General features: G+C 42.1%; 13 protein-coding genes across 15 annotated transcripts; 5 read left to right on the top strand and 8 right to left on the bottom strand.

Moving 5' to 3' along the window:
• Positions 1 to 20,626: 20,626 nt before the first annotated feature.
• LOC128259782 (zinc finger protein 239) lies at positions 20,627 to 25,145 on the bottom strand. 2 transcript variants are annotated; one of them, XM_052992345.1, is made up of 4 exons: positions 24,946 to 25,145; positions 24,788 to 24,878; positions 21,869 to 22,264; positions 20,627 to 21,809 (listed from the first exon to the last, which is right to left on the bottom strand). In XM_052992345.1, the coding sequence occupies exons 2-4, from the start codon at positions 24,839 to 24,841 to the stop codon at positions 21,213 to 21,215; spliced, it is 1,047 nt and encodes a 348-aa protein (XP_052848305.1). In that variant the 5' UTR covers positions 24,842 to 24,878; positions 24,946 to 25,145; the 3' UTR covers positions 20,627 to 21,212. The 2 variants fall into 2 exon arrangements, with proteins under 2 accessions (XP_052848305.1, XP_052848306.1); XM_052992346.1 differs by having other exon boundaries at positions 24,788 to 25,145.
• A 409-nt stretch (positions 25,146 to 25,554) lies between these two features.
• LOC128259699 (DNA-directed RNA polymerases I, II, and III subunit RPABC3) lies at positions 25,555 to 26,337 on the top strand. The gene is made up of 2 exons (XM_052992242.1): positions 25,555 to 25,751; positions 25,819 to 26,337. Exon 2 carries the CDS (start codon positions 25,824 to 25,826, stop codon positions 26,271 to 26,273), a length of 450 nt encoding a protein of 149 aa, XP_052848202.1. The 5' UTR covers positions 25,555 to 25,751; positions 25,819 to 25,823; the 3' UTR covers positions 26,274 to 26,337.
• On the bottom strand, positions 26,304 to 27,194 carry LOC128259698 (uncharacterized). The gene has a single exon (XM_052992241.1). The coding sequence runs from the start codon at positions 27,085 to 27,087 to the stop codon at positions 26,389 to 26,391; it is 699 nt and encodes a 232-aa protein (XP_052848201.1). The 5' UTR covers positions 27,088 to 27,194; the 3' UTR covers positions 26,304 to 26,388.
• A 554-nt stretch (positions 27,195 to 27,748) lies between these two features.
• On the bottom strand, positions 27,749 to 28,570 carry LOC128259804 (protein TsetseEP). The gene is given in 2 exon segments (XM_052992389.1): positions 27,749 to 28,147; positions 28,149 to 28,570. Coding segments are annotated over 2 exon segments (588 nt in total). The 5' UTR covers positions 28,527 to 28,570; the 3' UTR covers positions 27,749 to 27,937.
• Positions 28,571 to 29,914: 1,344 nt separating this feature from the next.
• LOC128259806 (fibrous sheath CABYR-binding protein) lies at positions 29,915 to 30,778 on the bottom strand. Its single transcript, XM_052992392.1, has one exon. The coding sequence runs from the start codon at positions 30,539 to 30,541 to the stop codon at positions 30,017 to 30,019; it is 525 nt and encodes a 174-aa protein (XP_052848352.1). The 5' UTR covers positions 30,542 to 30,778; the 3' UTR covers positions 29,915 to 30,016.
• A 306-nt stretch (positions 30,779 to 31,084) lies between these two features.
• LOC128259805 (titin) lies at positions 31,085 to 32,035 on the top strand. The gene is given in 2 exon segments (XM_052992390.1): positions 31,085 to 31,829; positions 31,831 to 32,035. Coding segments are annotated over 2 exon segments (576 nt in total). The 5' UTR covers positions 31,085 to 31,370; the 3' UTR covers positions 31,948 to 32,035.
• A 2,061-nt stretch (positions 32,036 to 34,096) lies between these two features.
• Positions 34,097 to 34,917, bottom strand: LOC128259803 (uncharacterized). Its single transcript, XM_052992388.1, has one exon. The coding sequence runs from the start codon at positions 34,834 to 34,836 to the stop codon at positions 34,249 to 34,251; it is 588 nt and encodes a 195-aa protein (XP_052848348.1). The 5' UTR covers positions 34,837 to 34,917; the 3' UTR covers positions 34,097 to 34,248.
• Positions 34,918 to 36,429: 1,512 nt separating this feature from the next.
• Positions 36,430 to 37,418, bottom strand: LOC128259715 (uncharacterized). Its single transcript, XM_052992265.1, is given in 3 exon segments — positions 36,430 to 36,586; positions 36,889 to 37,367; positions 37,370 to 37,418. Coding segments are annotated over 2 exon segments (501 nt in total). The 5' UTR covers positions 37,404 to 37,418; the 3' UTR covers positions 36,430 to 36,586; positions 36,889 to 36,900.
• Positions 37,419 to 38,576: 1,158 nt separating this feature from the next.
• On the top strand, positions 38,577 to 39,940 carry LOC128259714 (uncharacterized). The gene is given in 2 exon segments (XM_052992264.1): positions 38,577 to 39,342; positions 39,344 to 39,940. Coding segments are annotated over 2 exon segments (753 nt in total). The 5' UTR covers positions 38,577 to 39,111; the 3' UTR covers positions 39,866 to 39,940.
• Positions 39,941 to 40,979: 1,039 nt separating this feature from the next.
• Positions 40,980 to 41,993, bottom strand: LOC128259751 (nucleolin). Its single transcript, XM_052992303.1, has one exon. The coding sequence runs from the start codon at positions 41,954 to 41,956 to the stop codon at positions 41,147 to 41,149; it is 810 nt and encodes a 269-aa protein (XP_052848263.1). The 5' UTR covers positions 41,957 to 41,993; the 3' UTR covers positions 40,980 to 41,146.
• Positions 41,994 to 43,802: 1,809 nt separating this feature from the next.
• On the bottom strand, positions 43,803 to 67,124 carry LOC128259758 (beta-1-syntrophin). Of its 2 annotated transcripts, none has more exons than XM_052992310.1 (8): positions 66,717 to 67,124; positions 57,001 to 57,309; positions 55,955 to 56,439; positions 47,670 to 47,879; positions 46,503 to 46,807; positions 45,571 to 45,765; positions 45,142 to 45,510; positions 43,803 to 45,072 (listed from the first exon to the last, which is right to left on the bottom strand). In XM_052992310.1, exons 2-8 carry the CDS (start codon positions 57,294 to 57,296, stop codon positions 44,989 to 44,991), a joined length of 1,944 nt encoding a protein of 647 aa, XP_052848270.1. In that variant the 5' UTR covers positions 57,297 to 57,309; positions 66,717 to 67,124; the 3' UTR covers positions 43,803 to 44,988. The 2 variants fall into 2 exon arrangements, with proteins under 2 accessions (XP_052848270.1, XP_052848271.1); XM_052992311.1 differs by having other exon boundaries at positions 46,509 to 46,807.
• On the top strand, positions 52,157 to 53,215 carry LOC128259759 (uncharacterized). Its single transcript, XM_052992312.1, has one exon. It carries the CDS (start codon positions 52,290 to 52,292, stop codon positions 53,151 to 53,153), a length of 864 nt encoding a protein of 287 aa, XP_052848272.1. The 5' UTR covers positions 52,157 to 52,289; the 3' UTR covers positions 53,154 to 53,215.
• On the top strand, positions 66,945 to 67,264 carry LOC128259884 (uncharacterized). The gene is given in 2 exon segments (XM_052992498.1): positions 66,945 to 67,076; positions 67,079 to 67,264. Coding segments are annotated over 2 exon segments (318 nt in total).
• Positions 67,265 to 69,010: the final 1,746 nt, after the last annotated feature.

Here is a 69,010-nt window from a genome sequence, read left to right as displayed (position 1 = left end):
GAGTGGGCAAAAAAGCGTATTAAATAATGAATTGCATAAAAACGGTTTCACGTATCTTTAAATCCCACATTATCTTCAGCAATTCCATGTAGCTTAATAGTTAGCCTAAATAAATTTGTATCTTTATATTGTACATACACTTAAAGTAAATTTTCTTTAGACATTTATGATATCCGCAAAACCAAGCATGAAGAAATGTATCCTTCACTTACAGTTCACAAGTGTTGAAATGTGCTTCTTTAGAATTACTTGGCGGTTATTACACAATGTTAAAAACAAAGAATATCTGTTTGCTGCAAATTTGAGTCAGAAGAGCTCCTAAGGTAATGCCTCAAGACGAGCTCAAGCCCAACTAAACCTTATTGGCCACCGGACATTCCGCATTCGTCTCCATATTTGGCGCGGCTTGCAATGCGCAGCCATTAGCCGCAACAAATGTTATGTAGATCGTGTCGACGGGGCCCGAATCCCTCCTCTCTGACCGGGTTAGCTTCCCACCGTCCGGCCCGACTTACGGTATCGTTAGTGGCGATCTGCGAGGGTCGAGGGTCTGCGTTCTGTATTGACATGGCGATGGAGGCGGGTAAACAACCTTTCGGCTTGAACCGAAAACAGAGTCGGAAAAGAGATTTCGTTTAAATGAGCGCGTAGTCAGATTTGTGATTCGCCATAACCGACCATAACTCAAGCTCCGGCTTCTGCTGCGATCATGATCTTGAACGATACGTACGTACCTGTTCGCTATACCTGTTCGCTTTGCAGATCTAATCTGGGAGAGACATTCGGCCGGATTTCTTAATACGAATCGAGCAGGGATGATGATGCAGCGCAAATTATGAACTTTTCAATTAGAACTTGTCTCGGGCAAATTAAATTCTCCTCACGATGTGCCTAATCCCTGTTTTAGCTAAGCCAGCGATTATTCGGTATGCCTTCGGTGTCCACAGCCCATTATAGGGGAAATTAAAGCTGTCACTTGCCTGTTGGCCTCGTCGGCCTGCAAGTTCCGCTCGGTAACAGTGCTTTATGTAATCCTGCTGGCTTAGAGCAATCTTAGCTAATTAAAAGGCATTCTAATATTACGTTCTGCCTTTCTCCCGACCGCCGGATTGGGTTTCACGACATACCCGAGACACATTGCGTTAATAACCCCTGACTGAGCACAAGATCAAGGCAACTTTGTGGCTCGTGCGCAGGCCAAAAGTCAATTGGCCCACACCCAAGGCAAAAAGTTAGGTCCATTTCACTTAGCCCAGCTAAAATATTTGCAAGTTTAAGATCGAACATGCGTTACATTGTAAAATTTTTGTTATTTAATGCTACCTTATAGCTTTAACTAAAAGCTATACTTGTTATTGAAATACTTCTTACAGTTTTTACTTTTACACCTTAAGAGTAAATTATATTATATTGATGGTACTCGATAAACTCTGGAAGGGTTAAACATTAATAGATTTAAAAGATTAGTTGGCAATATTCAGTATTTTCCTTTATTTCTCATCTATATTTACCAATTGGTATAAAAATTCTAAATGTTAGTTTTTAGACACCTTAAATGATTAAAATCACATTTCTTCATTAATTTTTTACTTCGGCATTTTTCTTATTTATTTTTTACTTCGGCTGTAGTGCCCTCATTACCCCGCTTGTGTATCAACTTTCTTTATGGTTAAATATTATTCAAATTTGGCTTGCGTTGCCCTTTCGATGGGCCTAGAATTCTTTCACGATTTTATAGGAGAAAGAACTGAGCTGGTTGGGCTGCCCCCATCGCTTGGTTGGGCTAATATTACTTTGGCGAAAACAAAAAGGCGGCGCCAAAGTTCCGAATCCTGCCTGAAGTTGATTGATTCCGGGTGATTTGAATGTCTGGCCCTGGACCTGGACCTCGGACCTGGAACCTGGTACCTTGACTCGGATTAGAACCCAAAGAAGTGCCGACTCTTAGCTGGGGTAGAGAAATGTGTCGAAGCTTCGAGCTGAACCGTTGCTCGCGGCTCTTTTTTAAGCGCCTTAATTTATGGGCCAGAAGACAAGCCGGCGCCGTCTGGGTCAAGTGTCAAACTGTCGACGATTTGCGAATGTTTCCGCTCATAATTCTATTGGTGCCATTAATTTTGGGCATTTCGATCGGCGAATTTTTTGGACCAAGGCAACATGCCGCGCGTAAATCTCCGGAGATGCATTTTGAAATTTAAATTGAAACCAGTTGGTCAAGTGCATTGAACCTACAACCACCGGAATGAGCTGGGCTCAGACACCAAATATCCAGAGACAAAAGCCCCTTGGCGATCTTATTTATTTATCAATATGTAGTGCGGTTCCTTCGCCCTCCCCCTTCAGATCCCCTCCATTCGAGGCGAGTTCATTGTCGTCCCCAAAAGAGCGAATTCTGATTTATAAGCGGGCTCTTGCCCAGTCCCTGTAACCAGTACCCCACCCTTCGCGACGGGGCTGCGCTTTAATCACGTGCGTGCAATGCGCACATGATGATGCGCCCCAATCCGAGTCCCCCATGCATGGCCCTCCATGGCCCTCCATGGCCCCCGGTCCCATTCGATCCCAATAGCGATCCCGATCCCGACCCCTCCGATGCTCCTGACGATGCTGGGATGCCGCTTCTGCTGGGCTCTGCTGTTTTTGGTGCTGTTTCTGTTGCTGTTGCTGGTGTTGCAAATGCTGCCAGGCCAAACACCCAGTGAACATTGCTCAACAGAGGAGTTCGCTCTCTTAGAACATACAGTGCTGTGCACGTGTTTACGTACTTGGGCTTACGCATGTATCTTATCAAAGGTATACAAAGGTGTAGTTGTTTTAAAGTAGTGGAAATGTATGTAACAATCGGAGAGTGAAATTTTGAACCTATATTCTAGACTAACTATTTGTATGTCCTTTCTACTTAATGTGTAAGTCCAACTCTTTTAAAGAATTGGACGAATGGTCAACATAGCCATTGCTGCTAAGCATCATATTTTCTGATTTGGCAATCATATGGAATGCAACAACAAAATTATTTCTTGGTTTTTAAGAAACCAAAAAAGTCCTATACTGATTTCTGATTATTTTTAAGAAAAATATAAATATTAAGTTTAGATGTAATTTTCTTTTAGTTCTTTAGTACTTTATGTATTTTGCTTTAGGACAACTCTCTTAATGTTAAGGTTAAGGTACTAGTTTCTTATCTCTTAGAGAAACGTATAATGATACTTCTGCCAAGATAATTTCGCTTTCTCAGCGTTATGTTAATTTTTTTGTTATAAAATGAGTAAGTTAGCTGATTGAATTGCAAAAAATAGTCGACCTTTTTTTTCGTCTATAAACTCCAACATGAAGTCTCTTTTTAGTTCCGTGCTGCTACAGTCTATTTTCTTGCTAAGATAAAAACAAACAATACCAAAACAAGGAGAATCACTATGAGCATGAATATTAAGTGAAACATTTTAACATTGAAGAACATTGAATCAAGTTAGTTTACTGTAATATTTTTTGAAGTAATGTATATATATATATAAAATATACCTTTTTATAAAAAAGAACATAAAAGAAACTGAACTTGCATATATGCACTCAAAGGACACTTAAAAATCGAAATTATCTATCAAAGAAATATGTAGAATTAAAAATGTGTTTTTACAAGATATGAGGCAAACTTTGTCAAAGCTATTGGAGAAATTGCATATTTTTTAAATCAGCTATATTTAGATTTTAATGCTTATAAATTTAAAAGCTTTGATGATTTTCCGCTGAATTACTTGATCGTTCCTATGACAGCCATAAGATATAGTTGTCCGATTTTAATAAAATTAAAACAGTAACTCTGAAATATTAAACCATTACTTATTCAAAAAAAGTTTACAAAAAGCACTAAAGTTATAATATTTGTTCATTTATTTTTTTAATTTTTCGATTGTTCCTATGGGTGCTATATACTTATACACTACAAGCAATAAAAAGCCATATGTAGGAAAATATGTATGCAGACTGCACTAAAAATGTGATACTTGTTTGCGTAGCAACTGAGGTAACATAAGAATATATACTTTATAGGGTCGGACATGTGCCACTCACTGCGTTGTAAACTTTTGACTGAAGTTATGACTCCCTCTGCAAGCGGATACAAATCTATGATATGTAATGCCTTAAAGTTTTTATGTTGTACCTTGCGAATTCCTAAGGCGCTGCCCGCCGCTGTGCTTCCCCCTATATGTTTTGGGTCCATTATGCAGAATGCATATAAATGTAAGTGCAAGTATCGAAGTTAGTACGTCCGTTGCTGGCGTTGCTGCCGTTGTGTGTGAGCGCGCATGCGTGAAGCGTCCGTTTTAATCGCTGCCTGGCCATCGAATATTTCTTTGGCCACGACTGCTCCGACGGCGATGACGACGTGAAGAGTTTGCTCGTAAATCCGGCGTATAAAAGGCACATAGCTCGCCCCATTGGTCAGGAGCCGGGGAGGCAGGGCGACCATTGTGCTGTGGGGTGTGGTGGGGTCAGCAGCGATCGCGAACTTGGGCCCGGATCGGAGGGGGCTGGGCAAGAAAGGCAAGAAAGGCATGAAGGCATAAAGGCATAAAGGCCTTTAGATGGTGGCTAACTTGACTCTAAGAGTGGGCACCGCAGTCGTCTGCCTGACCAAAGGCTGATTTACTATGATCCGCATGAGTTTTATGTGCAGAAAGATAAAATTTTTAAGATATTGACACCTTGTTAGGCGTTTGAGAGACAGCCAGTGCCGGGCCACTGCCGAGGGCCAGCAATGAGTAAAAGAACTCTTCTTGGCCGTACGGTCTCTCCACGGGGAACGCCTCCCGATCGCACCTTCCCTGAATTCGCCCTTTTGCGTGGCTAATTGTGGCTAAAATTAAATGCGTTTCCCGTCGACAAATGCATAAACTTCGGCCACATTATCAGGACGTCTGCCGTTTCAGACCGAACTCCAAGTCCGCTCCAGCTCGCTCAGTCTGTGTGTGGGTGTCAAAGGCGGGCTTTGTTAAATTTATGGAATAATACATATCTTTATGGCTTCATTAGCGAGAACCCTCTCGGTACCCGCAACTTAAGCCCCCCAGTCCACCTCAGAGGACCATTCGACACGCTGTCTGCAGCAGCGCCAAAAGGATCGGCTTCGACTTAGTCGTCAAGCGTCATCGTCCCATGATTGCCGCAGCCGTTGTCTATGTATCTGTCACTACAGAGAGTCGATCCTCGTTCTGGGGGCCCCTAGCACTTGAGACTTTGTATGCGCACTTCAAAGAGGCTCAGTTCGGGTCGCTTCGATTCGGTTCTGTAAGTCAGCAGTGCACGTTAGCTTTGTGGAAAAGAATGCTAGTCGAAGTGGCACTTATACCTTTGGAATAACAAAACAAAACTAAACATATTGCGGATTTTTGTGGCCATTTATCCCTAGCGAACATAGGTCTAAAAATAATATACATTCTTAATTCACTAAATTCATTATAGCTTTGCAAAAGGCTAAATTCCAAAGTTCTTCTTGCATGGTGTTAAGTGCTAACAAATAAATTATTTTATTAAATATGTTATATTTTGTAATCTGAGTAAACAACTTTCAATAAGTCCCTTAAACTAATTTATAGTTTTACTGAATTTTCTTTTACTGTTAAGCTAAATGTAGGAGTTAAGCTGCATAATATCTACCATGAAGAACAATACTTCATAAATAGTAAATGTCTAATAGTGCAGCCCCTATTCGGTCACATTTTTGGCTGAAAGCCGTTTTGGGTTCGTTCTTGGCTTTCCAGATTGATTGAGCCTTTTATTAAAGCGCACGTACAGCGTATTAAATAAATTGTTAGTTACGTTCCGGAACGGAACGGAACCGAAAAGAACGAGCCCGTCCCAGCCTTCGAGGGCAGCCCTTCTGATCCGTCAGACTTTTGTGTGAGGAGCCGAGTGCTGCGGTGTGGCTTGGATGGTGTCATATGGCACAACGCCCCCGAAGGTGTTGGGCGGGAAAAGCTGAAGAACATGGCGGGAAACGACGCGACGCCAGGAATTCCTTTTTATTCGCTTTTCCTACAACGTCATTTTGTGTGCGGCGAGTCTGTGGGCCCGTGTCTGCCGAAGTCGAAGTCGAAGTTGAAGTCGAAGTAGATGTCTATGCATTTTGCTTTATGGTCCAGCCACGTATCAATTATGTGCCAAAGTGCTAATGGCTGTTGACGGCTTTGGCCGGCCATTGTGGGTGTTGCCCCAAAGGAACATTCCTGGGACGCCGTATGCCAGATAGGGTTTGCATCTGCCTCGGCCAAATTAGTTTTTCCACTCTCCTGCTTGGCGATGCAAGCGATTTTCTTCAGGCGAAAAGTGAAAACAAGTTTTAATTACTCCGCCTCTTCGGCGGTGAATTTAACATCGCGTGCCAATCCGCAAGCAGAGCAATTCAATTATGACACAAATCCATGGCATGCGCAGCCAACTCAAAATCAACATTAAATATCCCAAAGCCACCGAACCGCAGTCGTGGCCAACATTTCAAAGATATGCGGGACTGCAGAATATTTTTCGAAAAAGCGAAGTCGAATACTTTCTAAGCCAGTACTTAAATTCGTAAGATGGATAACATCTTCATGTTCAAGTGTGAAATGTAGGAAAAACAGATAAGGATGCTAGGTTCGACGAGCCGAATTTTAGGGGTTTTCTCAAATGATTGCACTTCGAAAAACCGTTTTGCCACTATAAAAGATTTTGATAATTCTATACCCTTGCAACCTTCTTGTTGTATTATTATAATTTCATATTAATTACTTTATTATTTTAATATTTCTATTTTTATAGCGGCAAGTTTGTAATTTGTAATTTTTATTTTTTTTTATTTGGGTATAAACGAGGTGATCCAAAACCAACTTAATGGCTCTTAAAAGCTTATTTTTCACATAGATGTGTAGCTATACTGCTTAAATGGGTACGGCTATGAGTCCCAACAGAATAGAACCAACGAAGCGTCCTACTTGCAAGTATCTTAACAAATATTACAATTGAACAACATCGCCTTGGCTACTGAAGCTGATCATAACCATCAACAATCGCCTTACAGCCAATCACAGCGAGAACCGCACAGAATCACCAGGCTTGCCGTTGTCCGCATCTCTGGTTGGGGTATTTTGGGGTCGGGTCCGTTATGCCCATCTGCATCCAATTAGACGAAGGCCCAGTCGAAGGCTTTCTTCCTAGCCACTTCGTGTCCTCTTGGCTCTAGGCCCTCGCTGAGCCCAATTTCGATGGCCTTTTTTGGGGCCAATCGGCTAGTAACTTATACGCTTGTCGTTCACAGCGCATGATTAATGACCAACAAGGGCCTTAGACCAAAGTTGTTAAGAAAAATCCAGCAGTTGAATAAGGATGCCAACAGAGCTAAGCTCCCAGTATATTTCAGCCGCAGCCTTTAGTTCAGCTCCACGCTGGCAATTGGCACAGTCTTGGGCCAGAAAGCACAGAAGAAAGTCAAAGAAATGTAAGCCGATCCAGCTATGAGCTACTTCACATTGCCATTTACTTATTTATCTGTGAACAGCTATAATTAATTTTGTTTTTAATTAAAATAAAGCAGACAATAACATCAATTTTAAACTTCCTTCAGTTAATCCTTTAATTCAGCTCAAAACGTGAAGCCTATTCTCTTGCCCAATATGATTCCACAAACCGAATTTTAAACAGATCGGTTTATTGTGCCAGACCGAAATCTATCTCTGCACTTTTAGCCCAGAGACTCAATTACCAGATTGTAGAGTACAAAAACAAGTAAATCGCTGCAATACATGTGAGTTTCACACCTGAATGTAATCGAATTTTTATCATTTTACCTCCGCATTGCATTGTTGCCAGGCAACTCTGGGCCCAAAGCTTGGAGTGGGGCTAAGTTGGAGCTCAGCTGGCTGCAGCAGCCAGCAAATTGAAATTTATTGCCACTGAGCCACTGGAAATCCCGTCTGCAGTCTTTACTCCCTGGTCGCTGGTCTGTGGCCTCCCTCCACCGAATTGCCAATGATTTGGGGCCAGGCCAGGCCAGGCCAGGGCAGGGCAATGCAAAAGAATGGTGCTGCTGCTGCTGCTGCTGCTGCTTTTCTGTTTATTTTTGGCCAGGCCAACTGTTCGCGTATGTGGGTCGCATTTATTACCGGCGGTCTTTAGCACTGGGCCGAGAGCTTATTGTTAGATAAGAAGTGTGACGTTAGCCCATTAGAGACGGCGGACGATGATGGAGCATCGGAAACCGGGAATCGGGAATCGGGAATCTAGGATCTAGGATCGAGGATCGCACATCGCATTGATTGCCAGTCAGTCTCGGTTTCAGTTCTGCAGTCTCGAACTTAGTCACTTGCCATCAAGTGGCTCTGAGCCAAAGAGACGAGGCCGATTGCCAGAGCCAACGCCCGCACGACTTCAACTCGTACTTGACTCGCTCTTGGACTTGGCTTTGGACTTGCAGTTGGCTCTTGCAGTGGTCTTTGACTGGGAGCTTTTTGGACTTGCCTACCGCCATCGGAGATTTATGGCTTAGATAAGCGCGAAAAGTTACAGATGCTTATGCAGCGGCAACCACTGCAAGGCGCGTCTCAGGTTCAGATCGCGTTCCTCATTCGACCCATGGACGTGGGTGGCTCAGTGAGTTGTCGCCGGAATAATGTCATTATTAAATTATGTTTTAGTCCCTTAAAAAGATTACAAGATCCATAACTTCTCAAATTATTAAAAAAAAAAACTGTCTCTTTTTGAATAAAAGAGCAGTAGAACTTCCACTAGTCAAAGCACAGTCTACCAAAAGGTAAATTCAAATTATGTATATTTGGATATAATCAATAATTTTAAAGGATTATTTATATTGGGAGTTCGGTAAAATTACAAGTTTATGCACTTTGTGATGGAAGCTGAATTAAAAACTTACGCAATCTGTGACTGCATATAAATTATTAACCAAAAAAATTTCTTCAATTCTTTAGAGTTAGTCGAAGTTTGCTAAAGGTTATAAAGTAAATGCATTCTATAAACAAATCCAAGCCATTTTTATAAAAAAGATAATAATCTAACACCTAGAAATATTTTTCATCTAAAATATGTCTTGCTATTCACCAAAGAAGACGCAGAAACACGATGGATACATGGCTGGTCAAGGATAACAGAAAAGTTTGCCCTACATTAGTTTAGTTTTTTTGTGACACTTCTCAACTTATTGTTTGGCAAATGTAACGATTTGGATACTGTAGATGGATCTTGAATCTTGATTTTCAAAACGAGTCTAACTTTTAAATGGCAGGAAATGCTAATCAGAATACTACTTGGTACAAATTCTAAGCAAGGCTGATAAAGCTTATTACATATATTGTCAGGAAGTAAAAATCGACTGGTACTGTTTTGGAAAATAATTATAACGATATTACCAACTTTACCAATTGCCGATGTTATTTCTGAATCCACTCTCGCTGGCAGTGCCTGCAGCACGTTGTTGTCGTCGTCTCGTTAGCGTGGCGCGATTGCTGGCCGCGATTGGAAATTGGCAACTGGCAACTGGCAACCGGCAACAGCCAATGGCCAAGAGCAGAAGCAGAAGCAGCAGCAGCAATATCCGAAGTCAACTTCTCTTTTGGTCTAGTCCTAAGGGCCGATCGATAAGAATCATAGTCAGGCTCGGGCTCTGCGTCTCCGGCGTCCCAACGAACTGGCCCATCCCTCGGCTAGGAGTCCGGCTAAATTAGTGAACGCCGCTTTTAATTCCTATCAGCCTTATCGCCACGGCCGCATCTTAAATGAGGTCAATTATCAGCCAAAAGTGCAAGTTGTTGGCCAGCCGCAGTCTGCGAGGGGATTGGCTCCGAGGAGCCCCATCCTCCGCGGTCTTCTTCCCAGATGAGCTGTCTATCTGCCTCATAAAGTTGAGTTTCACTTTCGATCGCTGCGGCATGGCGAGAGTAATAGAAACTGCACATTAAACGCAACACGTGCCACGCTTCATGGGAGCAACAGCAGAAACTGCAACTACTGCAACTACTGCAACAACCTCCTCCTTGGCTGCACTTTGCAATAAATCACAAAAAAGGCCCGCTCTGTCCGTAATTAGCGCAGGGAAAAAGCGCAGCAACAACACCATCAAATATCGCACAATGAACACTGCTTACTGAAAAGCAAAGAAAGCATGACGAGGCAATGAGAATACACTGAGCATTAGGTGAAGGCAAATATAAGGGCCATAAGCAATCGATCTAGGGGTATATTAAAACAAACATTTTATAACATTTTGGTTTAGTTTGGTCTAAACATTCTGTGTTAGTACTATAAATTTAACTTAACTTTTACTCTACTGTGATTTGGGATTCGAAAAAAATCTCTTGCGAGTGTTGCATATTACCTAAAAATTGTATTCACTGCGGTAATGTTTTTATATTTCGTTAGGTTATGACTTAATAAATAATTTGATTTTGTTTTATTACATTTCAATTGGACATCCTATATAACCAATTCTTTAATTTACTATTATATTTAAGCTCAAGCTAATTGCAAACTTACCAATTATTTTCAAATAATCCTGTAAAGCCAATGGCGTTATTTTCCGAGTGTAAAGTGGAAAAATGGTAGTCTTTATTTTAGCGCGCTTGCACTTGCCGCAGAATAGACTGCAATTTGTGCAAGCAATGGAGCAGCAACTCGGCCAGTTTCATTAAAAATATTTTGGGTTGAATAACAATAGTAATAATGCAAAGTGCAACGCAGAGTGCCGAGCTTAAAACCAAAACCATAACAGAAAAAGTGAAATTTTTCAGCAGCATCGAAGGCTCCAGCGTCAAAAGCTGCTGCAATCATCTTTGGAAAATTTTTGCTTTTGTCTAAATTGCAAATGAGCCGCAGCCCGAAGACAAAACCTAGGTTTCAGAGACCAGGTAAAAGTCTTCTTCCTCTTGGGCGGATCTCATCGAATGCGGATCTCAATCGGGGGAAAATTCAAGCGACTAAGCTAGGAAGTTGCAGATTTTCATTTTGCGATTTTTAACCAAGCACTGAAACAAATCAGAAATCCGACAGCCTCGACAGTAAGTTAAGTTAACTTTAACTTAAGATATGAGCGTTTTCGCCGGTATGGTGAAGTGTAACTACAAGAACAAAAAACCAATTAAGTTTTATGATCCTCTTCCTTTACGTGCCGTGGGCTTTTAACTCCGGCCATCTCCCCCCACGTGGAACATCTCATTTGCGGGAATTATTTATGTGGTTCTGCTGCTCAGACCCTCTCAAGTCTCGGGTTCCTCCATCTGGGATCCACCCCTTGCATGGTCATGCCATTGACAACTTGCACAAATGTTGACCTTTAATTACGACAGCCAACAGCCAACAGCAGCCACAACTTGTTCTGGCTGGCCACTGTTTGCATAACTACGCACATAACAACGACGACTCGGGGTACGAAAAGCCTTTTTATATTGTACAGTATATCCACACACATGCATGAATAAAGGAGGCAGCATCCACAAAACGGAGACGACGACAACTGCAATTTGTCCAGCTGCAGTGGATGACATGTCCCGGGATTGGACTCTGGCGGGGAGGAAGGAACTCGGCAGAGACACACGCATGCCGGGCTGAAGATGAGCAGTCCTTGGGATCACTGTGAATGACCCACAGTCACTGGCGTTGAAATGCGGATAACTTATGGATTAAAGTGATTAATTCAATAAATAAAAACTAATACCATACTAACAAATTGTGAAATGAGTAAACACGTTCTTAATTCATAGCCAACAAACACCTTAGGATTGAGATTCATTTAACTTAAAAATATGAATTTCAGACTTAAATATAATATTTTACGTTTTGCAATGACGTATTAAAGAAACTTCATCTGGTTTTTTTTCTTTAGCAATGTAAAAGACTCGAAAAGACGATTTAGAGTCATTCAGAAATAAACAAAGTCAATTAAATTAAGTTAATTATTCGTTTAAGAGTATGTAACAGATAGAAGAAGCCTTTTCGACCCTACATAGTATATTTTTGGTCAAAACTACCAGCCGAGCCTATAAAAGCCAGAATTTGCGATTTTTTCATGTCACTCTGAGACCTGGTGGAGCTATCGGGTATTGTAATTCGGTCCATATCTATCAACTCACCAAAAACTATTCAAATCTAACAATTATTTAAGAAGAATCTGGCGATTAAGGTATATTATAACGTTCATTTACTTCAGAGAACGTAAGAGAGCAAAAAATCTGTTAACGGGGGCGGACTGCTGCTCTCTCTTAGCTTGTAGTGTTTACATTTCACCTTGGCAGATGGCGCCACCTTAACAAATTATTTTTTGTGGCTTATTTATTTCAAAAATGGGTAGCTGGGTAATGGGTATCTAATTTTTGGAGGACTAGACTAAAGCGTTTCTTCTTTTTTTCATTAACACCAATTTATATTAACTTAAGGCACCTTTTCTCATTTTGAGGATAGATTAAAAATAGTTTTTAATTTTTTCTATTGGCTTCTAGCCTGCCATGACAACAACAAAAAGTCTTGAAGTATTTTAATTTTCACTTTTATATCGTCGTTCTAGACAAAGTGTTATCGGATTTCCGATCATTTTTCTTGATTTTCTAGGTATTTTTGTCGTTGTTAACTAATAATTGAACGCGTAGAAAATCCTTTTAAAATTCATGATTTTAAACTAGACTACTGATCGCTTTTTTTTCCATTTAAGTTTATTGAAACTGAAATCGGTTCTCAAGTCATTAATTCAATCATCTTTTTTTAACAAGCATGTCATAAATTATTAAGTATCAATAAATTTTGGCGGAATACAACGTTAATACAACTAAAGTTTACGTTTAATTAGGTCAATAGAATCGCCGACTTCCGCCCAAGATATTGGGATCTGAGAGTTTTAAGCGATGCGTGTGAAAAGATACATTAAACATATATTTTTCAAACTTTTCCTTTGCGAAATCACTTGAAACCTGTGCGCATCGACCGCCATCACTGGCATGCATATGTAGCATCGGGCTTCTGCCTCTTGCTGCGGACTGGGTGACAAGTGCTTAGTGTCAGCACCTTGGTTAGCATGTGGTGCCCCAGCGCCTCGGCTCCCCGGTCGATGACAATTTTTGTTTTGGCAAGGGGCTTGGGGATCGGGGAGATCGGCTTACACATTAATTATCACTTTTGTTGCTGGTAGCTGCGACTGCTTTTGCCTCGAGTAGGATGAGTAGGAAATCCCAGCGCTGACATTAGAGGGCGACAGCACTTAGTTCGTTGCCAGAGTCTTTTGTTTTTATTTTTATTTGCCACTTTTTCCTGCAGCTGTGCCCTCCGCTGTTTGCCCAAGTGATAAATGAGCTGATGAAAGCCCAGCAGGGGGGTGGGGATGCACTGATTTATGCTCTGCAGACCGGGCCTGCAGAATAATCGATAATAATCGATAGCAACACCCACTTGGAGGGGGAAGATAAACGAACCGGGCCCGACACTCGAGCCCTGCCACATATGAAAATTAAATTATAAAATGCCTTACAAGTGGGGCGGTGGCCCTGGAGTATCCTTCCATTCTCAACCCTCCAGTGCCCGGACGGCCATAAAATTGCCCAGGCCCAGGCCCATGCCCAGGCAAAAGGACAGCCAGCAGACGAGGGTGGACATGCGATTTCCTTGACATTTAATGCAATCCAACTGCAGATGCAGACGCCAAATGGGGCGGCGACCCAACTCCCCAGTCTCCCTTCTGTGGCCTCCCCTCCTGCTGCTGCTGCCACGCCCCACTCATGTTGCTCCGGCGTCCCGGCTGAACACCCCGTCCCCCGCAGCCGCCTCTCCAAGTCCGCCGTGCCCTCACCCCGGACCAAAGCAAATAGCCTGCGGGCAGATTTTGTCTTTGCGCGCAAGTGCAGCATGTATCAATTATAGTAGGCTACATGCTAACAACAATAACTACACCAGCCTCAGCAGGAACCAGCACAGCAGCACCACAACAGTTTCAGCATGAACAACGACACTAAAGTTTTAGAGGCGATTAAAGTTTGGATGCATCTTTGGTGTCGACAAGGCAGTTTACTCTTGTTCAGGGGAGTCCCAGAAACCTTTGCAACAAGTTCTAGTTTAAATCTCGGTCTCTCAGCAACCTCTTCAACTCTCAGTGAGCCAATTAAAAAAAAAGGAAATCTTGAAAAGCAGACAGACTTTTAAGAACTTATGTAAACTATCGCCAAAAACTTCAGAGATTTATTTAACACCCTTTATGTCTAGCAAATGTGAAAAAAAGGACTTTTGAGATAAAAATGGATAAGGTAATGAGTGTATTAAACAATTCTAAAGTTTTACTTTTTGAACGACCAACTTTTTTAACGAAATTAATAGTCCTTTCTGCCATTAAAAACTGTGGCTAACCATAATAATAATGTTTGTCTTTTCTTACACACTTAATATATGCAGGTGCCATGCAATTAGGCTGTTTGCAAGAGCGACCACGGGGCGTAAAAGATATTAAAGACTGTGGCTATCGCTGATTGAAAATTTAAGCACCCTTTTATACTCTTTCTCTCCTTTAAGCGTGTTCTTAAGTCAAAAGATAATCCAAATAAAATGATATCGTGTTTGAAAAATATTTAAAGATGGTCCAAGCCTTTCAAGATCAAGAATCAAATTTAATCTCACTTACAACATGAACATTTGCTGCCTCTTGCAATTACCCAGGCAATACTCTGATATGGGCCAGGCGCCAAAACAGCATCCTGTGCTATTTCAACTCCAATCCCCGGGACAGAGACAAAAATTCGGACCGACTCCAAGTGCCCCTTAAGGCAGTCAAACCCAGATTCAGCCAGATCCACACCAGACCGGGCCAGAAAACTGAACCTAATGGGCAGGCAGCGAAACAAAAAACAAAAAAGGCCTTGCTTACGTTGCTGTGGTTCTAGCCAGGCTTTGCCGCAGTCCTGCATAAAACATGATTAATTCCTGGCCGGGTAATTTATGTAGGCACATAATTCACAGCGGGACACATTTCGCTAGAGAGTTCAGGCCATGGCCCGGCCGAATGCGGTCGCCACTTAAATGCACCACTAAAAATAGCACAAGCACACACTCAGGCGAGTGCGAGTGTCGATCATATGCTTACTATATGCTAAAAATAAAAGGCCATGGCCAGCCGAGTCGGGCCGAAACCAAAGCCGAAACCAAAGCCAAAACCAAAGCCAAAACCAAAGCTAAAACCAAAGCCAAAACCAAAACCAAGCCTTGTGGCGACGACGGCATCGTTGCTCACATTTGATTTAAATTGAAGCCAAAGCCGGGAATAGGTCCGGACCGAAGCCAAGATCTGGGCTATGAGTATGGTCTCTGACCGCGGAGCTGACAATATCATTAAATATTTATGACGCCGCAGCTGAGCACGGCCAGAGCCTAATCCCTAATTAACTCTGGTCGCTCAGCCTGCGTACTTAGCTGGAAAAACTGTCAAGTTCGTTGCCTAAGTCTTTTGTTTTTGTGCCCTCTGAATGGTACGCCATAACGAATTTCAAAAATTCTACCTAATTCATATCGAGCTTATATCTTTGAATTTCCTGGGAACAAGCTTAGCGTTCGATTTCGCATAGAGTAGCAGGCCCTAAGTGAGTCGTAAGTTGTGGTCCCTTCTGGGGCTGCCGGTATTGGCAGCTTGACATGATTACGATGCAACCCACTGCAATGCTATTTGTTATCTTTATGCGCTGCCTGCTGTCACTCGGGGCGCACTTCCTCCTCGATGGCGATGCAGAATCATGAATTGAGCCTTTGCATGCGCCAGTGACAAACGATGATGCTTCCGTGCTCATCTCTCCATCGGATCTGCCCAATCCCCTCGTCGAAGACCCAGTCAGATTGGCATAAATTCTGGGCAGCATGCGAGGAGGCTGAGGGGGGGATTTGTGCCGCAGCCCGCTGGCTTTCATTTCTAATTTTTGCATTTGGTCCATGGCTACCGATCGGCCTGGAGTCGCGATCCCTGGCCGGCGATGTTTTAGCGCAGTTTATTGCTTTATTTGAGAGTTTGGCATTGCAACGCTTGTCAATTTTACAACTTTATAGAGGAGAGCTCTTATCGTTTGCATATTTATGCATGATCTCCGTTCGATAGCCGGCCCAATCCCCGCACCAACAGCCCAATCCGATTCTTATGCCGATTCCCGATCCTATTCCCGGGGCCATTGGCCATGTCTCTTAATATTTTTGACATATTGGCCAGGGCCAGAGTCAGAGGCAAAGCTAGAGCCAGAGCCTTGGCCATAAGTCTGGGCCCTGGCCGAGAAGCCTCTTATTGTTGTCCGCTCCTTCCACAGAAATTTTCACAGAAAGGAAACGGCAACAACAACGAGAACAATCTCAAAGAAACCCAGCTCGAGTCGCCTTGAGTCCGCTTTCAGTGTCTGCGTTGCCTTTTCGCATTTGAATTGCAAATCCTATTATGACTTGTGAAATTATAATTTTTCTAGTTGCCTGGCTGAGGTCCCCATCTCATCTCCCTGCCCCTGCCCCTGCCTCTCCCCGCTCCCCGATCCAAGCTCCCCCATCTCCGTGGGTAGGTTCAAGTCCAGGGCCCATGTCCATGTCCAGTCATAACCGCAGAAGGTTCAATAGCATGAATTATGCATATGCAGACGGTTTCTTTTGGTTTCGTTTCGTTTCGTTTCGGGAAAATCACAAGCACACGCATCCACATGCACTTAGTTATGATAACGTTGCACATTTCTGACTTCTCAGACTCCTAGACAGAAACAGAGACGCAGCCTCAGACTCAAGCTCTTCATATTTGTTTTGGCCAGCAATAACGCCCCAAAAGAACAGCATCCGCAGCAAACACTGCAAGAAATCTCCGACCGATTTACCTTAAGGTGAGCCAAATGTAGTTAAAATTTGGCATTAGACACAATTTGAAGTTTCTAAGAATATACCATACCAAATAATGAAATTTTGTATGAAAATGATAATGCAAATTATTAATTAATTAAAATTATTATGTTGACAATATCCACAAAGAACAAGACGAATTTAAGGTTCAGGGCTATATTTTTGAAGCGCACGAACCATTTCGAATCCTCAATTTTGCCACACAGATTTCTAAAAAGTTTTTTTTATTGCTCAATAAAACTTATTATGAAAAACTCATTTTTTTCGTAGAAATAATAATTTAATTTAAATTTTCTGTCTGAAAAATGTTTTGATTTATTAACGAATTTCATTATGAACATTAAATTACTGAAAATTCTATAGAGTGGCAATATCATTTATTATTTTATAATGCTATAAAGGTTTCCATTTGGCAATATTAAAGTTAAAGGCTATAAATTTCAATAAGGAAAAAAATTATCATAACTATATTTTTATGTTCGGAAAAGTTATTTCGCTTTAACGTTATAATAATAATAAAAAATATTCATGGCAATCGTCTTGTTAACTTACAAATTGGTGACCCTCATTTCTCCCAGTGCCGAGCGTATGCTTTATGCGTAGCAGCTGCTGGCAGCATAGATGGAGATGGAGATGGAGACGACTCTGACGACGCCCCCTCTTTTGGGCTGCTACCGCAAAACTCGGGCCGCAGCTCTTTTGGCCTTAACTCGGACTGAAGCTCGGGCTCAAGATGCAACTGGTGCTGGTGCTGATGCTGATTCTGGGCTGCTTTACTGCAGCAGGCTTTGCTGACAGAACAAAGAAGTCGTCCATTTGTAATTGTTGTTCCTGATGCTGTTTGGCTGTTTTCGTTGCTGTTGCAATAAGGGCAGCGCAGACGTGGCCAAGGATTACCGAAGCAACGCACATGCCCGTACCTACACCCAGACCCGTACCCATACCCGAACCCAAACCCAAACCCGAACCCAAGCCCATACCCAAACCCAGAGCCAGGGCTATATACAACCATCTGTAGACTCGTACATTTGTTAAGGCAGTCAGACTGCACAGGCTTGCATATCTTTTATGACTTTTGACTTGACTTTGACTTTGCCTCCCCGGCCAGGTGAAGTTGAATGACCCCAATGACTTGGCTTCGTTTGGCTAGGGTCCAAAAAATCCGTGGTCAAGGCTGACCAGTTAAAGGTTACAGGGTCTGAAAGAAGCTCATCGCGTTTTCATAAATATGTAGAATATTATTTTTAAAACGCGCAACCATTAAAGTTAATCTAATTTCGAAATGTTGAGCATTCCCAGGCAATTATGGAAATCTACTCTGCAAGCCATTGGCTAGATGGCGTGGGCTAGCTACTGCAATTTAGTTGGGCAGTCCCCGACTCCAGCACAAATTAGATGTCAGTGAACAACTCAACTTGAACTTGTCTTAGGCTTAGGTTCGTATTGAAGACTCTGCCTCGAACCGGTATGACATTACCCCAATGCCAGCGTAAATTTGCAAATTAGCCGCAGACAACAAAAGAATTATATATGCATTATATAATGCCAAACGAGCTAACGCAAGTGCCCAGAGTCGGAGCCTAGGCCAAAGTCAAATCAATTTGTTGCAGTCCAGGTCTCGAAGGTAAAACGGAAATGGGACCTGGTCCTCGGAGGCTCTTGTAGCGGGCTCCTTCTCTGTGTTCTCATCATTAACATTGTCCCGGTCAAATCCAGGTATGCAGATGAGGCTAAGCCCCCAACGAGCCCCGGCCAACAGGCGAAACATGCGTACTTACGTCTCTGACTATTTGTTTCACGAATTCGCGGCGCATTTTACTCGGAAAATAAACAAGGGGCTTTAAATTAAGTTTGATGAATTTGAGATACCCTTTCAATAAACATGGGCTTTTAGGAAAAACTTAAAAAAAGATATAACATATTTGAAATTCCTAAAAATTGTCTGATTCGTACAATGTTGTACTCCATAAACAAAGGTTTTCTAATTATTAGAAATTACTTATCCACTTAAAACACTTTCACAAGCAACAACATATTCCTCCTGTAGCCAACTGAATAAGTTTTCATGCCTATCCAATGGCCTAGGTGTGCCTGGTCTCTAACCAGCAGAGGCATTCTGTCCGTCGGTCCAAACAAGGCAAAAGGCATGTCCATCCTTCCTATCGTAACAAGAGCAATTTGTTCTAATGCGCCATGGCAGCGGCAGCTGCTGGAGATGGCGAGACTGAAGCTGCGACCGAAGCTGAAGGAGCTTGAGTGCCTGACTTGCAGTTGCGCCGGGTGGCGTGGAGGAGCCAGAAGATGTGGATGTGGCAGTGGCAGTGGCAGTGGGAGCAGCAGTAACCGAGTTAGCTGAGATTGCAAAAAGGGCAGCCACTGAACACGCAATGGCCAGAACAAATGTAGACATTAAGCTGCTGCCCGGGCCAAGGGATCGCATAGGATCGGGAGGAATGGAATGGAATGGGGTGGGATGGGATGGGATGGTAGATTGGCGGAGATTGCAACTGCAGCTTTAGGTGACAGACACGCAATGGCCGGGTCCAGAGAAAAATTCCAGCCTGAGCCGGGTTATCATAAAATCATAACTATATTTGATACATAAAATTTTACATACATCTGCCGGCCAAACAAATAGCACCCCCACCAACCAATTCATTTCGGTTGACACTAACGGTCGCGTCAATAAATTCGCTGGCGAAATTTCATTAATTGCCTGGGGTGGGTGGTAGGTGGTGGTCTGGAGGTAGGTGGCGCGGGCAGGTGCCACAACGCCTGCTGATGCCACCGCTGCCCGGGCTTAGTTCGCATGCAGTGCGCTGTTTGCCATAAAAAATATTTGCCGCCTTAATGTGAGTGGCTTATAAATTTGTGCACAAGCCCAGCCATTTATGGCCATCGGGCAGGGACCCATGGGGCACTTGTACCTAACTGTTTATGTGGTTAGATGCCTACCTGGTTGGGTGTGTCTGGGTGTTTGTGTGTGGCTCGATGCTTTTTTGGCTGCATTCAAATATGGAATGCAGCATCCAGTCGGACATGGCTTGGAATTCTTGAGATGAGCCTCTAAGGTCAGGAACGCCTCAGCCCATTCATTGGCATCGAAAATGATTGACAAACATCACACACATTCGAGTTGTAGCTCAAATGTATTTAAAGCATTTCAATTTACTATGCTTACCTACATAGCCAGGGTGCAAAGGCAATAACATTTTCTTCTATTTTTTTTAATATTTATTACAAAAACTGAAAAGATTTTACTCCCGCTTTTCAACGGTAACATAAACCTGATTTTCTTTAATTACATTAGATGAGATATTTCATTGATCCATTTGTTTCTAAGCCATTATTATCTAAAATTGTAGTCGAAAAGGTTCCTTCGTTAAATTATATAAAGACAATTGCAAAATTAACATCCGAAATTCATTATACGAATCTTAGCTACGAAAAGGAATTACATTTAAATGTTACAATTACAAACAATAATATTTTATTATTTGACACGACCCAGCAAAATATTCCAAGTTCCTACACTATTTATCTCATTTCTTTGGGAGCGTTAAATTTTAAAATGCTTTGGTATCGTAGATTTTTAAATTTGCGGCTAGTATCCCCCATCAAACACTCGGTAAGAATCGTCATAAACAAGATTGCCTTATACACTTTTACCACCAGGAATTAAATTGCAACGAAAGTTCGCATGGCGCATCAGAAAAATAAAACAAGTTTCCGCCTTCGGCAATAGAAATCTAATACATAAAAATAGTTGTTTATGGGTTTTAATTTATTCCATTATTTGAGGTGCGTATTTTGATTTACATTTCATTTTTTTGGTTGTACACTTTGGATTTGCACTCTTTACACATATTCTTGTACATTTTCGAGTAAGCCAAAGAAAAAAAGGTTAGGAAAGACAAACGGCAACTAAATGCATTAAGCTTATTCGTTAATATGCATGGCCACATTGATTTGAACTGTACTTGAGCTGATAGATAATTCTTTTGCTCTGGCAAGACTTAATGTAAATAACATATTTGTGTTAAACTTATTATTATATAAATTATTGCATCGAAATTCATTCTTAACTCTAAACTCCTTCAATAGGAAATTGAGATATACAAACTAACACATTCATTGTTTATATAACTTTCTTTTTGGTAGCAGCAAAATATGGACTAAAGTAAGGTAAGTCATCAAAATGATCAATATGTTTCTTTGGGATAAATTATTTGGTTGGGTTTCGTTCTGCAACTTTGGGTAACTAAACTAAACTAAATGGCAAGAACTAGTTCTACAAATCCTCTTCTATGGCACAATTGCATTTTGCGTTGGCTAGCAACTCCTGATTTCTACTTCTGCTTCATATACATGGTGGCAATCTTGTCGAGAATCGTGTCGATGGACAGCAATTCTTCGTTGAATTTCTTCATTGTGGGTGCTGGCACAATCCACTTGAGGAACTCCTCCACATTCAGCCGTAGTCTGGCCAAAGGCGTCAGCTTGGCGTCATCGTGCGTGGGTCGCTGAGCCAGCTTTAGGGATGCAATGATCACATTGTCGATCAGACGCTTCTCGTAACCCAACTGGCGCAGCTTCTGGGCCGAGCTAATCTTCTTCAGTACCACGGCCATGTTGAATCGAATGGTGGAAAGGACGACAACATCTTCAGACTGACTTCCCGAGGACTCGTCTCCTCCTGCAGGACACTTGGCACACTGCTCAGCATGCGCTTGCAGTTCAACCTTGACCTTGAAGAACTCGTGGCAGCCCTCGCACATGTACGGCTTCTGCTGTTTGTGTATCTTCTTCATGTGGTTCTTTAGGTGCGCCAGCTGGGAGAAAGCCACCTCGTCCTCGCACAGCTGGCAGCGAAAGGGTTTTTCGCCCGTGTGCTTGCGGATGTGCAGCTTTAGTACGCTCGAATGGGCAAAGGTCTGGTGGCAGATCTGTCGGCGGAAAAGGTATAAGCTATAGCTGCTTCCAAGCAAATCGCCATGCAACTCACTCTACACTGGTAGGGCCGTTCTCCCGTGTGCATCCGCATGTGGACATTGTACTGGCTCTTCTGGGTGAAATACGTGTTGCAGACCTCGCACACGTGCGTCTTCACGGCTGCGTGTTTCTGCATGTGCGTGGCCAGATCCTCGTCTGGCTCGATCGTCTTGTGGCAGAACTCGCACTCGAACTGCGTGAGCTTGTGGTGCTCCTGGTTGATGTGGGCTCGCAGGGCCAGCTCGTTGGCAAACTGGCTCTCACAGATTCCGCACCGGTGCTCCATGCCCTGTTCGTGCCGCTCCATGTGCACCCGCAGATTGGCGTTGGTCGAGAAGCTGGCCGAGCACCTGGTGCAGTTGAACTGCTGGATGCTCGTCTTGTGGTGCGAAACCATGTGCTGCTGTAGCTGAAATTAGAGTTTTTTTTTTAATTATAAAGGGAGTAAGTTTTTCCTTAATCAATAAATAAGAACTTTGCTATTATTACAAAAAATGTTGTATCTACATAATTATTTTTTTGTAATTAAATCAAAGCAAGATGGTAAGGAAAGACTCTAAAACAGCGTTTTAGATGACAATACTTTTATAGAAACAAACCAAGAAAAAAGGTAATAAATAAAATTATAAAAAATTCCTACAAAATATATAACCTTTTTTGCTACTAACCTGGCCACCCCGGGCAAATTTTTTGTCACATAGGGCGCACGGATACGGCTTCTCGCCAGAGTGCAGACGCATATGAAGGCGCAGGCGCTCCTTGAGGGCGAAGGTCTTGGGGCACTGGGAGCAGGAGAACTGCTTCCGGTGCTCATGGGCGGTGGTGATGTGGTTCTTGAGGTTCACCGCCTGGCGGTAGCTCTTGCCGCAATCCTTGCACTTGTGCGGCCGTTCGTCCGAGTGGATGAGCATGTGGCGCTGCAGATCGGTCTTGCCGCCGAACTCCTTGGAGCAGTGGCTGCAAACATGGTGCTTCCGCTTCACTGACTCCCCCTTGCGGGCGGACTTCTTCGGCGGCGGTTGCACGTAGTCGGAATCCTTCGAGTCCTGCTCCGCACCGTCCTCCTCCTCCTCCGCACAGGCATCCCGCAGACTGGCGAGGCTGCTCTTCCGCCGCTTGATCGTTAGGGCAGGGCCTGGAGAAGATTCCCTCGCCGCCGGCGGCGAAGATAGCGAGATACCGCTGTCCGTGAGCAGGGAGACCGCATCCTCCTTGGACACACTGCGTACGGCTGCGTACCATTGGTTTGTTTTGTTGTTATTATTCACTTTGTGTAACTATGTATGCTTTTTGGGGACCTCTTCCTGGGGGACACCGGCACCAGCTGCGATTCGCTTTACTTCTAGGGTTAATGTTCTGTTCTACGTATTTTATGGTTTTCTGATTTTTTGGTTTGTTTTACTACTTTTAGGATAGTTCCCATACACCTTTGGTTTGGATTAGTTTAGATGGGCTGCAAAAGAGTTAAGAACTGTTTAATTGCTCCACTCGCAATGCGCCACGTTCCGAAGCAGGCGGAGAATCAAAAACACAGACAGAAATAGTAACAGTAGGTGAGGCCGAAACAGAAACAAAAAGAGAAACAGCAACGGAACAGAACAGAACCTCCAGCTGTGTCAATAGTGATAAGACCTATGCACAGAGAAAATATGACCAAAATTGTCTATTAAATTCGGATATTGCAAATCGAAAAGTTCCCGAAACAACACGTTATCAACACTGTACTTAAAGTAAACTGCATATTTACAATATGTGACCATAAGATACATAGGTTTCTCGTTATTTTGGAAAAATGCGCATCTAATTGCGTTAAAATAAATAAGCATTTATGTATTTAAAGTGAAAAAGATTATTTCACTTAAAAAAACTTTACTAAATAAGTTAAATCATTACAAAATTTTTATTTAATTGCGTGTTATTGTTATTGTTTTTACATCAACAAGTTCGTTCATTCGTGTACACCCGTTTTTTTACTGTGTAGAAGCTAGGAGCTGCCTTTGCTTAGAATTTGATCGCTTTATCATTTGGCATTTCCAGCGAACGCAAGCTTCCAGAAATTTTCCCAGTTTGTTGTCTTAATCTTTTGTTTGAGCGGGAGGGAGATGGAGCTAGCGCCTGATAAGATCCCATAAAGGCAACCACTGATAAGCAATCCGGCTGTACGATAAGGCAACACACTCACAAACACACAAGCACCTACCCGAGGAGCTATAGATAGATATATAGAGATACAGCAGTGCAACCTGAGCGATCCGGAGTCGTCTGTTCTCCGAGGCAGCGGAGTTTCCAATGAAAAGCGAGCACAAAGAAAATGCAACTGGAAGAGAGCCGATGACCCTGGGCTACGACGAACATCTGGCAAACAGATTGGGAACCCTCCGAGCCCTCCGAGCCCAGAACACCCCCCGGCCCTGGGCAGGGTTAATGGTTCATTAGAGCCGCACCCGCAGAAGCTGAAAACCAAAACTCACTTAAACAACACAACAGCCCTCGACCAAACTGTTGAAAAAGCGAATTAAAGCTAGAATCCGGAGCTGGGAATCGAAACTGAAAGAGAACGGGGCAAAAAGCACGAACGGCAGCGAAAATCAGACACAAAAAGCGAAAATAAAGAAGTGAATACATAACAGCAGTTTTGTAATGCAAAATAGGAGGGGTAATGGCTGGCAGGGGGGCTGTCAGGGGGGGCTGGAGTGGGTGAGGGCGTTAGGGGGTTGAAGAAAGGGGAGGGGTCCGTTGAAGTCTTTCGTATTAGGTACACAAAACTCGACGAGTCTACAGTTTTCGGGGTCTTGCAACCGATTGTTAGTAATAAATGCCAGCACCGCAACAAAGTTACATACGATCTTAACAATCTATACATACAGATGCTACACATTGGACATAGAAGTCCCACAATTCCATCACCGAAAACATTTAACCGTGGACTTACCCTAGCAATCATCCCGTAATCCCGTAAAGCCTTCGATCCGCGGGAACCACTCATCACCCCAAATTGGACACACCTTGATTTCCTCTACATTCTGCAGCCAGGAACGAATTGGGTTTATTTGTTTATAATTTCAACGCCCACTCGCTATGGGTACATACTTTTTGCATTCCGCTAGCATGCAGTTTGGCCTAGGTTTTCTGGGGTAAGTTCATCGTACTCTTCAAGATTTATTCTGAGTACCCGTAGGTTTACCTATCCAAGTTCCTCGGAGTTTTATTTAACCAAATAAATAACAGTTTACGGTGGTTTTTTCGTTGTTGTTCTTAATCTTAGGGATGTGTATTCGCAGAGTGATGGTCACACTTATAACTCTTTTTCTACACGGCTAGAGATGGGAGCGTGATGCGGAATCGCTAATTAAAGGGGAGAACGTGAGGACAACAGAATATATAAAAATCTTTTTAGTTTCCAAAGCGTATAGACGACCTTATTAGTTGAGAAAAATGTTAGGATCAGCTGATCTTCGTTATCCCTGAGTATTCGAAACAAAATAACGCAAGAACATTATATATAGTTTATAAATCTCACATAACTTTTGGAGTCACACCCATGCACCTATGATTTACAATTTTTCCACATTTTTAGTTTTTTAGGTTATAACGGTTGTAATCTTTAAGCTATGTATGAGTTTTAACGATATATTACACATGCGATATTTTGCTGAACGCGACCACTTTTGTTGACTACCTCTGCGATTGTGTGGCAACGCCAAATGCCGCTATTTAGGTCTGGCATCACTGATTCTGAAACACGCGCAAGCTAAATATTTAAGACATGGAAAATTGTAGTTAACAAAGGTTTATATTAAAATATTCTGCTTAAATAAACCTTACTGATTTACAAGTAAACCACACTACCTCCATTGAAAGGATTTACCATATATAGAGGACAAAACCGACACAAGGTAAGGTGCACACCTTTTTGGCACTCCGCTGAACGGATCCACAACAATCACAATATATTATTTGCAGCTAACATGGCTGGAGTACTCTTCGAGGACATTTTCAACGTGAAGGACATGGATCCGGAGGGCAAGAAGTTCGACCGTGTGTCCCGCCTGCACTGCGAGTCCGAGTCCTTCAAGATGGACCTCATCCTGGACATCAACTCGTGGCTGTATCCCATGGAGCTGGGCGACAAGTTCCGCCTGGTTCTGGCCACCACGCTGCGCGAGGACGGCTGTCCGGACAGCGGCGAGTACAACCCCATGGAGCACGAGGGCACGCGGGCGGACAGCTTCGAGTACGTGATGTACGGCAAGATCTACCGGATCGAGGGCGACGAGGCGCACAACGAGGCATCCCGGCTCTCCGCCTACGTGTCCTTCGGCGGCCTGCTGATGCGACTGCAAGGCGACGCCAACAATCTCCACGGCTTCGAGGTGGACCAGCACATGTACCTGCTGATGAAGCGGCTGGCCTTCTGAGTTTCTTATCTACTTATTTCCGTTCGCAAATTAGACATAAACAACAAACTTTATTTACAACGTATGTATAACATTGGTGCACTCTGCTCTGGGTCAGAATGGTGAATGGTGTGCTCTAGTGCCTGGATGGGCGTCTCAAAGGTGCATTCACTATCAGGCGAGATGGCTGCGGGCGGAAAGGAATGCGGCGATCCACGAAGGGCAAAGCCAGCGGAGTCGATTGAAACACGGGAGTTCCTTTGATCGCATTCACAATCTTGGCGGGAGTGGGACGTGGACGAGCCGTGAGCTTGGCAGGGCGACGCTGCGGAGTTTGTAGAACTGGACGCAGCGGACGGAATGCAGACAGACGGTTCAGGAGCGGTAGAACATACTGGGCTTGTGGTGGCAGCGGCAGACTGGCCAAATTTATGATAGCTGCACTTTGTGGCAAGTTGTTCGAGCTATCATCGTTGGCTGGCTGATCTGGGGGTCCGTAGGTCTGATCGGGTGGACCGTATGTCTGATCCGGTGGTCCGTACACCTCTGCTGGCTCTTCCACCACCGCTGGCGGTCCGTAAGTTTCCGCTGGAGGCCCATAAGTTTCATCAGGTTGAGGGAATTCCACCGCCTCCTCCGTGGGCAGCTCGAATGGCGGATCCGGCACCAGTCCAGCTGGAGGATACGGTGCCTGCTCCTGCCTCTGCAGGATCAGGGGCAGGGATCTACCCCTCGCGGGTCCTGGGAACCTCAAATGATTCGCTTCGACTCCATTCAGGCAGAGAATGGAACACAGAGCAAGGGTGGCCAGAGAACCAATTGGATAACCAAACATTTTGATGTGCTAGCGTGAACTGCTGCATGGTGTGGCATAGTGGCGCCTATAAATACCCACTAGGGATGGCCTTGGGGACTGCCCAATGAATTGGCCCAAAGAAACCACGAGGCCGATGACTTTTAAGGCAGGTCCAACATTACGTGCCCATTGCGGTGATGACTAAAGCTGGTGTAAGCGCTGGATGTTATGAAAACGTAGTAGATTTCGGTGTTATTTTATATTTTAAAAAAATTTATTATTTATAAATATACATTTTTTTCGTTTTACTAAGATTAAGGTAAACGGTTTCCTTCTGAAACTGAAAGGGCAGTAGATTTCGATCTCGCCATGTCCAACGCTGTTATATTTTCAATGTGAATAATTACATATGTGTTGTGCTAAACTAGTATCAACACCTGAACAAGAAGTTTTCCATCAACAAACTTTTACTACATGTTTACCTACTATTGTTTTGATACTTAAAAACATTTTAACATTTTTGTTCTCTCATAGAATTCAAATTTTTTTTGCATTTAATAAAAAAATACAAAATGTACTTAAAAAAATGTTTGTATTAAATGAGAAAATACAATGTTTTAATGTTTGTTTAAAAACTATTTATTTGCAGTCAATAAAAATAAGACGGTGGTTTTATTTTAGTATATGTATATTTCTAAAATTTTATTGTAACGGAAAAAAACGGATTTCGAATTAGTTCAATTTGTAGTCTCTAATAGTTGATTAACAAAATGTATTATTTCGGTCACATAATAATTTGATATTGCTTGTCTTAACGATTTAATTGTAAGCTTTAAGTCGCCAAATTCTAAATTCGAGTCTTTTGATTTCTTGAAACACTCCTTGAAGTCTACCAACTTCTACGCAGGATCAGTCGCTGGGGAACGGGCTGTCGGTAACGCCGTCCTTGGGGGAATCGCTGGTAGAGGCGCGCGTTCTGGGCGGGCTGAGGCTGATCCAGACTGCTGGCCACGACGATCACTGTGCCATCCTCATCCTCCACCAACTGGGGCACATCCTCCTCCGCTTCCGCATCGGCGGGCTGCAGCTTGGCACCATCCTACCGACTCTTCCTCAGTTTCTGGAATATCATCAGTCTCGATGGGACTCTCGGGCTGTGGCTCCGGCTCGGATTCGGGCACTGGCACGGAGTCGGCCTCAGGTGGCCCATAAGTGTTGTCTGGTGGTCCGTAGGTGTTATCAGGGGGTCCATAGGTGTTATCCGGTGGCAGGTAAGTGTTCTCCGGCTTGGCGGTCGAGCTGGGCAGATCGAAGGGAACACTGGGCGTGATTCCCGCCTCAGGATAACCCGTGGGCGAAGGACTTGGTGGAGCCTCCTCCTGACGGGCTGAAAGTCTGCGGCGGAGAGGCTCTGCCGAACTCAGAGCCAGCAGGCTCAGGACAAGAATAGCAATTGATGCAGAGCTGGCTTTGACCATTTTCGCGGTTGTAGGGCTTCTGTTCTGATTTCCCAATCCGACTTGGCTTATTTATAGTCCCAAGCTACCGGATCGAGTTTTGCTATAATTTATGCTCGTCACTTTCAGTTTTTAGGCTCTTGTTCCCGGTAAAGCTTTGATTATGTTGCGCTGATCGGCGCTGATGTGCCCGATACGTGACCCTTTTTCGAAATTAAATGGCCAATGCTATGATTTCGAATATGCTTCCCCTTCCCTTCCATGGTATCATTCATTAACACTCGATTTGGGCTTTGGGGTCGCTGTGAACATTTGAGATTGTTTGTTCTTGGATCTGGGGTTCTTGGCAGTTCATAATTTCGTTTGACAAATTTTGTATTCATGTGAAACAAAATAGGCTATGAAAAATCAATTGAGCTTGCAGTTCAATAGGCACGTTTCATCCATAAGCATATTAATAGCAAAATTCAGGGTCTTTGAAACTAAAGATGTGCCAAGTGCTAAAAATATTATTTAATAATATTTCGTCTTTTGTTGTTTGACCTTTTTTACGTATGTTAATATTAAAATACTTTAAGAAGAACCGCTTATCTATATGATTTAATTTAAAAATTATAATTGATGTTGATATGGAACCTCATACACTGATAAAAAATGGAATAGTAAAAATAAATATCTGACTATTAAATTCAAAATTGTATACATTATAACTTAAATGTAATATTAAATCATAATAATGATTTAAAATTAAATACTTTTTTTAATGTTGAAAATATTAGTTTTGGAATTTAAAAACATTTTATTTAATCTAAATATGGCTTAGATTTAAATACAATTTTCAGATATTAAAATCAATTCCAAAAATATTTAAATTAAATTTTTTTAAAATTTTAATATTTTAAATAACTAAAAACCCCACTTAATAAAAATCAAAGGGAAAATATTTAAATTTAGTAATATACTAAACAAAAATGCTTAAACTAAATTAAATAATTTTACAAAATATAATATTATTATCATAGATTTTGAGGAGTAATACCACTTATTTGGTTGGTATTCTTTTTTATTTTTCTTCATTAACAAATATTACTGCACTAAACATGTTAACATTATATCCAGGGTCTTGTGGATGGCCAATGGTAGAGAAATAATGGCGTTGTACAGAATCGTGAGGCGGTACGGTCTTGATTTTAGTCGGGTACATTTATAGGATCTACATGATTTATTTCTTATTCTTTTACATAGTGCAATAGGTTTTACGTGAATCTTAGTGCTATTTATTGTAAAAGTGTTTATTGAAAAAGGTAAATATTATTGTTATCAGCTTCAACTACCAACTTTTGACCAACGCACTTCTAGAAACCGTCCTCTGTACTAGTTAGTCTCTACATAAAATTTGATCTTTTAAGATATTGAACAACAAATCGTTTATTTATTTAGCAACAGATTTAAATATATGTATCCTAATGGTTCGATTCCATCCATATGTTAACAAAGACGATGGACCCACTTTAGATGGTATAGACCAGCACTGGTCGGGAGCGAATGATCTGGGCGGATCGCAACTTCTCCGGAACGGGACGGCGGCTGCGGAGGCGTCCATTACGGGGCTGGATCAGACTTGCGGGAACGGGCTCGGCAGCATCCAGAGGGGCCTGCTCAACAGGGGCATCGTCAGCTGGGGGTCCATAGGTGTTATCAGGCTCGGCAGGTGGTCCATAAGTGTTGTCCGGTGGTCCGTAGGTGTTTTCCGGCTCAGCTGGCGGTCCGTAGGTCAGATCAGGCTGAGCTTCGGTCTCCGTGGGCAGGTCGAAGGGCACTTCCGGAGTCACTCCAGCCGGCGGGTAGGGAGCCGAGGCCGGAGTGGGCGCAATATCCACGGCGGGATCGGCCGGAGCAGCCTGGTCCTCTGGAGCTTGCTCTTGTCTAGCAAACTGCAGCCGAGAGGATCGGCCACGGAACCGTGCAGGTTCTGCCAGAGAAACGGCAGCAATGGCTGCGATCAGGAGCAGGGAGCTGGTGAACTTGTGGGCCATGTTGAGCTGGTGTGGAACTGTCTTAGAATGTTGTCAGTAACTGGAAGCCGCGGCACTTTTATACACCGAAGTTTTTGGCCACTCATATTTGGCACAGCGAGGGACACCCTTTCGATGGCCTATGGACGTGACAATATTTAGTCAAGGGCCCATGTCTTAGCCATAACCATAGGCCGTCAATTATAACCCAGGGGTACTTAACTTTGACACTTAACTTGGCCCCACTGCGCATAAGCAATGGGGTGGACATGTCGATGCCCAGCTCTACGAATAAAATGAATGTACATTTATAAGAAACACCAAAATACTTATAAAGCTATCTGGTTTAGATATTTATATTTAAAAATTATATGTCTCTTAAAAAAGGGTACCATGTTCTCTTTTTATATTCCCTTTTTTATACATTGAAAATGTGTTTTAGTTTAAAGAAATTTGGTCCGAGAAGCCAAATGTCAAATGTTTTCTAATTCTAGCGAATTCTGAAAATAAAAAATAATTAATATTTAACATTGTTAGTTATTAATACAGTATAAAAAACTAAATGTGCTTATTGTCTAAGGTCCACCCAAATAGGCATATCGAAAACTAGTGCTAGAGTTTAGACAACACTTTAAATTCCAATCCACTGTGCGGCGCCTGCTTGACATACGCATTGATGGCTTTCAAATCGCGTCGCTCTGCTTAAAATGCACGGCGTCGTGGGGCGGGCTAGAATCGCTGACCACTAGTCCGCCGATCGGCAGGGCCACCACCATCGGTGTTTTGTGGGTATAAAAGTTAAAGCTCCATATACGACAGCCAACATAACACCACTGCAAGTCCCACGATCATGGCACGTCATCAGCTTCTCAGTTTGCTCCCTCTTCTGCTGGCCATCTGGGCCGTGTCTTGTGCGGCACAGGCTCCACTCCGGCGGACTCAGCGCCTGCGTCCGGTGGCATTCGCCCGGCAGGAGGTGGCTCCCACACCCTATCCCTCGGCTGCCGAACTGAAGCCTGCCGCCGAACAGCCCGCTCTGACCTACGGACCTCCCGAGGATGTGGATACGGACGCCTTGCCGACGGAGCAGGAGCCGCCGGTAGACAACTTTGAGCCCAGTCCAGAGACCGAAGAGGTGGACACCGAGGAGGGCTCCCTGGAGGCTACCACGCCATCCTCCGCTCCCGCTCGCCTGCGCAGCCGCCAGAGATTGGCCAAGCTGCAGCTGGCCAAGCCCAAGCGCCTGCGCCAACGCATCGCTCGCCTGGAGGAGTTGCCCGTGGATGAGGTAGTGGCTCCCGCTTTCTCCCGTCGCTCCTGTTGCCCAGATTCCCGCAGTTCCCACGCCCCAGTTCTACTACGTCGGAGCGGGACAGCAGCCCTACTACCTGGCCTACAACGCCGCTCCACAGCAATTGGGCTGGTAAACAATAGTTAAATGTTTTTCATTTGTCCACTTTTCTGTTTGAATTTGTTTTTGTCGTTGAAAATATATTTTTGGTAAAAGAAAATTGTTTATTAATTTATAAACCCTTGCAAGGGGAATTTTAAAATGAATTAAGTGAATTTGCAACGCACTGAAGGAGAAATTTTCGACCCAATACAGGATATATATTCTTAATTAGCATCATTAAGGTCTATGAGAGTCATTTTAGCCATGTCCGACTGTCCGTCTGTCTTTTTATACGCAAGTTGGTCTCACAGTTTGAAAGCCATCTGGATAAAACATTCCCAAAACTCGTTATTCTATAGCAGGTAATATATAAGTCGGAACTAGACGGTTCGGAAGACTGTATCAAATAGCTTCTACTATAAACAATTGATAATATTAATTTAAAAAAAAAGCATCGTTGCTGAAGTAACACTACTGCACTGTACAAAATTCAACAACAAAATACGCGGTATCGGATGTTACAGTCAATAACAAATAATTAAATTTGAATTAGAATTTCAATTTTAAACTCTCAGAAAAGATATTTTCTCATCAAAATGTGTCCGTCTGCAAGTGCTGTATTTTGCAAAGCTCTAACCGCTTTGCTCATTTGAGGACAACGCTTAAAGTTTTCCAACTACCACCAACCTATTGCAACTCATTGGCCCTAACAATAGCTCAGGCAATACCCATTGTGGGGCACCAACTCCTTTTCAGACTCCTTTGCATATCCGCCCTCACATGTGAACTGCTTTGGCAATGTTTGAAGGGTTTCTTGTCCTCCTCGTCTTAGTGCATATTTTGCCAGGTCTTTTGTGAAACTTTCTTCCCTTTCAATGCATTTGTAATGCCTTCCTTTTATTTTAAACTGAAGTGGCTGGCTCACGATTTTAATGATTTGCTAAGCCATTTTTAGAGAACTATTTTTCAAAAGGACCATGCTGTTAAAATATTTAAATACCGCCAAAACATGTCGACATATTTAATATGTTCATATATGAAGGACTATATTTATTTTATTTTGAATACAGACAAAAGGGTCAGTATGCAAGTTGAGACATTCAAATCTTTCCAATCTTTCTACATAAAAAAACAGTTTTGTTTGTTAGAGGTGTTAAAATAGAGTTTTCAGCTTAGATGGCTTATTTCAGAAGCCTAGACAAGATGGAAAGTACTTAAAGAAGGTACGAAAGATATTGGTTTGACTACGAAAAATTCTTTATGCAAGTATAAAATTTTCTTAATTTAAGTTGTGAATGTGAACAACTTAAGTATAGTAAATTGATCGTTTAAACATGAAAAGTTTTAAATTTAAGTACGAAAAATTCTCACATTTTATTAGGCGGTGTATTTAAACATTACACACAAAACTCGTCTAAATCATTGTTTCTTGTGTTGTGTGTACAGCTTGATAGACATCGGGCAAAGTCTAATTTATTAATTGTAAAATGAGCCCTCAGTTTTTAATAGTGCGAAGTTATGGTGATTTGTTTAAGCTTTTCATTTTGCTTTTTTGTTCCTAGGCAAGGTTATTAACACTTAGGAAAAAGTGATTCTAGCGAATCATATATATTCTTATTTTACTTAAAACAAATATGTCAAAACTCTGAAATAACATTATTAACAAAGGCCGAAATAAGGACGGATCGTCATGATGCTGAATACGAATATTTAAGAACCTCAAAATAGGAAGAAAATCAATTTCTACGCATTCAATTTATAAAATTTTATTATGTACTATAATTGACAAACAATATCCATATTCCAATATTACCTTAAATGAAGGAATATTGATAAAATGTTGATAATTTGGTATTCATAATGTAAGATACCAAATCGACATTTTGGATCCATAATCCATAATTTAAAACTAAAATTGTAGTTAATAGTCACCACTTTTTCTGGGTATAGTTACTAAGTCTGAAACGCTTCCATTCGATTTCTCGAGAGTACTCTGATCATGTCTTGATCATTAATAGCTCTTGGCAAGTGAAGCTCGTTTTCAAAACAAGCAATTATATTGCTTTAAAAATCACCTCTCAATTGATTAACTAAAACTGAAAGCTCTATAGGCATCGGACAAAGGCTAAAATTAATCTGATTATCATGTTTTCATTAAATAAGTCAATAATAATAAATCAAGCTTATCAATACTGATTTCATATTCCTTGACAGGGTTATGTCAAGACATACACTCGTTAAATATAATGTATTCTTTATAAAACAAATAAATAATTGCACATTAATGTAAGGACTAATCTAAGCGAAGACTTTAAAAAATCGATGATTGATGCTTTTAACCGCGAAAGAAAGAGCCCCGCGTCTCCAAAGCGCCCACATTAGGCCTGGAACTATTCCGATGGGCTTCTATGGCCTGGTAGTTTATGAACCAGAAGGGCTGGTTTTCTACGGGCAGCGTGCTCAAGTAGTTAACCCACTCTCGATCACCATGGGCATCGACCGGGAGCTCGCTGAGAACGGGGGCCACTGTGGTGGTGGAACTAGTGGTTGTGGCACCAGTGGTCGTGGAACTAGCATTTGGGTTTGTGGAATCAGGTGCTCCAAATCGGTTGGCCACTGTTGGAGAACCCTCCAAGTCGTTGGTACTAATGGGTAGCACTAGGGGAACTCCAACTGGCGGTTTCTGGGGTGTTCCATAGGGTAGATTAATCAAAGCAGGCTTCTGCGAACTCTCCTCTCCAAATCTGGAAGCTATAGACACTCCGGTAATATTCTCCACAGCTGTGTTTTGAGTTGCGTGGTATTTGTCCTTCTGGCTCAGTCCACCTGGTGGTCTCAAACCCGCAAAAGAGGGTCTCTGGGCCTGGATGGTTTCCAAAAGAGTCATGGTGATGATAGCCGCAGCACAAATAAATTTCAACATTTTTGCAAAGCGAATTTCTCTTTTTCTATACGAATTTCACTGGCGGCTCCTCGCGATGTTAACTGGTCTGATCTTCTGCGACAACTGAGAAGAGACAGCTTATGAGATTATTTAAATAAGTTTCACTCTCTGCTCGATCACTGCTTTTCTTTGTGTCCGATGACAAAGTACACAGAAAAAAATGTGTAATAATTAATTATCAATTCAATGACTTACATATACATATAATTCTGACTTGGTATTAAATTTAATTTGTCAAAGTGCTAAAATAATTATTTTGAATATTAAAATTGAAAAATTCTAATTAAGAATCATTTAAATTTTATTAATTTTTTTGTGCCAATCAATTTTGATGAAATGTTTGATTAAATGCTTGAATCTTCTTTAATATACCGCTTTTTAATTCGTGGAACTTCGCGGTCATTGTTTTTATTCAAAGAACTGCAGTTCTCCCTTAACATTAGGCATTTTTAAACTTGCAAACCTTGTTAATACCCTAACTTTCGAGCTGTAAAAACTACTTGAATTTTAGTGACAATGGGAATATCAAGTTGAGTTGTATTAGTAGCCCTCTAACAGTTTTACTTACCTTCGCACACTTTTAAACTTATTGTGTATTTACATATATTATTAATTTGAATAATTTGTCGGTTAATGAATAATGTAATTGGTTAATCATATGCATTGAAATTCTATGCATTCATAACCATATTATCTTAGAATAGAAATTTTCACTTAATTATTTTTAAAACTTAGAAATATGTTTTAAATTGCTACGCCAATTTGTAACTGCAAGTTTTATGTTAAGTATTGCGAGTACCAAAATGAACAAATTCGAGAAAATGTTTATAGTTTCTTAGAATATAAACTTCTCAGTTCTAAAAATAAAACTTTTCTTTTTTAAGTTTCACTTATTAACAAAACTTAAGAAATATGTTTTAAATTGCACTTTTTTTACACTTTTAAACTTATTGTGTATTTACATTATTATTAATTTGAATAATTTGTCGGTTAATGAATAATGTAATTGGTTAATCATATGCATTGAAATTCTATGCATTCATAACCATATTATCTTAGAATAGAAATTTTCACTTAATTATTTTAAAACTTAGAAAATATGTTTTAAATTGCTACGCCAATTTGTAACTGCAAGTTTTATGTTAAGTATTGCGAGTACCAAAATGAACAAATTCGAGAAAATGTTTATAGTTTCTTAGAATATAAACTTCTCAGTTCTAAAAATAAAACTTTTCTTTTTTAAGTTTCACTACTTATTAACAAAACTTAAGAAATATGTTTTAAATTGCATTTTTTTTTTACTTTGAGCTGGGGAGTAAGAGTATTTCATATTCGCAAGTATGATCCAGACAGGTTAATTTGCGGTTTGGGCAATCCCAGAAGCTTTTGCATCGTCATCGCATTGTGAAGCGTGCGTCCTAAAAACCGGTTTCTGGTATTCCCCTTTACCCACGCTCCCCATATAAGCCATCTTGATCGAATTCGTAAGAAACTTTGTTTTTGGGCGCGTCTAGTGAGTTTGTTTACGTTTCAAAGTGACTCACTGCCTGCCAGAAAATAACGTTCTCAATGTCTATCTCAAAACATGATTTATTTGCTTCAGAATTTAATCGGGAAAGGTTTTCGTGAGTGTGTCTGTGTGTTCAGGTGGGAAAAGTGTGCGCGTGTGTATTGGTGTCGTCATCGTGGCTCCGTTGAATCGTCATGGGTTTTTGTTTTGAGTCGGCTACTGAAATACGAAAAAAACAATTACTAAATATTTAAAATTTTTGTTTAAAGATAATTTCCCATTTAAAAAGTTGGTCTAGATTTCAAAGACATGCAAATCATAATTATTTTAAAAATCTAAAGAGTTATACTAAATATCTTCAAAATTAGTTGAAAATAGTAAAATTACTGCAGCCTTGTCTTCACAAAAAATTGTTAAGAAATTGTAAATTAATTTAATCTTTTATAATCTAATCAGTAAGACAGACGTTGTTTCTTGACCTATCACTTTTCTCGGCGTGTTGATTTTATATAATCACTTACCTGGAATTTCGTCTAGAAACGTCGCACGGTGGAGCGGGCAGCGCTCAATTTGGCCGGACGGGCGGCAGCGGAAGCAGCTCGACGATAGGAAACTGGCTGGGCGATTCTCCGGTAATTGGCCGCCCGCCTGGCAGCCACCAAGCGAGCCTGCTGCTCCGCCGGAATGTCGGCGGCGGCGGGCAGATCGTTTCCGGTCACGTCCGGAGGGCCGTAGACCTCGTCGGGAACGCTGTTGGGCGCGGCATCGGGCGGTCCGTAAACGGCGTCCGGAGTGGGCTCGGCGGCCGAAGGAGCCGCCGCCTCATCGAAGGGCACTTCCGGCTTCAGCTCGTCCGCCGAGGGATAGGGCGTCACGGCATCCGGGGATGCTCCTCCGTCTGCGGGAGCCAGCTCCTGGCGAGCGGAATACCGCGAGCGACCGCGGCTCAAACGCTGCGAATAGCGCTGCTGCTGGGCCTCGGAGATGGCCAAAAGGCTAGAGCCACCACCACAAGGACAACCTGGATTTTGGCCATTTTGGAGTTGATGTGATGGAAGTGTAGCTGCGGGAAGACTGAACCAGCGACTGATGACTTGGGGAGGTCCCCTGGGCGCTTTTATAGGTAGGACTTGGATGGGCAGCTGTTTAGTGTGCGCTGCGTGGACCCAATGTAGGCATCCTTTTTTGGACCTATGCTCTGACGTCGGCACTCTGCTTTAGTCTCTGTGCCCACGATCGGCGGTGTCTGCGGCGTCTTTATGCGCCTCCGACGTGACCAGAAAGAACTAGCAGATGCAGAAGTCCGAGGTTCCGCCAGCAATCAGTCCAAAATCGGGGAGAGTGCTCCACCTCGATGGATCCAATCGCTCAACATTTAAACGCTCTTAATGTGACAGCAGATGGAATTATTGGTTGGTCGTAAATTTAGCGTGAAGTTAAAGGATATTGGGATCTTGGAATTTGAGAAATTGTTTTCGAGAATAACTTAATTCAATCAGTCCTATTTTGATAGCGGACATTGGATTATGTTTAAACTTGTTTAATTCCAACCTGCAACTGCCAACGTAAAATTTCTACTTTGTAAGTAGGAGAACATTATGTTGTTTTTAAAATTCATTTAAATTTAAGTTTTTTTAATTCGATTGCCATTTGCTTAATTTTAAGAAAGTTTGACCTTTTATGTAACATGAATAATAACATGTCCGTATCATTTTTAAGTAAAATAATTCAAAAAAGTGAACATTTTTATGTTATTTATATGAACAAAGTTATACTTGGCTTCTAAGCTTCTTATAAATTATTTTATAAACACACAAGTTTGCCAAAGCTAACATTTGATCTAAACTTTTAGTTATTTTAGAACAAATTCAAAGTATTTTCTTTAGTTTTAATTTTAATCAAATTTAAAAATAGTTATTTTTTAACAAATTTATTAAAAAAATTTTAACAGCAGTTTATTTTATATAAATTTTTGAAATTTTTAAAGCTATTTGAACATTATAATATTTGTAACTTAAGAGGTAAAAGCATACAGAAACAACAAACAAAAACAAAATGCTTATAATACAAATAAGCTTGAAAATACATAAACTAATCCAAACGATTAAGCTCCCATTATCATAATCCATTATCTCGCACCTATTAACTATATTAAATCACCACCAGTTCGTTTCATGTAATGACGTGACTTAAAACAATCGTTTGACGAATGGGCCTTTTGACCTTGGTGTTCACCTCAACGCCGAATCGTTGATCGCATAAATATCGATTATAAGCGTTTAATCAAAAATTCTAACACTCAAACTGACAATTCCAGCATAATGCAATTGACAACAGTGGTTGATGTCGATGTCGATGTCGACTTCGCTTCGTTTTCGCTTTCAATTGGTTGGGAATTGGGCTGCGTGTCACGTACGAAACGCATTTAATTTTCACAGAACATGGCGAATCGGACGTGGACATCGGACAGTGTGGCAGTTGGGAACCGGCTGTAATGTGGGCGATATGGCGGATGAGTCGCCGGCGGACGTGGTTGTGCGGACGGAGACCAGAAACAAACAAAAACCTATGCAAAATAAATCATTAAGTGTGCGCCTAATCGATGTCGCGTCGATATAGAAGCTTCATGTCTATATTCCCGGCTATATTCCGACTCTCGCTTTCGAGAACTTTATATAAAAGTGTCGCCCCCAAACGAGGCTGGAATCAGTTGGGTCTAAATTCGGGCCGATCGAGAGTTCAGCATGCAGTGTCTTCTACCCGTTATCCTGTGCCTGTGGGCCTTCAGTCCCGCCGAAATCGAAGCGCGTCAGATCAGGATCAATCGCTATGCAGTGAGTGTGCAGGAGGATCAGGCGGTGGAGGTCAAGGCAGCTCCCTATCCAGCAGCGGGCTACAGGCCACAAGGACGCGCCTTCTGGCTGCCAGGCGAAGTGGAAGTCGAGGTCCAGGAGGTGCCCATTGAAGGATCGGGTTCGGAGGTCCGATCAGTTGGCCTCCACAACCGAGCTGCCTCTGGAGGAGCTGCCGACCAGCACTACGGATTCACCTGTGGACTGGAGCACCACCCCCAACTGGGATGCCCTGGACACCACTACCTCTGCTCCTGCGGCAGCGGACTCACTAGCAAGTCGTGCCTTTGAGAAGGCTCCCTACCCGCCAGCCGGGTACCGACCAAGTCGCGCCTTCCGTCTGCCCACCGAGCAGAACCTTGAGGAGCAGCAGCAGATCCTGGCCAGCAATGCGACCGACAGCAATGCCGATCATCCGGTCTGTGGGGTCAGCACGGATCCCCTGAAACCCACGCCGCAACCAGGATCCAAGGATGAACCCGATGCGGAGAGTGTGGTCTTCACCGCCAACGTGGGACCGGCCGTTTTCGTGGCCCGATCGCCGTCCTCCATTCCGGTGGCCATTCCCCTGCGATCGCAGCCTCTGGTGCAGGCTCCGAGATCCCGGGGATTCGCGTACACAACGCATGTGGAGCAGAGGTGGTGAGAACTTCTTGTTAACAGTTCAGTATCTTTAGTTACTTTGGAATGTAAACCAATAAATGTTTTTAATTGTTATTTACCTAAAGACAATTGTTTTTTTTCGGGATACTTAATGGAAAATGTGTAGCAGTTTGGAGTGAGAAACAAATAAATAAATAGATAAGCCAATATTTCCCCTCTTAACGCAACTTTTGCGGTTTTCTATAACTTGACAGGTAAGATTTTATAAGTTTTTATGCTTGTACAAATTATAGCATCATCACTCGGTTTATTTTCATCGACCGGAAGTTCTGGCACGTTCCAAACTTTGTTTGTCTAACGTCATTGAATGTTTTGTTAAATGTTGTTTTTTTGTTCCCTATTAAAGGAGGAGAAGCGTCGGGCAACAAACTGTTTTCTATCAAATTGTGACTGGTTCTGGCTTCCAGAGACAGCCGGAGAGTTCCTCTTCCCGGCATGCGAATTAAATTTGACGTGCGGATGTGCAAAGTTTTAACCGTGGAACGTGCGTGGCATGCGGAAAGGCGAGGAGGAGCTTAGACTTGCCACCAGCTTAGACTTCCCCACATTCGTGGGGATTCAAATTGAATAACGAGTATGCCATCTGGGTGGGGGAGGCGGATGGTAAGTCCGCCGGAGACCATTGAACCTGCCTTAAGCTGGGAAGGACTTGTTGAGCGGGTGGCGTTCAGAACGGAGGGGTGGATCAGAACGGCATTAAATTGAAGCGAATGTTAACACAAAGTAACATATTAATGAAACGATTTGTTTTATTTAAGTTTTAAAAAAACTACCACAAAGGGTTAAGTATGAAACTCATAATCTACACTTATTAAATCCATTAAGGAATTAAATCAAACCACACAAATCTTGTTCCGTGAAAAATAATTATAAGCAAATACTACGTTAAACAAATATTACAAAAATCTTGGAACAAAAAGGTTCCTTAAAATTGCGATCAAATAAGTCGAATATAAATTTTTAGATTTTATAAAATAATTTTTTTTTTTTACGAAAAACATTTATACAATTTTTAGTTCAAAACCTAAAATTGTTAATATTAACTTTCGGGTATTAAATAATAGTTTTTTCTTCCAAATAATCTCTTTCAAGGGATATTTATGGTTTTATTCATTTATTCGTTAAAGGCTATTAAAAAGCCATTTGGGAAGTTAATTCAAGAAGTAACAAAGGTCGTAAAAAGAGTCAAGAAGCAGCTTTAACAGAGTCCGAGGTCAACCGCACCGGGTTAATTGATTCGTCCGGGCACGCCTCCTTGGCCGAGTCACCGCAAATTGTGCACGTAATTGACAATCAAAGGATCATCGAGGCTGGTGGGCACGATTTCCACGGAATGCACCACGGGCTGCAAGTGGACGTCGCTGTCGATGTGCGTGAAGCTGGCCAGCTGCAGGTCCAAATCGTCGTGGCCGCCGTCCACATCCATATCCACCAGCACGTACTCGGCCTCCGGCTCCACAAGGGCCAGCTCCACGGCCGCATTGTTGTCGCCGGGCACCTGCGGCTGCTCGGCAATGGAGACCGTCTCGTTGGCATTGTCCTGCGAGAGGGATATGGCCACAGTCGGGGGCGGGGAGTCCACTCCGGCCGGGGTGGCATCGACGGCAAACAGTTTGGTCGTGGCCGGAGTTGTGCTGCTCTCTGCGGTTGGACTTTCAGGGGAGAGCTCCTCCCGCTGCTCATCGCTTTCCTTTGGCTGTTCAGTTGTGGTTGGCTCGCCATCGGCCTTGCTGTCCTCCCCCTCGTCGTCCTGCTCCTCCAGCTGCCGCTCCACTTCGTGGCCTCGCTTGGGCGGAGTACTAAGCAGCAGGAGCTTTCCGGACTTCTCTTGGACCGCGCCGCCATCCTCATGTAGAGTTCCCGGGGCGGGATCAATCAGTATGCTGGCCTCCTCATCGCGACTCAAAGCCGGAGCCGCCTGTGTGGTGGACTCCTCGGTCGTGAACTCCCCCTCCTGATCCGCAATAACCACACTAGTGGTCGTTTCCGGAACCTCGGGATCCGCTTCGGGACGGATAACAGCCGCCTGGACCACAGCCAGGCAGAGCAGTGCGCAACCGAATCCTTTCCACATGTTCGCTGGTCAATTTGCTGACGATTTGATGGCTATTCGCTCCAGACGGGCGTATTTATACGAGTGGTTTCCACCCATTCGGGAGCTGTCATAATTTCAGCCCTGAGCATTTAATTTGACGCGAAACTTCCGCAAACGGCCCAAACCGGAAATGTAATTCCCCCCAGCTTGTGGGTGTGAGTGTCTGTTTGAGGGTGTTGTGTGAGTCTGTGGCGGCATTGAAGGAGGCCAGAAAGACCTGGGTCGTTACACCTTGGGCCCCGCACAGCCCCACACAGCCCCACACAGCCCCCATTGACCGCAACGATGGCCAGAGTGCCAACCCCAAAAAGTCACTTTACATTTTCGCCTTTACCACTGCCACACATACTAGATCGCAATACAGTGACGCTCGAAATAATGGGGATTGTTATTTGAAAAGCAAAGAACAATATTTTTTTAAATAATCAAGAAGGCACTTTAGAGTGTATTTAAATCCTTATTAAAATAAAACATTAAAAAGTGATGTTTCGTAGCCATTGCTTGAAAATTGTTAATTTTATAAATCTGTTCAGAAGTGAACAAATTATGTAGCCAATAACTTTAAGGGATCCTGAATAGTTGAGTTAAATGAGACAGTAAATTTAAAACAGTTACAAGACCATTACCAGCCTTGTTAAGAATGTGTATATTATTGCAATGCAGGTGTTGGGATGGGCGTGTCCCATTCCATAATAAACTTGCGCTGCGTGGGCATAGCTAGAATCTAAGTTAAGCTGTTAAGTGCCAAATCTCTAGCTTCTATAGTTTCAAAAATATCGACGTCCATACGTCCATAGAGACGGACATGGATAGATCAACTTGGAAAGTGATCCTGATCAAGAATATATACTGTGTTTAGCATCTTTTTATGCAATACAGTCGATTGTCCCAAATTAATTTACATGCCTGGCACCTCTGCTACTAATATTAACTAAGCTAATTATTAGCCATATTAGCTTCGCCAAATCGAGTAGAAAAGCAGTTAACAATAAAGCGGAGTGAAAACGAAATTGATAAATGACATTATAAGGGAGATAATAATAATTTAATTTCAATTGTTTACTATTACGTTCGGTGTTGTCACCATTTCACGCATTAGGTTTAAATTCATAGTCAACTTTCGTGAGAAATGGTGTTTATAAACACATGTATTTTCCCATTTCATGAAATGGCTATCGCATAAACACAGTATACAGTGTATACTGTATACTACCTGTTCATAGTTTTCAACGAATACAATAAACACTTTTCCTCAGCGTAAAGTGAGTGTCAAAAACAAAAGCTTCTATAAATATATTTCTTTTGTTGAAAATGTAGTAAATAATGTTTTTAACGTCCGCCACTATTTTCTTGACCTCAACTATATGTGCGTTTAAGGTGTTGGTGCGTATCTGTGTGTGAGCTTGTATAGTTTTGTCGGTTTAACTTTGTGATGAGCAAAGTTAGTGGCTTGACCGTGCCAGCTGTTGGCCATGCTGGTCACGTTCTTCGGGTGACTTTGTTTTCGTCTTAAATGGGAAATGATAAAATTGAAAATAAATTCATATAAACACACACACTCACAGGAAATAAATGTGTCTTGGGGGCAACAACAATATCAACAGGCTACAAGTTCATTGATTGCTCGCTGACCCAGAGAATATTTGCAGGCACAAAATGCACAACAGTCGTTGAAGGGTTAACTTGAAGTAAATGCATTTGTGCGAAGTTTAATTGGATTTTTGAGGTTGCTCGTTGGAATAGTAAGGTAAACATGACAATATCTTTGATTTTAAGCCATGCTGAATTTAAGGACCGCTTAATTTTAAATACAAAACTACTTCAATTGATGGTATAGTATTTATATGTATAAGTTTATTATCGAAGATTCAACACTACTTACGTTAAAAATATTGTACGTCTTATGCTTTGTTTTTTCTTATTGATTTTTGTCATTACTTGTGTTACTTGTGTTACTTTGTTGTTCTTCTGTTTTATCGTTTTTGTCTATAACGAAATTTCTAATTTCATAAAATGAGTATGTGTCCTGTTATATGTAGATATAAATGTATAATAATTGCATATGATCGATGGCTTGTACATGAAGAGTGGGGAGAAATTGCGAAATGGCCTGGATATACTCGTATCTTTTAGGTAACTATATGTTTTAATATAGAGTTTAGTTTGGGGCCTAGTCCCCGATCGATATCGTTGCCACTGAGTGGGCATCCGAGATATGTGTGCTTCGTTTAGATACAAGATTCAAGATACAATTAGTTAAGTACAATTATGATAATTATTGTTCAACGTTTATGCAAATGTTGTGGAGTTCATAGAAATAGATTTCGTTTTTTTCGATTTCACTTTAGATGGTAACCTGTGTAAATTACTCGTATAAAATGAATTTACGTCTACTTACAAGTTAAATAAAGTTGTTCTCTTTTGTCTTACTTGTCTTTTCTTTCTGTTTTTGGTTTTTGGTTTGTGCTTCGTGGTTTTTTGTTTTTTTTTTCAAAAATCTACTTTTGTTTTTTGCCTTCATGCTTCAGCTAAACCTACCCAACTAATCCATTTCCATAGCCATCAGGAAGCGCGAAATGCTCACTCATCTACCACTATCTAATCCCTTCTTTGCTAAATTAACTAAGCCTTACTTTGGTAGGACTGCATTTATGAATGCTAATATTTTAGGCAAAACAGAAGTTACAATTTCAAAACAACTCGAAATATTTTGTGGATGGCTTTTAGGCTGTTCTACAAATTAAGCGTTAAATATTTAAATAAGCGATTAATTAAAAGGTCCTAATAAAATAGGCGTTAATTGACAGAGCTAACAAATGGTTAAATGAAGAAAACATTTCAGACTAAGAGTCTGGAAACCAAATAAATAATAATACTTTTTCGAGCAACCATTCGGATTGGAACAATCTTATAACAAATCAAATTGCACATTAGTTTTGAACAAATATCAACATCCATTATACCTAAACCATCAACAACTATTAGATTGTCCCCTCCGATCCAGCCTCGTCCTAGGCAATGTTATGAACTTTGGCCGACAGGCAGTTGTGCACCACAAAAACCACCGGCTTGGGACAGCACTCCATGTCAAGTTCCTGCAAGCAAGACAGCATAGTTCAGTTGAGTGAATCTCCCCTTCTGGGGCGTATTGCTTTTGGACTTACAATCTCTCCATCATCGCCAAAGTCCAGATACAACATCCTGGTGCCATCGTCCGCGGAGCCCTTCAGCTTGTCGAAGGCGAACTGCCAGAGTTGCGTTTTGGAGGTGGCCACCGTCGGAGTGGTCGGAGCGAATCCACCGCAGTCGTACAGAAAGAAGCCGCGATTTATGTGCACAACCAATTGACACTGCCGGCCCTGGAACAGGCAGCGGAAGGAGAACTCCCTCTGGTAGTTGACCGCCTGATGGGAGCCCTGGACGAGGGACCTGGCCCAGGCGGCCATGTCCCTGTGCGTCTCCGAGCGCAGCCAATAGACGAGCACGCCGCGGGCGGTACCGCAGCGGACGCAGAACACCGTGGTCTGCTGACCCTGCCAAAGGATACAATGCATTAAGTATTTGCTCTACTTCGAGCCCAGTGCTCAGCTCACGTTCAGCGAGGAATTGTTGCCGGCTCCCGCCAGACGCGTCGTGGCCAGGGCGTAGATCTCCAACGGACGACTCCAGGCCTCCACCGACCAGGGAGCACTCTCGTATATCCGGAACTCCCGCTCCGTCACCGCCACGAAAATGGGCAGCCACTTGTCGCTCTCGTCCGAGCTTTCCGAACTGGAACGACCGCTGGGCTGTGGAGCAGAGAAATACCACATGTGCTTTAGAAATGCATTGCTCTTTTGCAAGGAAACTTCCGGGATTATAAGTAACGGAAAGTTCTTTGATACCCTGTAGTGGAATGAATTAGTTCATCATACATTTTCTAAGTACATTTTCTATCTGACCACGACAACTCAAAGTAAAGTCACACTTTAAGATTAAAGTTTATATAAAAACTTTAATTTAAAACATATAAAGCATCGATTTGAGAAGTAGCCAGTGTATCAGCTTACGTCGCAAAGAAATAAAATATATATTATTTTAAGCATGACTTTTTTCCGTTAACTAAGAATAAGCTGTTGTTTTGAACAATTGTATATTGCTTAAAATGAGTCCCGACAAATATTGCACAGATTGACAGACTTGGTTCGCTCAATTTAAGTATACTACACTTTTTAACGGTTACATAAGCTCTGCTGTTAAGGAAAAAAAGGAAAAACCTGCCTTGCAGATGCGTTTAACATTATATGCTCTTGTCAGTTTAAAAAAATTAATTAGATTATTTAAGCGACTGGTTTTTGATAATAATCCCACACGAGGATGGTCCCTGCTTTCGAGTATGACTAAAATGGGACAACTATATTTAACGAAGCGAAAGAAAAGAATCGTCCAGCATTGAAGTTATTAAAAATTTTATTTTCGAGAATTGTTTTGGTTGAGAGTACTAAATAAACTAGCAATCATTGCTGGGGGTGTTGGGTCAACTTACACTTACCAGCTCGCCGGCCACGCCGCTGTTCGAAGTGCCGCTGCCGCCGCTGGCCGCTCCGCCCCCGGCGCTGCCGGAGCTCCCTCCGCCGCCGCCGCTCATGCGCTTGCTCAGCCAGCCAATGTGCTTCAGTTCGCCGATGAGGTTGGTCAGCGCCCGATTGGCCTCGGCCAGCGCCCGCTGCGTGCTGCTGCCCATCGCCGAGTGGAGGGCATTGAACCAGACCAGGGCCTCCGCCGAGTCCGCCGCCCGCAGGATGCAGGAGTGCACTCCGTCCGGCGAGTGCAGCTCGAAGCATCGATTCTCTGGGGGCGCAAGATAGATTAGGAGCTTTGGTTATTAATTAGCAGAGATTCTTGAAGGGAGAGTACTACAATCTTTACACGGAAAGTGGTGCTTACTAACTAAGTACCATGATACCATTCCATTGTCAGTGATAAGTAATTGACTTTCATTTCACATTCTTTGTGTACAAGTTTAACGAAATATTTGAGTTCAAACGAAGCAATATTACAAAGACTAACAGAATTTACAATTATGAAAAAAAAAACATTAATGATAAAAAAATTATCAATAAAGTCGGCTGTACATGTTGTGACGACTAGGACTTTTAAACTGTGAGCAGGTGACTACTTATATATAGCCTCTATGATAGTTTGACCATACCGAGTAGCTTACCGATACATTTTTTTAAAACTATATTTTTCGACACGCTGCAATAACAAATGTCTGTGTAGACAAAATCTTCAATTCTTTGTTGAAAATAACAAAAGGAGAACATTTTAAAAAGTGTATTTCTCTGGTGTAATGCTTGAACATTTTTCGTTACAAAACTTGAACTTTTTTAACTCGTTAATTGGTGTTTTAGTTTGATATAAAACAATTCAAGAAAAGGAATTGTACACGCAGCTAAAAGTATTGCAAAAAAACTATAAAACATCATTTGTTTGTTTAAGACAGTTTCAAAAGTAAAGGTTATCAGTTACGTTCCATTGGTCATACCGTTTAAATGAATGCAATGCCAAATTACACCACAAGTTATATTAAGTCAAAAGCTTAGTGGCTTCCGCCAAATTAAAAAGTTTATTTTCTGAGTGCATTGATTTTATTTAAACGGCTTAATCGAGTGAAACTTATTATCGGGTTGATCTTAATCGAATAACTTACCCGGGTCGATGTACTTCAGATTTCTGGCCAGATGCGTCAGCTGCAGTGGGATATATCGCGTATCCGCCCGGGGTGTCGTCTTCGGGGCGGGCGGCGAGGTGGGTACGCCCGGGCCCAGCGGACAGAGAAAGGCCCGCTGGAGCTCCCAGCCCACCTCCGAGATGATGCTAGCCTTTCGAAAGTAGGGCGTCACTTCGCGTAGGAATTTAACTGCAATAAACACGGGCAGAAACAAACCAGACATAAAAACACCAGTGCAAATCAAACGATATCGCATGAATATGGATGCAGATCGGGGAAGTGGGGGTGCTAGTATCGTCAGCAAAACTCTCGCAAATACAGCACACACAGCATTCAATCAGTTGGATTTTAAGCCTGCTTAGTTAAAACGATTTTGCTGTTGCTTTTGCTGCTGCGGCAGTCTTGGCAAGCGCTGCGGCATAAATTCATTAGAGTTTCCGCTCCATTTTTATTCGATTTGCACACCCTAAGTCGCACGACTAGCGTCAAACTCCTAGGAACAGTGGGCATGTTGTTAAAACTTAGGGCTTAATACAATTCTTCGTTTCTGTAGAGCGTTTAACTATTATTGCGGATTTATAAAGTGTATTTTAAATGGTAATCGATCGAAAGAGTTATTCAATAAACTAATTTCACTAGCATATCCGAATCATATTTCCACATAAGGCTTTAATAAAAGTGAATCTGGAAATTAGATTAAACTTTTGGGTATTAATTTAATACCCAAACAACATGGTGAAAACACTAGACTGCTTAGACTCTTATTTACTTAAACCCATTGAAGTTGTAAGTCAATTTGGGCTATGATTTTTGTATTTGCATAGATATCTCAGCAAACCACTGTGCCACTAGTATGCAAATGGAGCTAAGGATGCCAGGTGCCCTGCCTCCGAGGGAAAAGGGGTATTTTCCAAGTCTCCCCACTCCGAGTCGTATATCTAACTGGCAAGTCCCACACCCTTCCAACCAAAGCTGGGCCCACTTGATATGCTCAGGATTCCGCCCACAACATTTGCACAATTTCCGTTTGCTGTTGCCGTTGTCGTTGCTGTTCCTGTTTCTGTTGTTGTCGCCTGGCGTTCGAGTGATTTGGAAATTCAATTTTCACACTTAATGCCATCGGCCGACGCTTGGTGGCGGTTTGTCCGACTCAATTCGTGTGTTTAGCTCAACTAATTAGAGCGGACGGCCACACGGCGGATGGGTGATGCGATTGAAGGCGTCCACCCCCTTGCTAATTGCTTGCCATTTACGAGCTCTGGAAGGTGGAAGCCGCCAGGGTACTCCAGACCTCCCGGTCTTCAACTCCTCCGCCTCCTGGAGTTCTGCAAACATTTGCATTCACAAATATGCAACCGACGACAAACAAACAGGCAAACAAGCCGGGCAACTAAAATAAAAAAATGTTGCATAGCGGCAGGCGCAAAGTGTGATGAAGCTTTCGAGGAAAAGGGGTTTGGGCTGGTGGAGAGGGGGGTTGGTATTTTTCGGAGTGGACTGCAGAGCAAACTAAACCAGAAAACGACAAACGAGAAACGCAACTGGCAGCGGCAAAAGTTTAGGTGCAACAGCAAAAACAACAATAACAACGGTAATAAGTTGTGCAAATTTTAGCATTTGAGTGTAAATAAAGTTGCCCGCTCCACGAGTGTGTGTGTTTGTGCTGAAAAACCATTCCAGAAAAACAAACAAGTTAGGGAAAAGTTGGCTGAAAACCACCGCAGGCCACAATTGTTAGCTGCTTAAGTATGAATATTTTGCGCTTACATTTTTCAAATAAATATGGAATTACAAACAATCCACTGAAGATTAAAGTCAAGAATTTGCTTAGTGCTGCCAACATGTGGGTTAAATCAACAGACCACGAAATGTTGAGAAAAGCAATTTGTTAGACGCTTTTAAACACTTTATATGTTATGTAAAAACCTCCTTAAATGTATTTATTTGTTGAACTTGTTTGATCGTTGTAAGCTTTTAAGTAAAGTTCACTACTATACTTTTTAGCTTGGCACCCAGAAAAATCAGTTTTATACATACAGAGCTAATATTTACTATACCATTCAATGCTTTCACATTAATAACGCAATTAAAATCACAAATAACGGTATTAAACTTTATAGTCCCTTAAAAAAATTAATTAAAGAAGCTCCAATTTTATTTGCGTCATGTGAACAGATAACCAGAAAAATTTCACAAATCCCCTTAACACTATTATTCTCAAGCCCTTAAGTAAAGTTTAAGTGTTCTTTTTATTTAATTTAATTTAAGCCCCTTGCATTTTGTTTTACACAGCTCTATGAGATCATCTTTACGGTAGTATTATTGCTTAATACGCATTCATTTGACTCCGCTCCCGGGCTTTTTGAGCTTCCCACATTACCCCACCTATTTCAGAGTCGGGCCAAAAAACTTTTTTACACCTTTGCCGACAAAAGGAAATCCTGCAAATCCGGCAATCCTGCCACCCCAGAGCATAAATCAAGGAGGCAAGCCGTATAGTGGGCGTGGCCGGTCGGAATATGATATCAACAGCAGGCGGCATTCGGAATTCGGCAAATCGTGCGTTAAAACAAACTTTGCGCAAAACTTTTGCGAGCAGAATCTCACGCGCTCCAGGGAGGAAGTGGGCAGGTTGGTTAAGTAGGGGCCACTTGGGTGGTGCTGGGGGCTGCAGGGTAAGTGGACCGTTCGGTGGGTCCACAAATGTGTGCCAAGCTGTAAAAACCAATGCTAATGGACTTCTGGGAGGCGGGCAAAGCCAACTGTCGTCGTCTCCGTCGCCATCTCGGGAATCTGTCGCTGACATTTGGCAGTCGGAGCTGGGAATCCAGTTGCAGAGCCCCCGCTCGCCGCCCGCACTCTTGGCTTCTTGGCTTATTTAAATTACAATGAGACGGCTGCCTGCGCGCAAATACTTTGGGCCAAAGTTGTGCGCACAGCGGCCAGCGGAGCTTGGCAAACAACTTGGCCAACTTGTAAATTGAAGTTCGAATCAAGAGGTGGGCCGGAGTCCGGAGTGCGGAGTCCGAAAAGTCAGTGGGCAGAAATGGGGCAGGATAGTTGTGAGCCGTTAAGCATGTCGCCGCCCATTCATGGCTAAAGGCTTTTGAAATTGTGATTACATTTGCGCCACTTTGCGTGCCTATAGATCTGGGGCACTTTAATTTAATGAACACACCACTGAAATTATGAAACGACCGCAAACCGAAAGCCGAAAATCTAAATGCTCCCTCAATAACAAAGCGAGCAGTGAAGGCGCAAATCTGGAGCTCACGAAGCGGGGTAGGTTGGCTAATTGATTGGATTGGCTTATTAAGAGGGTTGTGGAACTTGTAATCAAATAAACATATAAATTCAAATGAGCTTAAATAAATAAGAATGTGGGAGGAAGTTTAAAACGCATTTTATCAATGAATAAAATCATTTTAAATATTTTGGTTATTTCTTATTACTTAGGGCTAGCAAAACCAATCGATAGCACTATTGTTACTACTTCTATTGGTCTCACAATCAATACTATCGCTCTATAAAAATAAATAATAATATTTCCAGTATATTGCGGTGTATTTCTGGGAACTTGTTGCAATTTTCCACCTTCAGGTGACAATGCATTTCCAAAAAGTTTGAGCAGAATCAAGTTGGGCTAAGAAGTTACAAAAAACGTAGTAAGACAGTGACAGGCAAAGCGTCATATGACAATTCCACTTTTAAAGTAGATGTAAATATGAATTCGCAATTTTTAATCAGCCTCAAATAGAATAAACTAAGAATTTGGATTTGCTCTTATTAATATTTCGTTCTTTTTTCCTGAAGCTCAACCTTTCTTCGATACTATCGATAGTATCGATAGAAACACCATCGATAGCCAAAACTGTCGATAAAACAAATATTTTAAATATTTTAAAAAATTGATTTTGTTACTTGGTTAAATATAGCTCGTATTTAAAGCTGGTGAAACAAAAATTCAAAAGGTTGACAAATTGAATTTTCTGCGAATGCTAAGCAGAGTACAAAAGCCTCGCAGCTGTGCCGAAATACTCCAAAAATAGTTTACCCGCTGTAATTGGCTCGCAATAATATATTTTGGCCCAGAAAATGCGGCGAAATGGATCAGCAGCAGCTCAACATGGACATGTGCTGGCCCAAAATTAAATGCGAGTCAGACTCGCTGACTCGAGCTGGGATTGTGGAGCTCTGGGCTGCGTGGCATGCGAGGCACGTTGACGACGATGACGTGAGTCTTGGAGGGCTTGGAGTCCGAGATGGAACTCAAGTTTTGCGGGATGGGGTGGGCCGGTCGTTGATATTAAAGCGCCATTAACATTGAGCTTGATGACTGCTTTGATGGGCCACGATACGTTTTTAAATGCGCGAATATTGTCAGTTGTCGCATACATTCGGATTCGGATTCGAATTCGGATTCGCACTGTGCATCTGGGATCGAGTGAGTTATCATAACCCCCGACGCAGGCGACCTTGCGACCGTTACTGAATTCTGATGGCAGAATCGGCTGCATGGAGTCGCAAACTTGGCATAAATAGCGGAGCACCCACAGCAGCCGGGCACAAACCGTTAGCATTCGTCCAGCAACCAACAACATGAAGAGCCACCCCATCCTGATCCTGGCCACGTGCCTCCTGGCCCTCTGCGCCGTTTCCGCCATGCCGCAGCGGCGCCATGCGAAGAGTCAGCGCCAGGTGGAGTACTCATCCACGCCCTACCCGGCAGCCGGTTTCCGCCCCCGAGTGCCCTTCAACCTGCCCGGCGAGTTGCAGCCCCAGCTCGAGACGGAGCCCCTGACCACCACCACCACCACCACCAGCACCAGCACCACGACTCCCAGCGAGGTGCAGCCCCTGGAGAGCACCGAACCCCTGAGCACTACCGAGCAGCAGGAGTCGGAAACGGAAGCGGAAGCGGAAGCGGAGCTGTCCGTCCGCACGCCCGCCAACACCTACGGAGCGCCCGAAGAGCAGGACCCGCTGGAGCCCGACACCGTGGAGGTGGTGGCCCAGGAGCCGGCCCGGGACTTTCAGCCGCCCTCGCTTGAGTCCGTCGAGGACTTTGCCGCCGCTGGCACTGTTGCTGCTGGCAGCGAGCAGCCTGTTGCTGATGTCCCTGCCCTGGGCCAAGCGGACTCCCAGGACTCGGAGAGTGAGCCGGAGCTGATTGCGGAGGCGGAGGTCAAGGCCGTGACCCCGGCAGGAACCTACGGACCACCAGCCGCCACGTACGGAGTGCCCGAGCTGAGCGAGCCCGAGAACGAGCTGGATCTGGAGGAATCGCAGGTGGAGCTGGTGGACGAGGAGGCGGCGGCGGAGGAGACGCTGACCAACGAGCTGGCCAGCGGTCGGCTCATCCTGCTGCCCCTGGGCGCCAGGGGAGCTCGGTTCGGACGCCTCGTCCTGGCCGTGGAGCAACCACGTCAGCGCTTGAGGAGCGAACGCCTCAGAAGGATCTAAGGATTCACCTGTCCACCTGAAAGCGGGTATTATTTGACCGAAAATATACGTACTTAACTGAACATTTTATGCGTTTGTGGGCAGCTCTTTTTGCTATGAGAAAGATGATGGAATAGGTAAGCAAATGTATATCGACCCATAAACTCGGACTTTATGAAAGGTGTTTTACTCGAGTTCCATTTGCACAAATCGAAATGTCGATTTTAATGTTTCTGTATCAAGCTGTATCTAAAAGGTTAGATGCACCCAGAAAAAATATGAACTAAAAGCGCAAAAAAATGGACTTAAAATAAGGTATTTGGCTGAAGGTAGAGACAAATTTAAATTAAGCCTTAAAATTACTCCAAAACAGTACCTAAATTTAATTTAATTTGGACTTTAAAACAATGGATTTAAATAGTGCTCCTCTTAGCTCAAATTTAAAGCCTCTTCAGCCCTTAAATCTAGCAGTTTGGCTTTTCTGAGTGTGGTGAAAACTTAAATTGTGTTCGTTTTAAAGTGAAACCAGCAACTGAGATGCTTACATTAAGTAAATTAGCCACTGTGGACGGCAGTAAACGTAGTGATGACTTGCACTTTTAGAGTGTGAGTATGAGACTACTAATATGTAGTTGACAACTTAATAACATGCTGTGATGGTAAAAAATTCATTTTAAAAAGTGCATTTATTTAATCGAATGTGTAATCATTTTTCGTCCTAAAAATTTTGGTATCAGCAATTTCAGTCACGACTTTTTATTCACTAGAGTTTAGGAATATTTCAACAGTAAGGCATTGAAGGTTTGTAAAATAGATCATAAATAAAAAACTAGTCTGGCTGTGAATTAATTGAATGTGAATGGAATAATCTCTATAGAGATCCTAAATAAAACCTAGCATAAACGCAATATAATTAAAGCGATTGTTTGGCCGGAGCAGCTGCTGTCCAGGAAACGTGAATGTCAAGGAAATGAAATTGGCTGTGTCAAAGGGAGATTCCCCGACCCATCCTTATTCCCATCATTTCGCAGAGGAAGTTGTTTCGGCACAATTGTCGGGCACGGTTCATTGCATTGTTTATGCCAAATGGCTTGGCTTGTGATTGGGTCACGCCCACAGGATGCACATGTGGGTGTGTCGGTGTCAGTGTTTGTGGGTACGCAAGGACATCCACCCATACATCGCCTAATTGATGCTTACTATTGTTTATTGTGTTTTGTGCGAGGAGGCGGGCAAAGCAAAGCAAAGCAAAGCCAAGCAGAACTGAATGGAGAAGCACAGGAAACGAGGCTCCAACTTTGCCCGACCATTCTGATTAGGCATTGTCCTGGCTGTGTGTCTGTGATTATGATTACGATGATGATGTGCTGGTGTGATTATGTACTTGGGTTCTTATTAGATCAGGCCTTGCACTCGTATATTCATTTTTAAAGTGCGTGCGAGGATATTTGCTTATGCAGTGTGTTCTCGCAGACAACTATTGTTCACTGAACCGTTCACGAGTTGAGATTAAATGGAATGCAAATTATGGAAGAGGCTTTAATACAGGAATGCCTTTAAACGTTGTTGAACATGTTTCAAATGTCATTGATAGTAGAATAATAATGAAAAATATCTTATAAATATTTGAGGTGGGTTATTATTTATCTAACTAAAGTCAGTTTCAGCACCTATAACCTTTTATTTATTTATGTCTTTCACCTTTTGCTTGTCAGCTAGTCAGGCAGTGGAGAATGCAGTGCGTGGAACGCCATCCCAACATTCCGCCCTTCCTCAACCTGAATCATTTTCGCTTTTTGCCACTCGACGGCAGTGGGTGGGTGCACCACCCACAAGAGGCGACTGTGTATTTTTGGGCCATTTGATCAAATGGAAAGAAAACTTTTCTCATTACTCATTGCCAAGCCGGGGCAAACAAACCAGGCAACGAACCAACCAACCAACCATCCAGCCATCCAGCCATCCAACCAACCTGCCAACAAACCAGCGCAACTAACGGCAGTCAACAGCTAACAGTCAACATGAAGCGGCGGGCCAAAGGGGCGATTTCCCCCAAAAGGGGGGCTGGATGCTGGGGATTTGTAACAGGACCCAGCTGCAACTGTGGCAATAGCAGTCGCAGTGGCTGCGGCAGTAACTCGCATGTTTTGCTGAGTAATCCCACGTATGTATTTGCACTAAAACCCTCTGTTCCGCCTTTCCAGCTCGCTACTCCACGGTGGGACGGATGCCACAACAACGGGACAAAAAAGAATCCCCTCAGTCGGTCAATTAATCACGGTTGAACAAGTTTGCAAAAGATTATCTGTGCAGTTATGGGGATGTGCGAGGAGGAAGGAATCAAAGACACAATTTATCACAAAAACAAGCTGCAGATAAAAAATGTTTCAAATTTATAGTTGCTAGGAGGGGATCTGGAGTTTAAAATGGATATTATTGTTCACGATTGGGGACTGCGCTTAAAACTTTTATTTTATATCGATGTTTTCAAATCGAATTTTTCATGCAGTGAGCAGAGAGTAACTTGGGACGGACATTCATTCAAATCATTTTTTATAAATGCAACTTACATACCCTACTCTTAGCAGTGCTCACAGAACTGATTTGCCTCTTTTTTTACCGAAACTTCGCTAATCCATCCCACTGTGCCCAACTGTTCGTGATGGCACTCATAGTTTACTTGTTAGTTTGACTCGCGTTTTTTAAGCTCTTCCCTTTTTCAACACTCCACCTTTCCCATTCCGCGTGGGCGAAATGTTTTACGCAAATAACAATTTGACATGCTGGCCAGAGAGTAACGAATGTATCGTCGGCGCACTCACCTTCCAGATCCACCACCCGACCGGACCGCTTGAGGGCCCGCACCGCCTCGTCGTGGGTGGCGTCCCGCAGCTCCTCCCCGTTGACCGTCAGGATGGCGTCGCCCACGTAGAGGCCCTTGGCCTGGTCGGCGGCCATGCCCCGGAAGATCTTCGAGATGAGGATGGGCATCCGGTTCTCGCGACCGCCCTTTATGGAGATGCCCAGGCCGTTGTTGTCCGACTTGATGATCCGCACGTGCCGCTTCTGATTGGCCACATGGTCAGGTACGTCGCACATATCCATGCCGCCCCCGTCGCCGGCATTGTTGTTGTTGTTCAGGCAGAGGTCGCGGTCGCCGTTGTCGTTGCTAGTGGAGCCGTCCAGCTCCGTGTCCTGGATGTTCATCCCCTGGAGCGAAGCGGAGGTGGGCAGGGTGCCGTTCTGGCCAGTACCACCAGACCCACCTCCGCCGGCGCCACCGCCTCCTCCGCCACTGTGATTGCTCCTGTGGGAGAAATGGGTGTTTGAATAGTTATGAGTTTTCTTCTTTGAAATTGGTAGGATTATCGGACTATGTTAGTCAATGCGTGCATTCAATGCTACTATTTTTACAATAAAAAAATATAAGTACTACAGTTTTTAAGACTTTTGTTTTACAGCCCACTCTCTAGCTAGTTATTTAACGAACTATAGTCTGTTATAAAACAGATGCTTGCATTCCCTTTGATAAATGCACTGCAACCTGGGATATATAGAATTTTTAATATAAGTAACATGAACCAACGGAGTTTCACCTTTCAAATTTAAGTATGTAAGGACTCTGGGGTGGGAAAGAAATCGCTTCCAACCAAATTCCAACCGTAAGCCATACAAATGCTGTAAGACTAAGCACCAACCCAAAATTCATATTAGTTCGGTTGGAGTTTGGCTAAAGTGACTGACTTGTTCTTCTGGGCTTGTTAAAATATATAAATAAATGTGATAAATTAGCAAGTAATAGGTCTACAAAAACAATGATTTTATAAGGTCTAAAAACTTAAGGTTCATAATATTGCCCACAGCTTACCCCAAGGTTCCGTTCAGGGTGGTTGATTGGCCATCGTTGGATGGTTGTGCCGCCTCGCAGGACTCGTCCAGACTGACGGCCAGGAAGTCCGTTTCCAGCGTGACTAGGACGCGGTACCAGGCGCCGCGCACCCGCGTCTCCATGTTCCCGCACCGCAGTCCCGAGGGCGACGGGGAGTGCTGCTGCGGAATGGGCTGCTGGGCTGCCGGCGGGGTCCGCCCCAGACTCGAGGATTCCACCATGATTCTTCTCTGTACTTCGATTGCACGATGCTGATATGTGGCTCTACATGGCATCCGCCAGAAACGGCTGCAAAGATAAATAAAAAATTCGAATTTTAATTTCAATATTCATTGCGTGAGCTTAACTAGCAGCTTATAAAATGTGAATTTTGGATTATGCCTGATAATTTAAAAATTTCTAAATAAATGGTTATTTTTGTGGCTTTCAAAAATAAACAAGAAATAACGCTATAGTCGGCTATTAGAAACTCATTTCTCCGCCAACAATCAAAATAAATATTCCCCTCTACAAATCAATCGAACTGCATAGCCAACACTAGAAGCTAAGAGCGTGCAGCACCCACACAACCCTTTAACACCGGCAGTGCAGCGGCAGAGCGACGGCAGACGACAGCAGAGCGGCGGCAGCGCGACGGCAGAGCGACGGCAGTGCGGCGGCAGAGCAGCAGCAGAGCGCCGGCACAGCGGCGGCAGAGTGACGGCAGAGCAGCGGCAAAGAAGCGGCAGAGCGGTGGCAGAGGACTTAATAACCCTATAATTTCTAAAATCATAGCTCGATAGATATGGCCAAACACAGAGTCTCAGAGTGAAACGCCTCCTTCTACCTGTAACATACTTTTCAACGAATACAATATACCCTTTTACTCTACGAGTAACGGGTATAAACGAGCAGCAAATCATTATTTGCTGGATGCAAAATTCATTAATTCGCTGTGTGCGATATAATAAAAGCTCGGCCTAATTTATTGGTATTTGAGCAATAATTAACAATGTGACAGTAGAGCGGATGTTAGGTCTTATTGAACTAATTGCTTAGATAAGCGAATAAATTTTTACTGCAATGGAATGCATGGAAACGTTTTGCAGAAGTGAATTACTCTTTCCGCAACCAGTTTGGTCATTAAGATAAAATCAAAGTGTGGCAGCCAACGATTTGCAATTGATTCTCAATAGAATCTCCAGTTAGACATGCAGATGACACAGGCTGGAGGGAATTGTTGGCAGTAAGCGGATATCAAATTAAATGTCCGGCATGTGGATGACACACAGAGACAGAAATGCGTAGCGGAAGGCAGGACATTTGTCATTGTTTTGCCAGGCCAGGATTTATTGCATTCTCCGACAAGCCAAGAAGCAGTGCAGTGGGGTCGCCTGGGCGGCAATGCCAAAAGCCGTGGCATTTGGGGCACACATCCCCCCACAGCCCACCGCATCCGGCCACATCCTTCCACTCACATCCTTCCACATCCTTGGCAGCCACAGTGCAACAGTTCTCCGCTCGGAGCTCTGCAATTACGCATCTTGTCGCCGCCGCGGGACTTTTTTCTATAATTTTCTATTTGACAAGTTGCCACTCTCCGAGGAGCAGGACTCCTGAATCGGGAAACAGGGTTCTCCCATTGCCCCCCAGTTGCAGGGGCTTGGGCATGGGCATGGGCATGGGCATCCAATTCGATTTCGTGCTCACGCTCTCAACCGGAAAAGGACTGCTCCAGTCAGACACATCCTGTTTCTGCGACTCTGATTGCGCCTGTGTGAGTGCCGTTTGTATGTACATTTCCGCTACGATTCAGCAGGAAGTAATTTTGCCGCTGCTGCTGCTTCTACCAATGTGGCTGCCGTCACCAAGTCTGTTTACTTTGCAATTTATTGTGCAACATTTGTAATTATTATTGCAATGCCGCAGCTCAAGGCCCCCTACGAAGACTTGGCAAAAATTTATAAAAAACTTTTCCAAGTGTGTGACTGCTTGAGACGAAGGACGAATGCGCTGGCAACGTTGTCATCAACACGCTCATAATTGTATGTAAACACACCCAAACAAACACATGGCATTCGCCTTCACATTTAAGGGCGAACAACGAGGGCTGTCTCTCGGCTTTGGGAAGTTTTGTAAGTTTTATAAATGCATGAGAAAAATTGGTTAAATAATGCATATCAAGAAAAGAGATTCAAAGTGTTATTCAATCAATATCCAACAAAATCGTATGAATCTTTCGTAAATTCGTGCGCATTTATTAATTTCCTGCTAAACCCAACTTAACTAAATGTTACGTCTTTGAATACAGACAAGGATGTCTAAATCATTTAGTAGTGACTAATTTTTAGTTTTCCATGTGTAGGTCGGTCATCAAAGAGTACTAATATTCTCTAAAAATACAATTATTTTATTATTAAATAAAAAAAATAATATTCAGAAAGAATGTATATATTTTCGTGTCCGAACATTCAATTCAAATGATATCAAAACAAGCGTTAAAAAAACAATGGCCAATTAAATCTTTACAAAATTAGAACAAAATTCCCCAAATTATTCCCATGACGCAGTAGCTTTTGTTTTCAAGTAAATAAAGTATCTTCACATTGTTCTCTGGTTCCAATTGGAACAAAAACAAATCATATAAAAATGGCAAAGTCCAATTGTACATCATTGTGCTAAACTTATTTGCATACTACTAAAAAGCTACATATATTTGATGGTAAATGAAAATAAATATTTGATAATTTGCGAAAAAGTTAGTTGTGAAAGCCTTTGCAAATAGCCCCAATCAACAAAAACTCTCGTAAAATAAATGTGAAATGTTGCTGGCGTCTCGCTGACTTCGCCGAAGAAGATTTGGGCGGTTTGTAAAGATGTGTATGTGTATCACGCCCCTTTGGAACACCCCGGCAATTGCCGCCCCTCCACCCCCCGCTCCGTCATCGCCTAATAAGCGCCGGACGTCGCTTGTCGTCAGCGTCCCTGCCGTTTTTCATGCTGCGCTTTGGCTAATTTAATGCCGGGCGGTCATAAATTATGCGCCCGAAAGTAGGCAGCGCGAAAATCGGAAAAAACGGACAAAAAATGGCACACAAATGCTGGGAAGTGGCAGCAGCTGCTGCAACGAGTACATATACATTCGCATTCACATGGAAGTTGCATTCAGCTCGAACAAAATTTTTTCGCGCTTTCACGTAATAACTTTTTTTGGCGCCGCTTTAAGGCCTTTCTTTTTTGGCCGATTTTTTCGCTTACTCTTTGTTTTTTGTGCCAATTTTTTTAATGCAAACTTGGTGATGGGTGAAAGGAGGTCCTTTGTATCGATATATAAAGCAGCAGCAGCAGCAGCAGCAGCCCAATGCGGAATTGCTATAAATACGTAAAGCGTTTTTCCTTGGAGTCCTCCCTTTGCCAAGCGGAAATATATTACCCTGCGTGTGTCTGTGTGTGCGGAATTGCGTAAGTGTGGGGCTTGTGGCGGCGCCATCAAAAAGTCATAAAATCATAATTTGTAAACGAGAATTTATTTCGAAAAATATTTATGGCTGGCTCCGGCTTCGTTTTGCAGCCACAGCAGCTCCATGGAATTTGCGCTATTCGCTCCGACCTGCGGATGTGTGGGTGCGTATCTATGCGAGTGTGCAAATGTTGCTTCATTAGAGCGAGTGGCAACAACTGGAGCCCTCACCCTTGCCATCGCATTGTTTCCCCACATTAATTTAATCCGTAACCTTTTTCCACCTCGGCCCTGTATTTAATTCTCTTTATCTGAACCAGTCCATGTTCCTGCATTTTAATGGAAATGTATGCAAAAATGCTGCGCCAGTTGATGGCGGAAAAGCCTCTTATACGTTTAATGGAATCTTGATCGTTATCGGCGAAATTGACAACGATATATTGCGGATGGATGGCGATGAAAGAAGGCCAGGACAGGCTGAATCTGAATGGTCGTTTAAATTGCGGAACGCTCTTTTTATTGCATACTTTGGGGCTCTCGGGAAAATAGAGTGAGTAGGAGTCGTAAAAAGTGCCCAGGTGAAAATCGTTTAATGTTAATGGGAAAATCAATTTCAAGGAATTGAAAATAAAAAACTGAACGAATGTCTAAATAATATATTTAATAGTTAGTTCAAGATAAGAAAGGTATAAAATACATATATTTAATTTCCATTTAAACATTCTACTTTTGGAGAAGAAAAGTTCATCTTGAAAATATTGGAAAAAAGACTAGGTAAATACATTAAAAAACGCGAAGACCTCTCTGCTGGTTATTTAACTTTATTTAAGCCAATTCATCGTCGTCAGCAAGGTCCCATTTTTCCGACAGTCTCGTTTTTTTTTTTCATTTCGTCCCACATCCGGCTTAGCTTCGATTAAGGTAGAACCCCACCGGGAAACACATGCCTTGCCGCTTGGCCTTGACACCGCCTTGAGCCCTTAGCCCACTCGGTGCCCACCTCTCGACCTCCTCAACCTCCTGGCCTCTGATGCCATCGAAGCCTCTTAATCATTCTTAACAATGCCGCCACACGTTGGGCGAGCATTAAGCTCTCATCCCGCTCAACTGGTGGAAATCGATACGCTTTTACGTACATATATTCCGGAATATCTACATATAAATTGCGCACTAATGATCTTTAAATACACATAATACCCAGGACATGCCGCACACACAAAGAGCAGCAGCCACGCGATTTGTGGGCAGGGAAGAGGGAGGAGATTCCATCGATGCCCCCCAGTTGGATTAGTCATTTAGTTACCAGAATGTTGCCTGTTGTGTTAGTTATTTCTGTAATGTGAGAACTCAACTGAAAGTAAAATAACCTTATGAGCTTGTCAGTGCCGCGTTGTCCCTAGTCAGAGTTAAATTTTTGCAAAGGAGGATAAATATCAGTAGTGTTTGTAAGCTAGATTACCTAAATGAACATCCAAGAATTTCAAGTACTTATAATTGAAATATATATTATTATATGATTGATAGAAATTCGTAACTAAATAATTTAAATTTGTGTAAACTGAAAAATGCACATAAAGCCGAATATGTTAAAGTCTTACTCTTACCCGCTTTACTTAGCTTTTATCGTATTAGGCTCTGTCCAAGTGTCCAAGGTCTGTGATAAACCTTACTAACGTACTGTTTTACGGTTGGTCAACAAAGTTATTCTAACTTACATCACGTGTAGTATGAGTTATTTTAAGAAAATTTTGTAGCCACCGCGCAACAATTAAAACTGAAAAGAAATATTAAAATCGACCTTTTAACAAGAGAGTAAGCTAGCTTCGGCAAACCAAAGTTTATATACCCTTGCAGCCTTTGCAAAAATTAAATATTCTTGAAAACATTTAAGTTTCGATTTTTATGCGCATATGAAATTTTATATTATAAATAAAAAGCGTAAATCTGAACTATCAAATTATTACTATTTCCAAAATAATTAAAATGGACAAGTTACATTTATTTTTAATTTATTTTTTTTTTTAATATTTCGATTGTTTTCAGGTAGCTATATGATATAGTCGTCCGATTTTGATTATACTTAAACGGTAGTTCTGAAATATAATATTTAACCAATACTATATCTCAAAGAACTAAAAAAAAATTAGAAAACAGCTAAAGTTATAATTTGTTTTATTTATTTTTCCGATCGTTCCTATGGGAGCTATATGCTATAGTCGGAACGAGCCTGAAATAGAAAGTCAGCTTTCATGCAGATAGCTTTAAAACTGAGAGACTAGTTTGCGTAGAATCGGACGGTCGGACGGACGGACGGACGGACGGACAGACGGTCATGGCTAGATCCGACTTAAATTATAATACCCTCTGCAAGGGTATAAAAAAGACTATCCCAATATACTTAAGTGACATTTCCATTATTAGCTCACTAGCCGGTGAGTGAAAACTTAATTATCCCATACCATTTAAAGGATGACATTTAGATTTAACCACACAGAAAAATTCTGACGTTCAGAAATTGAAAGAAAATGTTCGTTATATTTTTGTCCGATTTATTTTGGTTGATTCTCATTTTGAGAAAAAATACTAGAAAAAATCATACTCAATTTGAGTTTTTTCGTTCTTGAATATTTTTACTCAAACTGAGTAAAAAGAACTCAAACTAAGAATTTTTGATCATGGATTTTTTTGCGCACGAATATTCTCAAATTGAGTGCAATATGCTTGGTTCATTTTCTCTGTGCAGTGACCATCAAACCTACATCTATTTATAACATTTTACTATCGCTTATTTGTGCCCCAGTGTAAACGCGGCTTTCACAGTTGGCTTGGCCTCCTGCTGTTGGTATGCCAATTCATGTGTGCTGTCGTGTGTGTGGGATTCGGATAGATATTTCACGTGCTCACCGCAAAGCCGCCGCAGCGACCGATAAAAGCCAAAACAAACCCCTGAGATTTGCTTATTAGCACACCCGCCCACACGGCCAAAAACACTTCTGACCCTCTCCTCTCACCGCGCCCAGTGTCACAACATGACCTGACTCTGCCCGACAAATTATTCAGCATTGATTAATTATGAAAATGCGTTTATATTGATTGTCGTGTGTGGGTTCGAGAGGCTTATGTGAAGGGTTGCGTGTGTATCGGCTCTCGGGGTGTGGGAGTTATGGCCACAGTTCTGGTGTTTGCCCAATTTCAATCCCAAAACCACCTTCATGCCTGCTCATGTATATAAGTTGACATTCTGTGGCGGCCTAGACAAAACAATTGACAAGACCTGGTCGGTCTCGTTTGCTTGATTTTGCACAAGTGAGGGAAGCTTTATATAATCTGTATTTCTAAGTACAGAAATCCGACAAGTTTATTAATTATAATTTATAAGGTATTGCAGTGTCTGCAAAAACAAAGTCATTCGAGTATGAATGGTAAATCTCTAATCAACTTCGTAACTTCGAAATCGAAACAGCGTGGTTGTAACAATTGTCTTTTCAACAATCTTGTAATTTACCGATTGATGGAACTGGCAAGTTAACATTCCTTGAATTATGGGAATTTTATATGTCCCATTATCACGTATTTTTTAAAGTCTTTATTGAATTGGTTTTTGTTAAACATCGTTAAAAATTCAAAAAAAAAAGCTTTTAGTTATAGGTATTCAGCATAGAATTAAATTTGGAAATTATTGTATATTTGTAAAGATTAATATTAGGTAGTCAATTATATCAAGTTAATAACTCCAACAGTAGAAATGCGTTAAAATTAGTTGAGTGTACTTTGTAGATAACAATAAAATAATACAAAATAAGCATAGGCTGATAGTCCTACATAATTAAATGTTTACCATATTTTAGGAAATGTTATAAGCAAATTTATTTTACTATCAACTCTCGGATAAACAACAACCAATTATTAAATAAACCAAAGCTATCGTTGTCAAACGCCATTAAAATCAAATCAAGATACAAGGCCCAATTATATTTGTCAGAGCCCCTAGGCATGCTGTCAAGAATCCAGGGGCTAATGAGTCCCACAGATTTCGAGCAGTGCAGACCGACCTGGGGATTATTATGTATTGCCGTTGGCAAACACTCAACGCCGCAGTGCAAGCATGTAAATGAGACGTTCGGCTTGAAGGGGGTTGCAGGTGAGGTGGGATGGGATGGGATGGAATGGGTGGGAGATGAAAGGTGTGCAGAGTGTCTGTAATCACCGAAGGCGGCTAACAGCAGGTGGCCGGAGACAAAAGTCAAACGGCTGGCTGAGGGGATCGGAAAACGGAAGGGGGAGGGGTAGGGCTTACGATGCTTTTCTCCACTTATTAATTGCCAGTGTCTTGGCATAATTTCCACTCATTTGTCTGTTGAATGCAAGTGGCTGAAGCATTGTTCTCCGAGCATGGAATCTCCTCACGTACGGAAAGAAACGGCAACGGAGTGAGCCCTTTCGACAGGCATATATCCACAGAAAAAAAGTTATCAGTAAAACCCATAAAAATGTATATACGGTCAACAGGAAATTAAAAAAAATTACAATTGAATCAGTTTTTCTCACAAAAATACACACTAGATTAACATGTTGTTTAATTAAACAATAACAGGAAGTGCCTAAGGGTCAAAACATACATATCTGGAAGGAACATTCTTCTACATTTGTCGCCGTGTATTGTCATGCCTTTGCATGAAATGCAAAATGTGATGATGCAGCTTCATTAAGTGCAATTTAAGTGCGATATTTTCTCGACGTCGTCGTCGTCGCCTCTCAGTCGCTTCGGTGAGCTGTTGAAAGGCGCGATGGATGACAAAAGGTAGCGGAAACAAATGGAACAAGAGCCGGGCCAAGAAAGGAACTGAGCAGCCGAGGAGCAAAGGAGCCGTGGAGCAGGAGGACGAAGTGGAAATACTCTAATGCAAGTAATTGCACGTCGTTCTGATTAAGTAAGCGCAATTTGGTTTCTTTCTCTTTTAGAGCTGGTAGCAGAATGTTAAGCCAAAAAGCGGATTACGCTTTTCTAAAAACGTAATTTGTACGCTAAATATGAAAGTGATCTGGGAAAGAGGGTAAACTTTGGAGTGGCACCCGGCATAATTAGGTCGAGATTTATTTTTAAATACACATGCACATGTGAGGTGTTTGGACAGTTTATTTGCAGTTCAATTTGTTAAAGGACATTTTTCAACAAACAAATTAGTAGCCAATCTTTAATGGCTTCAGAACTAAATTAAATAATATTTTGTTGTTTTTTTCATTTATGTTAGAAAGTATATATTTATTAGAAAACATTGGCTGACACTTTTGTCAACTTAAAATAATGTTAGCAAAGGGTTGACCTTATATCTTTATCACATTTGCTGTGTATGCTTGGGAATGCAAGTTCTAGTCAAAAACGTGCTTAACACATAATAAGATAATGCGACTTTTAAGGTTTCCCTTAGTGGTTTTATTATTATGGGTTTTAAAAGTGGAAAGCGCAAGACTTGCATCTAGTCATCAACCCAGCAGTAAAACTAATCTTTCAATAAAGACTTTTGTCCATATACTTGAATCTTAATTAATTGAATTTTAGAACACAAACATGGGCATGGAAATGAAACCAAAACCCGAGAACTTTGAACTTGTTTTAATTTCGGTCTGCGCCCCCGCATGCAATGGTAACACTTTAAGCCGCACTCAAGATGATGAAAATTGGGCTTGGTGGCAGGCACTACCCTAATCCCGTCGTAACAATAATCCCCCCTAAACCCACCCACACTTTCGAAGGAAAAGCGAAAGGAAAAGGGCCCATGGCAAATGGTAAATGGTAAATGACAACAAAATATGATAGTAGTGGTTATCTGTCAACACATATCGGCGAATGCATGTCAATTACTGCTTAAATGCTTAGCACAAAAAGCCGGCAAAAGGTGCGGAGTGTGGTTGGGGTTAGGGGGTAGGGGATAATGATGATGATGATGTTGATGAATGCCGATAGTAAACGGAATTAACTTTCACGCAGCATAACGGCAAACGACTGCAGCAGCGACTTGAATGAAAGAAAAAGCTTACGCCGTCGCAGAGACGAAGCTTTCCGGCAAAGCGCGCGTAGTAAAAGTAACTGTGCGGGTGGTGGAAGGTGGAGGGGGAGGGGGAGTTGATTTTGGCCACCGTGCGTGGGTGGGCTCTCTTCGGTGACAAAGAATTGAGCACCAACAAATAAAGCAAATAAATATATATATAGCAAAAAGAAACGAATTAAAAGCGGACAAAACCACTTAGCACCTACCTTTCGATCGTACTGCAGAATAATTCGCAAAAAGCAATTAATGCACAGAAACTCGAATTGGCGCCTGCGCATAAACACACACCTACACTCACTCACACACACTCCCACCAGACGTCTGCCCGTGTGTGCGTGTGTATTAAGGATTTTTTGCTTTCAACTTATTTTGATTTTATTACACTACTTGGCAGCTCCGAATTGTTCAGCAGCACGAAAACTTGGTCGATTGATATGCAAACATTTAGGCGGTGTCAGTCGCAATTAACAAATTTCGATATAATACTGGTTGGCCAATTAGCTCTTCGGCTTTTGTCTGGCGCTTTTCATTATTATTGTTTGTTCGGCGGCGACGGCGGCTCTGCTGTGAAAAGCCTTTGAAAAAGCGCGCAGCTGAGTTTGGGGGCCGTTAGAAAGTTGGTTGGCGAAAAACATACAAAAACACCGAATTATCCATATTCTTTCACTGCAAATCACACACTATCTGTGCCGTTTTATCCCGGCGATTAATCGGTTATCGAGTGCGTTTTGTTATATTAATATATTTTCTTTAATATTTTCTAACGGGAACCGAAAGAAGCGCGGGTGAGAGTCAGAATTAAAACACTGTATGGTTGCGGGCTGCTTAAATAGGCTCGGCTCTCAATAAAAGCTCGCTCTGCTTAGTTTCTCTCTGGAAAATCTTCCCCGCTGTTGGATTCCTGTTAACCGATTGGGGATGTTTAAATAGTTAAAAGTTAACTGCACGAGCGGTTTGAGTCCCAAATAAGCAAACCAGACAGGTTTGCACAAAAACCGTAGTTCGGACACAAACCGTAATAAGGCCACTGGATTTTGTTTTTGCGGCTAGTTTCAAGCAATCGGTTTTAAAGAAACTGCACGCTGTTAAGGTAGCCACTGTTATATTCTGTGAGTCTAACATACATCCATTAGCTTACTTAAAATAGAAACGCGCTAAAATCGTTCGTTTTTATACCCTTGCAGATGGTATTATAATTTCAGTCAGAAGTTTGCAACGCAGTGAAGGAGACTTTTCCGACCCTATAAAGTATATATATTCTTGATCAGTATCACTAGGCGAGTCGATCTAGCCATGTCCGTCTGTCCGTCCGTTTCTACGCAAACTAGTCTCTCAGTTTTAAAGCTATCTGAATGAAACTTTCCCAAAAGTTGTCTTTCTATTGCAGGTAGTATACAAGTCGGAACGAGCCAGATCGGACGACTAGAGCATATAGCTCCCATAGAAACAATCGAAAAAATAAATAAAAAAAAATTATAACTTTGCTGTTTTTTAATTTTTTTTTTAGTTCTTCGACATATAGTAATGGTTAAATAATTCAGAATTACGGTTTAAATTTCATCAAAATCGGACGACTATATCATACAGCTCCCATAGGAACAATCGGAAAAAAAAATACAAAAAAAATTATAACTTTTGCTGTTTTTTATTTTTTTTTTTAGTTCTTCGACATATAGTAATGGTTAAATATTTTAAAATTATGTTTTAAATTTTTTCAAAATCGGGCGACTATATCATATAGCTCCCATAGAAATAATTAAAATATATAAAATAACTATCAAATAATTGAGCTTCAAATCATCATAGCTTCAATGTTTTTAAACATATACGCAAGTAAATCATAATTTTAATGTTTTCAAAAATATTTAATTCTTGCAATAGCTGCAAGGGTATATGACCTTCGGCTTGCCGAAGTTTGCTTCCTTTCTTGTTTTTAAATTGTTTTTCACTAGAAAAACCCAAAAAAAATTTTTTTTTATTTTAATTGTTATCATAAGGAACAAAAAGATTTTATTAAAATTAAATTATTAAATTAGAAAAAATATAGCAAGTATTTTTTTTCTGGAAAAAATAATAGAAACTTTATACTAATTATTTATTTTTTCCTGGGAAAACTATTTAATGAGGGTTTAAACTTGTTCAGGGTCATTATCCTGCCTATACTCCTAATTTAAATCCCTATCTTACTCATAATACGACGGCAATAAACTCTTAAGTATGTTTAATAAGTCTGGAACCTTCTTTTGTTCTTAGATCCAGAATATCAGACCGATATCCAAAGCTAAAAAAATGTTTAGTATGATTTTGCATATAATATATTAAAAGGAGTTCTTGTGTGTTTCCTTCGGAAGGAACTTTGAACTTGTAGTAGTCTTTGGGCGCTTAGTTAACGCTTTAAGACCATATTCAAACAAATAATTTTCAGTTTTGTTAGGACGCAACACGTTATTTCTATTATCTTTAAACACGTTTTCAAATTCTACTGAACCGATTCCCTTAA

The sequence above is a fragment of the Drosophila gunungcola genome (genome assembly GCF_025200985.1).
Source record: "Drosophila gunungcola strain Sukarami chromosome 3L unlocalized genomic scaffold, Dgunungcola_SK_2 000009F, whole genome shotgun sequence".
Lineage (NCBI taxonomy): Eukaryota > Metazoa > Arthropoda > Insecta > Diptera > Drosophilidae > Drosophila > Drosophila gunungcola.
This window is presented reverse-complemented; position numbering and strand designations above follow the sequence as displayed.

What these genes read in the sequence shown, in the direction of transcription:
- LOC128259782 (XM_052992346.1), bottom strand. Translation starts at nt 24,841, where the DNA reads ATGAGTGGTTCCCGCGGATCGAAGGCTTTACGGGATTACGGGATGATT. An exon ending in ATTACGGGATGATTGCTAGG is followed by an intron (nt 22,265 to 24,787) that starts GTAAGTCCACGG and finishes CTCTAATTTCAG; the next exon opens with CTACAGCAGCACATGGTTTC. An exon ending in AACGGCCCTACCAGTGTAGA is followed by an intron (nt 21,810 to 21,868) that starts GTGAGTTGCATG and finishes TTCCGCCGACAG; the next exon opens with ATCTGCCACCAGACCTTTGC.
- LOC128259699 (XM_052992242.1), top strand. Translation starts at nt 25,824, where the DNA reads ATGGCTGGAGTACTCTTCGAGGACATTTTCAACGTGAAGGACATGGAT.
- LOC128259698 (XM_052992241.1), bottom strand. Translation starts at nt 27,087, where the DNA reads ATGTTTGGTTATCCAATTGGTTCTCTGGCCACCCTTGCTCTGTGTTCC.
- LOC128259806 (XM_052992392.1), bottom strand. Translation starts at nt 30,541, where the DNA reads ATGGCCCACAAGTTCACCAGCTCCCTGCTCCTGATCGCAGCCATTGCT.
- LOC128259803 (XM_052992388.1), bottom strand. Translation starts at nt 34,836, where the DNA reads ATGTTGAAATTTATTTGTGCTGCGGCTATCATCACCATGACTCTTTTG.
- LOC128259751 (XM_052992303.1), bottom strand. Translation starts at nt 41,956, where the DNA reads ATGTGGAAAGGATTCGGTTGCGCACTGCTCTGCCTGGCTGTGGTCCAG.
- LOC128259759 (XM_052992312.1), top strand. Translation starts at nt 52,290, where the DNA reads ATGAAGAGCCACCCCATCCTGATCCTGGCCACGTGCCTCCTGGCCCTC.
- LOC128259758 (XM_052992310.1), bottom strand. Translation starts at nt 57,296, where the DNA reads ATGCCATGTAGAGCCACATATCAGCATCGTGCAATCGAAGTACAGAGA. An exon ending in TCGGGTGGTGGATCTGGAAG is followed by an intron (nt 47,880 to 55,954) that starts GTGAGTGCGCCG and finishes TGTTTATTGCAG; the next exon opens with TTAAATTCCTACGCGAAGTG. An exon ending in TTGGCGATGATGGAGAGATT is followed by an intron (nt 45,073 to 45,141) that starts GTAAGTCCAAAA and finishes TCTTGCTTGCAG; the next exon opens with GAACTTGACATGGAGTGCTG.